The sequence below is a fragment of the Macrosteles quadrilineatus genome, unplaced genomic scaffold, assembly GCF_028750875.1.
Source record: "Macrosteles quadrilineatus isolate MER2022 unplaced genomic scaffold, UCM_ALF_1.0 Scaffold_3__2_contigs__length_128488019, whole genome shotgun sequence".
NCBI classification, from domain to species: Eukaryota; Metazoa; Arthropoda; class Insecta; order Hemiptera; family Cicadellidae; genus Macrosteles; species Macrosteles quadrilineatus.
In genome coordinates, this window is record NW_026542596.1 from 33585399 (window position 1) to 33657487 (window position 72089).

The 72089-nt window shown below is 32.5% G+C and overlaps 1 protein-coding gene across 1 annotated transcript; it reads left to right on the forward strand.

Moving 5' to 3' along the window:
- The first annotated feature begins 10082 nt into the window (after window positions 1-10082).
- On the forward strand, window positions 10083-36991 carry LOC128990166 (regucalcin-like). The gene is made up of 7 exons (XM_054412446.1): window positions 10083-10216; window positions 10992-11030; window positions 12113-12293; window positions 15008-15208; window positions 26756-26986; window positions 31068-31195; window positions 36644-36991. Exons 1-7 carry the CDS (start codon window positions 10187-10189, stop codon window positions 36923-36925), a joined length of 1092 nt encoding a protein of 363 aa, XP_054268421.1. The 5' UTR covers window positions 10083-10186; the 3' UTR covers window positions 36926-36991.
- Window positions 36992-72089: the final 35098 nt, after the last annotated feature.

The following is a 72089-nucleotide window of genomic DNA, read 5'->3' on the forward strand; positions in this document are numbered from 1 at the left end:
ACTTGAATGTGCTGCACCTCTAAATTTTCCTGTTAAATGACAGTGATCTCTTACCTTTCGTCTTGTATCATTATCAAAACCACTAGTTTCACAAATATGACAAACACTTGCTTTATGATATTCAATTTCTTCATTTTTAGTTAAACTCATAGGCTTTTTGTTTTTCGAATTATATTTTTTAGCTATATACTTTGAAATCTCATCTAAGTATTCAAATAATTTATTTGGTACATTTTTCATTTCTTCATCTGTTTTTGCTCTATAACAAATTGGTTTATATATTTTATTAGTCACTCTAGAAACTAAATAAATTGTGAATCCATAAGGTATATGTTTCTGAATTTTATTTGTATATGAGTTGTTTGGATTATTTTCACAAGTATTAATCTTTTTCAGAATGCTTTCAAAATCCATATAAATTACAAAAGGATGTTCAAGTTTTTTACAATAATTTTCAAATTTAACAGTTTCACCAGGAAATGGCAAAATTGGTCGACAAGGTTCAAGAGATTTACAAGTTATTAAATGTTCACTTAAATCTTTGTTTTTGTAAAAATGTGTTAAACATCTTCTACAAATGAATTTCTTATGTCTGTTACTTTTTGTTAATTGAGTAGAAACAAATTTACTTAAATCTGTTATCAAAACATAATGTGAATTATTATCATTTTTTATATACAATAGATCAATATCTAATCTCGCATTGTAATTTTCAGATATTTGTAATGGAACAATCTTTTTATCTTCATCAAATCTGTATACATTAATTGACATGGATGGATAATTATATTTAGAATCAAATGATCTTTTTTCAAATAATTTTATATCTTTTAAACTCATTGGATAATCAAATTCTTTAAAAATTTCATCATTCAAGTAATTTTTATATTGTTTTACTCTATGTGGATGATCAAACTTTTTATCTTCATATTTATCAATAGCACATCTAATTGCATAAATAAAACAATATTCATCTTTATTTTTGAAATTTATACAACACTTTTTATTTTTTATTTCAATTGGTAATTCAACATATGAACCACCATTTAATGAATTATGTTTACTTAGTTTTAAATTTAAATCTAAACATCTTTTTAATGACCAACCAGATCCTTTTGATGGTTGATTTAAATTTTCTCTTAATATTAATTTTTTAAATTGATCATCAATAAATTCATCAGTGTTTAATATATCTAAACTTCTTAAAGGATAATACATTTGGGTTTTTTGACTATCACCATTTACTAATTGTCTTTCATATTCACAAGATAATGATAACTGACCTCTTTTATTTTTAAATTCTTGTTTTTCAATCAATTTTTTAATTTCATTTCTTTGTGATTCTAAATATTCAGATATATCTAAATCATCATTTGAATTTGTTAAATAATACTCTTGAAAATAACCTTTTAATGATGACACTTCCTGAATATTTATTACATTTTCCTTTGGAATTGGTTTATTTTTTAAATGATCAGTTAATAATCCAATCAATTCTTTTCTAGTTTTATCTTTTATTTTAATACCATTTTTAATTGATAGATTTTGAATAAATTGTAATGATCTATATTTTAGATTATTAGGATTTTGTTTGATATTATTTAATCTTTTAATTAGTTCATCTCTATTTAAATTGTCAACATTTCTAACAGATAATTTGTTAGCAATTTCTTTTAATTTTTCACTGTTAAATAGTGAATAATTTGTTGGATCATATGACTTCTTTAATTCTTTTAATTGATCTAAATTTTCGTTTTGATAATCAACTATTTTATTTTGTTTACACCAAAGTTTTAAGTTATTAACTTCAGTTTCATATTTAGTTTTATTTTCAAAATGTTTCTTTGAATTATAATGTCTATTATAATTTTTAGATAATATATTCTTATTACAATAAGGGCATAATATATTTTTATTTGTACGCTCCATTTATTAGAAGAAAAATGTGCACGATTTATTAAGAATAATTTTATTTGAAAAAATTATTGTTGTAAAATATAAATATTAAGATAAATATTTATGTGTTAATTTAAAAATTATAAAGTATTTTAAATAAAACTTAAACTTTTTTAAAACCAGTAATTTTTTTAAATAATACTTTCAAAAATTAATATTATTTTTATGAATTTTCTAATTTATTTATGTTTTTATTATGAATTTTAGTTTGTAAATGTTTTTGAAGATAACTAAGCCATTTTAAATCTCTACCACATTCACAATGGGTTGTGACTCTCATCAATTTTCTAACACATTCAATACAAATTGCAAATTTTTTATCTTTACTATAATAATGTTTATGAAAATTTTCCATATCTTTTGTTTCCTTACAATTCAAACATACTTTTTCACTTTTTTCTTCTACTATAATATTATTATATAACTTTTTTCTATAAATTAAATCACATTCTTTACAATATGAAAGTAATCCATCTTTATATTTTTTATTTTTATAAAAATTATTAATATTTTTTAATTGTTTACACTTTGAACATTCCTTCTCCATTTATATAGTATAAAATTTTACAAATTAGTTTTCTTCAATTCGTAATCATAAAAACTACCAAGTATATCTTCATCATTCAAGTCTTTAATACTATATGTAACAGGATTTGTATTATTAATTCTGGAAACAACAAATATTTCTCTTGACCAATTGTTTTTATATTTATTTGAAAAAGTTGATTTTTTGTTTCCTATTCTAACTCTATCATTTATTTTAAATTTAGATTTTGTAATTATTTTTGGTGGGATATATTTAAAAACTGTATTTAATAAATCATTTTCATTTTCTTTATTTACCTCAATTGGTTTCATTTTAATTGTTGAATGATATGAATTATTATATTCTTTCACTATTTCTTTAAGAATATCAATCCATCTAAAATTTTTATTAATTTCAAATAAAACTTTCATTTTTTCATTTTGAGTCCTATTATATCTTTCAATAATACTTGATTTTTCTTCATTTTCTGTATGATACATTTTAATATTATATTTCTTTAAAATTCCATTAAATTCTTTATTTACAAATTCTAATCCTTTGTCTGTATGTAATAAGTTTGGTGGTTTATGGCCAATTTTTATTGAATCTTTAATTATTTGTTCAAATGCTATAGATACATGTTTTCCATCTTTTTTCTTCAATGGTTTTGACCAAACATATTTAGAAAATGTATCAATAACATTCAACATGTATTTATAACCATCATTTTCTTTTTCATAATTTTTCATAATGATTAAATCAGCTGCCCATAAATCATCAATACCTAATGTAACTATCTTTCTTTTTGGAAATTTTTTTCTTATTAGAGCATGAATTTCTTTAGCTTCAATTATTTGATCTTTTTTATTTAATTCCTTTTTTATTATTGGTTACTTTCCTTTTTAATTATTTTACTTTTATTTGTTTTACAAATTGAACATTTAGTAGCAATTCTAAACAAACCATTCTTCATTTCAACAATTTCTGGATTAATATTTTTAGTTTTCTTCTTACATTTATGACACTGAATAAGTTCTTCCATTTAGATATAAACATTTTATATATAAATGGATATATGTTATAAATGTCGTAATTTTAATAACTTTACAATTACTAAAAATTATATAGGATGTAATATATGTAAAAAAATTATTTTTGAAAAAAAGATTAATAAACGAAAAAATAAAAACAAACATCTTATAAATATTTTAAGGGAATTTAATCATTTTCAACCATATCGCACACAACAATTAATCAATGAAATCTATACGTTATGTATTTTAGACAATAGTTTTGAAATAACACCTAAAAATATAAAATTATTCTTAAAACAAAGAAATTATACAAACTGGATATTTTACTATCAATTCTTAAACAAAATATTCAATATTGATTTTGAATTAAATTTTGAAGATAAAAGAAATATTACAGTAATTTTTAATGCATATTTAAGTTTTACAAAAAGAAATATATCATTTAAAAAACTATTACCAATGATTTTTAAACTTTTAGAATTAAATTTTTATATAAAACCAGAATTTGATAATATTTTTTTTAAATTCTTAAAACATCTATCAACTTTAAATGATCCATGCATAATATATCAACATAATGGTTTTTCTGATAACATAAGTGATACATCAGATATTATTAAAAAAAATATAATTTTAAATATCACACAACAGTTCTAACAAACTGTTGTGTGATATTTAAAATTCTTTTCATATATTTCAATTATTAACTGTTTAAAATTTCTATAATTATTTTTTGTAATAAATGGATCTATTAGAAGAGATTAATAATATTGGAGAATGTAAATTCAAAGAATATAAACCAATAAAAAGTTTAGAATTGAATACAAAATATAAAATAGAAAAATTTGAAAAAGTTAAAGATAAATATGGACCAACAATTATTGTTGAATTAGAAAAATGTAAAGTTCATTTACCTCATAGATTTATTAATATATTTGATGAAAAAACAATTAAAGAATTAAATAAAAAAGATTTAAACTTAATTATTACTGAAATTAAAACATTCAAAGATAAAGAAACTGTTTTAGTTAAATTTGTATAAAAATTAAATTTTAAAATTTTACTTGTTTTTAAAAACATTTTGTTTTGTAGTCACTTTTATGGAAAATATAGACATATTCATGAAAATTTCATCAAAATTATATACTTTTTCTAGAAAAATATAAAAATGTTAGAAATTGACCTAAAAGGGTAAAAAATATAGCATATTGTATAAAAAAATAGGAAAATTCATTTAATTTTTGAGTGGCTCCTTTTTTGGCCCAGAAGTGACATGAATATATCTACTTATATATCTATATAAATAAAATTAGAGTTTTGTCTGTACATTGCTCAGAATCATACATTTTTAGGTTATTTTTACGTTTTATACATTAAAGAAGCCGAAACAAGTCTCATCTAAATTTCTGTCTGTCTGTCTGTCTGTCTGACACACTCAAGATGGCATTTTACGCAATCTTCTCCAGGAAGACGAGAGTACCTATCAAGACCCAAGTCATTTTAATGTATTCACTGGATTGGCGAGAGTGTCTTTGGCCATTAAAATATGGTCTCACTACTTTGTAATTAAAATTATGGCCGTTCAAAAATGCAGTTTTGTGCAATTTTTGTCAAGTTTTCTTCCAATTTGTATCACATAATCATCTATGAAACAATGAACAGCTGTTCGGATCAAGATTATTTTTTCTAGCTGTCACTGAAATGTTTACAAATATTGTTTACAAACACCACAACCATTTCCGATCACGTTTTGAAGGCAAATCCCATCCAAGTGAGATTAAAAACGTTTTTATTACATAAAGGATTTAATTAATCGCAAGTGGAATAATGTAGTGTAACCGTAAATTAAATAACTAGGCATCATCCAGGTCAGGAACCAGAAATATGTGTATAAAATTGTTTTGGAGTTTTGATAACCAGAAAGAAGACATTGAATCAAGATTGAATCAGTGTTGTATACGGCTGGGAAACTTAAATTTACTAATGACCGTCGCCAATAGCTTAGAAACAATGTTCCACTCATTGACGGCTCTTCAATGGTGGTTGTGTAAAGTGTAAAGCAAAAATTACAACTGCAGTGGGTGATTGTAACAGAGGTTTACGGATGATTCTGAACTCGATTTTCCAATGTGTCACTTTCTGTTCCTACCATTGACTATATAAAGTCAATAGTTCCTACTCACCGTGTGATGCAATCGCTGGACCATAGAGCCAATAGGCCCATAGCCCTTCTCTTGGGTACGTGTGGTACGTATGCTTACCCAATTAGTTATAACAACCCTTTCGACAACGATCCTTGATACCGGTACTTTTCCATAGAATACACGGCCTACCTAGGTACTTAAGAAATAAAATTATAAACGTCCAAAAACCCAACGTTGTGTGATTTTTGTCACATTTCCTTATAATGTTAATATATATACCAGCAACCATTGTTTATAGAATACGTAATCTATTAAATAACAGAAAGTTATGTTGTATAAGGTTTTTTTTTTCAAACTGACACCGATAAGTTTACATTAAGAGTTGTGTACAAATAAAGCAATTAATGGGAAATAACTTTGATTGCCGATAACTTTTAACGAGAAAATCCAAAACCAAGAGATCAATAACCTTGATTAACGCATATAATTGGTCGGCTGTACTACAGTTCTTAACTGTAAACGTTGGTTTTTGGTATGGCACTGGTTCTTTTCCTTTTAACCTTTAGTAGCAGCAAGAATCATTTTTACGTACCAACACATCACAGTAATTTACAAATTAGTTATCGTTGGTGTTTCACCTTATTTATTACAGGCTTAGGCCTATTCAATTTAATTGATGTCTTAACTGTATAATTTTTGCTTTTTCTGTCTGGATTCCAAAATGTTATGCTAAGAAAACTATAACGCATTTTAGTAAAACATTTATTCAGCAAACCATCATGAATTGTTCAAACACTTTGAACGTTGTTTATGTATCAATAGTTCGTGGCCTATTTTGGTAATTTTTATTACAAATTACCAATCTAAATCGTCTATAGTAAGCCTACTGTACTTCATTTCATATAGCAAACCGATTCAGATAGCATTTCAACAGAATTTCGAGTCATCTCCGGTCCAAGCAAATATAAATTCTTATGATCAAATTTTATGGCATTAACAAAGATTTCAAGTACTAATTTTATATGTACCTTTTTATGCTTAAAGCGTAGCAGATTCCCTAATTAAGTTCGGTATTTTTGTGTGTATGTATGATGGTAACGCATTAATGTCCTTGTTTCTCAATGTTTCACGGAAAGGACAAGAGCGCCTTGATAATGAAAATGTCAACCCGAATAAAGTCTTAAATTAAGAGGTTGAGGTAGTACCTTAAATACTTTTAACCATTATGTTATAGTCCTTTAAATTCTGAACAAAATAGTACAAATCCCATTTCCGTATATTTACTCTCACCGCTTACACATGATAAAGGTTGTTGACAAACTTATGGGAGAAAGTATGTGTCAGAATGCTGATACATAGTCATTGGATATAACATATGGACCAACAATATCCGGGTGACATTTAATTGCGAAGCATTAGTTTTGGCTTGAAACTGTCAGATACTGTATTTGCGAAGGAATAGTTTTGTCAGCATATCTGAAAGTATGCAAACCAACTGCTGTGCTTTATATAAGAAGGTTTTAACTGACTATGATAAGATCCCCGTGCGTAGAACGGGCACACAGCTAGTATATATATATATTTACAACGTCATCTATCTATAATATTAAAACGAAACAGTGTTTTTTTATTTCACGATTCTGAATCAACCACTCGACGGATAATTTTGAGAACTAGGGAATGTCGAAGCCATAATTTTAGTTTTGGGTCCCAGTTTTTTTGAAATTAAGTTTTAATTTTTAAAAAGTCTAGCAGCCGACGCTAAGATTCTAAACTAGCGTTTGGCATAAAATAATTTGCTTAACATAACAGCTGTAAACATTCAGCTTTTGTGTCACAAATTCAGCATTTGGATAAAAATGTAAAGACATACTTAGGGTTGACTTATTTATACTATGTGTAATGCTAATCATTGATACGTTCAATTCTTCTGTAAGAGGATGACAGATTAATTTAATATACATAGTAAAATACTAGGATGTTCAAATTATTTTTTAAAGCAATCTTTGTAATCTTCGATTTGTTTTAGAGCAATATAATTTGTTTTAACTAACAGCTGGTTAGTTATAAAAAAACCCTATAGAACTATGAGGTTATTTACTCTGATTTTGTCATTGATTATAGGAAATAGGCCTAAGTAAGATTAGTAGACCACCGAGATAAGTAACACCATCGATGTGTACAAGTCGAGGCTCTGTACACAAGTTAAATAAAAAAGATATGTAAATTATTTTACTGTTAAAATTTTTGGAAAGGGTAGGAAAATCACAATTTTTACATGTTTTAATTCATCTTGGCAGCTTTTTGTTTACAATCAATGTTTTTGAATGCTTGAACTTTGTTTGGATTAGGCCCGGAAATATTGATGTCATAAAGATGGAGATCAAGAATCCTCAGGATTAAATTACCACCACATCCTCAGACGGGTGTTATCCAAAGATATACAGATGAATGACATAGATTGAACACAACGTCATCATTGACCTAGGATACTGCAAAACCATCCTTTTATGAAATCTAAAAAAGTTGTTTGGCGTGTGTTTAGTTGTGGTTACGTTTGTAGGCGCTGAATATTTTATAGTTTAAATAAATGAATATGGGGAATTACGATGTACATTGATTCAATGAGGGTGGTTTAATTATCAAGGATGTTGGAACTGATAACGGAATGGATAATAAACATAGACAATTAATTACGTCACTAGCTTTACTAGCGTTTTTACTTTTTAAATTCCTTCAACATGTGACCAGTTCTTTTGTTCAAATGAATATTATTTTTGACTCAGCTGTTTACAAAACAAACTAATATGTTGTTGTGTTTACTTTTCTTTGTTTACACTTATTTATTTAGCAATTGATGCAGTGAAATTGACATAAAGGATGTGTGTGGACAATTCGTTTAATGATGTCAGGACACCAACGTTATAATTATGTGTACTGTGAATTTTATTGGATGTTTTCGTTTTATTTTAGTGAGTTACAATTCAGACCTACTGGAAATGGTGTATAGTATGAGTAATTGTATTGTGTGGTGATATTGATTATGGAAGAGGTAGGTATATGCTATGGAAGGTGATATCATTGACTAGGCCTATACACTTCTCAATTGATATTACTCTTTCTACTGTAGGCTGCAATAAAATTTGTCTTTATACATGTAAACTAGCTGTTCTGAATTATAGGCCTGACCGTTTTAACTGACTTCTCCCGTACGTAGGACGGGCTAACACCTCGTATATACAGGGTGATTGATATAAGTGTGCCAGCCGTTTTATTCGAAAACTATAATAGATATCAAAATAAGTTAAATGGTAAGTGCCTTGGATTTTTTATTTAAAAATTGTAGTCAAGTCAAAAAAATTATTTTAGCCGCCATTTTTCCAATATGGCCGCCAACTTTGATTTTTCTTACGGAACACCCTGTATTTTATGATGTATTCTGGTAGGAAATGTAATTTTAAGACGATTTTATTCTTGTGATTTTTTTCATAAACCTAACCGTTTCATAGATAATACTGGTTAAAGTTTTGAAATTTCTGCATGAGAAAGAATTTCGATAAAGGCCTAAGCAAGCATGCCAGCTGTTTTATTAGAAATCCATTGAAAATTTCACAACTTAAACCATTATTATCTTTGAAACGGTGAGGTTTATGAAAAAAATTACAAGAATAAAATCGTATTAAAATTACATTTCCTACCAGAACACATCATAAAATACAGGGTGTTCCGTAAGAAAAATCAAAGTTGGCGGCTATATTGGTAAAATGGCGGCTAAAATAATTTTTTTGGCTTTGACTACAATTTTTAAAATAAAAAATCCAAGGCACTTACCATTTAACTTTTTTTGATATCTCTTATGGTTTTCGAATAAAACGGCTGGCACACTTATATCAATCACCCTGTATATATTTACAATTAGATATATATATATATTCAAATAAAGGAAAAACAAATTAATATTTGATGAAATATGTTTTTTTAAATAAACGGTATCTAGCATACTGATACATTCTTCCTTTAGCTTATCAAACACCCTTATCGTGGGGTCAACGGTGGGAGTAACTACCTGTTATTTCATAGGTAAGTTATAATCCCAAAAATTAAAATAACCTTCAAACAGTAATGTTCACATCGTTGGTAATTGTTCTATGTTGTTGGATTAAAAATAACTATAACATACTAAATTTTAACCACAATTGGTTGAGCCACTTTCGTGAAAATCGGATTTTTAAAGGATACAATAAAGTAAATATAAAGCAGAAAAGATAATAAATAAAAAGAAACAAGAGTCCGAGGCAGAATAGATTATTCAATTCGTTGCTGAGCCTATATTTATTAAAATTACTGTACAGCTTAATTTACCGTAGAACCATTAAATTAGCAACACTTGTTTGTACAGCTTTACGTTTATGAACTTTACGTTAGCTACGTTAATGAGATTAACAGTGTGTGCAATTCACAAACTGAAACCTACCATTCGTCGTTGAACAAGCTTGTGAAGAAGTACATCGGAATTTTATTCAAGAATGGACATCTTATATGTATTGCTTGTAATTGTAAGTACTGTCCTCCCGAGTTTTAATATTTTGGTTAGTTTCTGATTATTTCGTGAGTTTAGCAATCTGCACTGTATTGGATTTTTACAGACTAAAGTTGGTCATCTACTTTAGGGAACGGAGGGGCGAGCGACTACTAATTTTAAACTTGGAAATGTTATTTATTCTTTTGTAGAAATCCATACTAACAAATGATTGTGCAAAATTAAAAATAAGCCAATAAATAACCCAGTTTGTTTAAATATTTATCTTATTACTTCTGGTTATTAAAAGCTTGATGACATGAGGTCAAACACAATGCGATGATTGCAATTGGATTAGAGATTCTGACGATGATTGGAGGACCAGATAAAAAATGCACATTAGAACTACTTAAACAAAATAATAACGTTGTTAGTGATCTTGAATTACTTTCTATAGGTTACATTAGGTAATATTACATAGTTATCGTCTGAATTTGAAGTCGCTATTCATTAGTAGGAATATAGTGGGCGAGAATTCTAGTAAACCACAGTTTTATCAGTCACACCGATCTTTATTGGTCTATACCAATTTAAACATATCCCATACGTATTTACTGATATTTAAACATTTACCATACGTCAACATTGCTATAAATACATATTACCAACCAAGAGGTCTTTTAAAAACGTTTACAGTCTATATTGATGGGATGAAACATTCTGAACCTATACGTTGCATCAGATATTTATGAGAACGTCACATAATTTGTTTTTAATTGTTGCATGTATATTAGTTTGTTTATTTATTACAGGTTATGGATGCTTATATTTTGCCTGCTGTAAAAGCTAGTGTGAGTAATATTTTAATACTAGTGAACCCGTAAGGCTTAAAACGCCGCAAGGTAACATATGAATTTAGAAAACAAAATCATCGTGTTATATATTGACTCTATGTCGAAAATAAAATAAAAGCCTTATAAGGAAAGCAGTCCAGCCATTGTCTAGCTGTATGTGTCTTATATTTAGTAAATTAATAAGTTTTTAAGTACGTTTTAGTATTTTTTTATACATTTTAAAAAGCATTTTAATAAAACATATACAACCGATGTGTAGCATATTTGAAGGAAATTAAAATGCTGCTTGAAGAAACCTCTTTAAAATGAACACTAAAACACAAATATTTTAATCACAAAATTACTGCCTTGAATAGGCCTATTAATTTTTTTGTCGTAAAGCCACCTTCCGGTAGACTACTATGGTTAGAAATGTATCCTTACTTATCCTTTCTTTATCCTTACTCGTATGATGACCACTGACTAGACTATGATGTTTCTATGAATGAATAAAGTGAACATTCCTCTCAGAAAAATATAAATGCATTTGATTAAACAATGTTCTACGACCGTTTGTTTGGTTGGCACACCTGATTGTTATCATAAATCAAATTTTTTAGTAGAAATTAAACAAATTATAGTTTGACTAGTGCCTTGTAGGGACATAAGTCCGCAAAAGCTCGATAGTAAAAAACAAATTATTTTAATATTCAAACAAACTCAGAAATATATTATCTGGGGCAGAATATAAATATCCCTATACACAAAATATTTTGTGTAAAAACAGTTTGTTGTTTGTCTTTGTTTGCTTTTGTTGATGTTATTTTCAATAAATAATTTAAATCACTCCGTAGATTTCAATCTGCTGAAGGCATCAAACATATAATTGTTTGTGAATAAATACAGGTATTTGAAAATTTTAAAAACTAACAAATGGATGATTAATTTTATAAAATATCTATATAATTTTACTGATTCAATATTATTCAATTACAAGTGTTTGGGTCCCTAAACAAGTAAATAATATTGAATCAACAAACACTTATTGATGTTTTGTATTAAAAAGAGTAAATTGTAATTCCACCTAAATATTGTTTCAGAATACAGACTATAAAATTAGTACCGTAAGCTCTAACGTTGTTGGTGGGTTTACCGGAGGACTCTACTGGGATGGTGAACATAATCGTCTATACTGGCTAGAAATTGGTCACGGTGATGATCCGACGTCTATCGTCTGCTACGATCCAAACACAGAGAAGACCTACAAGGCTACAATTATAGGTAGGGATCCAAAAACAAGTAAATATAGAAATAAATCTAAGTCGGTAATTAGATGTGTTTGAGATTCGTCCGACTTATATTAATTAAATACCAAGTCTTCGAGCCATTCCCAATGGTGTTTTTTAATGGTCAAAATAAAACTAAAAGACATGAAATTGACAACATTCTTATATTGCAATACAAATGTATTACTTATTGCATTAATAATACTACTGTAACGTAAACATATAGAATGGTGCAACAATATTAGAAATATTTTTTTTATTTCAATTCAAAGCACTCATACATTATCGTTTTTCAATATTATTTGCGAAACCATTGAGAAAAAAACATGCCAAGTAACATAACACAGCTAACTAAAAATAGAAAATAATGAAAATATATACACCTTTAATAATCAAAGAGGTTTGGTTTTCATCACATAAAACTTCCACCCTTCATATTACGATGGTATATTTCATAACTATTATTTTACTACCAATATTTATACTAAGATCACTAATTACAGAAACTCGTAACAAACTAAGAGTGTGCTGAAGATCCAAGAAATTAATAACTACCCCTGTAAACTAGCGGACTGAGCGAATTTGCATTTACCAGACTAGATTTTTGCTAAACATTCCCTTATGTTGTCACGTTTTGTCGAATTTGAATAAAATTTGTTTTAAAGAATTACTTGTTTTGCTGCAACATGGAAGTTAATAACGTTAATTTTTATTGAAACATTAACACACTTTATAATGCCCCATGAAGTGACACCTCTTTCAAAGGCATCAGTTGAAAAGAATCTCGGTAAAAACTAGAGGTCCCTATCTCAACCCAATACAAAATTATGTCAATTTTTAGTTTTTACCAACCTCAGCGACCCCACATAAAATACTCAAAAGAGGGCAGTTCAAAAATGTTAAATGTAATGCCTGAAAATTAAAAACTGCCACCATTTTGTATTGATTTGAGGTAGAGACCTCTGGTTTTCGCCGAGATTCTTTTCAACTGAAGACCTTCAAAATGATGTGTCACTTGATGGGGCCTTATATTTAAAAACTTTGAGCTGCCCCCAAAATACCTCATTTTGGGATCCGGACAAAACTGTCCTACTGTTTAAAAAGGTAGTTTCTACTTTATTGTTACAGTATTATTACTGTAATATATTACTGTAATGTGAGATTAGTTTCTCTGGTACAACATACAGGGTGATTGATATAAGTGTGCCAGCCGTTTTATTCGAAAACTATAAGAGATATCAAAAAAAGTTAAATGGTAAGTGCCTTGGATTTTTTATTTAAAAAATTATAGTCAAAAGTCAAAAAAATTATTTTAGCCGCCAATTTTCCAATATGGCCGCCAACTTTGATTTTTCTTATGGAACCCCTGTATTTTATGATGTATTCTGGTAGAAAAAGTAATTTTAAGACGATTTTATTCTTGTGATTTTTTTCATAAACCTAACCGTTTTAAAGATAATAATGGTTAAAGTTTTGAAATTTCTGCATGAGAAAGAGTTTCGATAAAGGCCTAAGCAAGCATGCCAGCTGTTTTGCTCGAAAACCATTCAAAATTTCACAACTTAAACCATTATTATCTTTGAAACAGTTAGGTTTATGAAAAAAATCACAAGAATAAAATTGTCTTAAAATTACTTTTTCTACCAGAATGCATCATAAAATACAGGGTGTTCCATAAGAAAAATCAAAGTTGGCAGCCATATTGGAAAAATGGTGGCTAAAATAATTTTTTTGACTTGACTATAATTTTTTTAATAAAAAATCCAAGGCACTTAACATTTAACTTTTTTTTATATCTCTTATAGTTTTCGAATAAAACGGCTGGCACACTTATATCAATCACCCTGTATAAAACGCTAATAGGGGATATAGGTGTATATTTTTACATGGGCTCTCTCATGCTGATGAAATACAATAGGTTGGGATAGAGACGTCTGTTTTTCGCCACATTCTTTCAAACTAATGGTCTTTAAATTGGTGTGTACTTGATAGGGGTTGCTATTTAAAAATTGTAAGTTACCCCCAGCTATTTGGAGTTGGGGGTGAATTTCAAAATAACCCTCAAAAGTACTTTATATTACCGTAGTAACGTTTATCGAAGCTCGTTTGAAAATATGCAGCCGTTCAAAAATTAACCAGGGGGACTATTATGGGATACCCGATGGGGAGAAATCATTGAGAGCGTCCGTATTTGAGTCGGGCCGAGCTCCGGCAGCACCCAGGGCAAAAAGGGGAACCTAATACACAAATATTAAAGATACACCAAATTAAACCAAGTCTACCGGATAACATTGCCGCTACCCGAGTTATTATCTTAAGTTTTCGGTTATTACGCGTAATGTAGGCCTATGCTTTTATCGACCAGGTTCACGTCATCAATCGTGACAAAACAAACGCAATAAAAGATGGGCTAGTCCGATAAAAATACTCAATATATGATTAGATCTGTAATAAACATTGTAATAGGTAGCTAACTTCTCAAGAATGACTCATGATTATCTTCTTCAAGTTTTTTGTATTCTTGCTGGTTAAAAACAAACTAGTCCATAAAATTTTTAATGGTTTTCGGCAAAATACGATGTTACCTAAGTCAGTGGATTTCACCAATAGATTTTTAGCCTCAAAAGTCCCTTATTCGGACCATTAAATATAGTTCCTTCACTGCATTTAAAGAATATTATGTTAAATAATAAACACAATAACAAACAGGAGATAAGCTGAGACCTTTGTCCATGGTAATTCGAGTGAAAGGGACGCAGGACACGTTCCTTATAGGAGTGGGAGGTGCTCTAGCTTTGATACGGTGGGATTGTACAAGTGATAGAGATATCAATCCTGTAGAGATATTCCGCTTGGAAGATATGCGATTTATTTATGGAAAAGCGGATGCTGAAGGAAGTCTTTGGGCTGGTAAGTTGGCAATTCATTAAACCAAATGCAAGGGTCATGCATGGGTAACAATGTGCGTGGATGGATGTGTTTTGTGTTGGGTAACATAATGCTGAGGGAAATGGTGGTATTTGTATTTCTCCTACCCTCCCTCTTTCTTTAATGCTGTCCTGTATCATAAACGGTAACTTTTTATATATGTGGAGGTAAAAGAGACCTATGTTAAAAAAGTTACCTTGTTCCAGTTCAAAATAGCAATACCTCCACTAAAACAAACCTGCTGACTAATCACATTTCAATTTTCCTAAGGTATTGCCTGTGTGCAATGTTTGGTTTTTAATATGCTTTTATAATGTTAGTCTTGGCTGTTGTATCAAAATAAGAATTTGATTCTAGACTCACAGTTGCAATTTCAACCTGTTTGTACCTTAATTGTATATTCTTTCAAGGTTTAAATGTATGCTATTAAGCAACCCAATAAATTACAGACGCTACTAGTTTCAGCTCATACATTGAGCCATCCTCAGGCGGTACTTGTTTTCTTTTCAGGTCGTTTGTTTGCTTTTCATTTGAAGATATTTCTGGTTGTTTCTGTTAAATCTGTCTGCAAGATCATGATGGAGGGTGACAAGCATTATATAGGATTTAGAGTCTAAATGACTGTTTAGACACACTGATTTTAGTAAGTAGTCTATAGACCCTAGGAAGTCCACACTACACGCTGGCCATCTGTGTGCACAAACATATTTTCACCACACTATGATGTTTTCACCACACTATCATGTTTTTGGCTGTATTACATACGTTAATTGGTGGCCGAAAGTTACGTTTTGCTGGCGATGCCAGCTGTCCATAATTTGGGGACCGAGCAGGTTTTTACAGGCCGGGGCCGCAAAATCAGCTGTCCGCTTACTTACTTAAAACATGAATAAAATTTAGAATGCATTTTAAATACATAATCAAAATCCATAGCATTTCAATAGAATTGTTTTATTGTCACCGTTGCCTAGCAACTATATATTTTTATTTTTGCTGATTCCTCAAATTATTTCTTCACATAACCTTAAAGTTTTAGTTGTGTTGACTATCAGTGTGCATTATTATTGTGGTGAATAGTGGTAATAGGGTATAGTGTGGTGAAAAATAGCGTTCGTACCACGGACCGAAATGGTTTTGCGGCTCTCGATCGATTTAAGTTCTCGACTTCGTCTCGAACTTAAAAACTATCTCGAGCCGGCAAAACCTCATTTTCGGCCCTAGGTACGAAATATACTATTTTGGCTGTATTACATACGCTAATTGGTGGCTGAAAGTTACGTTTTGCTGTCCATGCCAGCTGTCATCGTAATTTGGGGACCGAGCAGGTTTTTACAGGCCGGGGCCGCAAAATCAGCTGTCCGCTTACTTACTTAAAACATGAATGCATTTTAAATACACAATCAAAATCCATAGCATTGCAATAGAATTGTGTTATTGTCACCGTTGCCTAGCAACTATTCATTTTTATTTTTGCTGATTCCTCAAATTATTTTTTCACATAACCTAAAAGTTGTAGTTGTGTTGACTATCAGTGTGCATTATTATAGTGGTGAATAGTGGTAATAGGGTAGTGCGGTGAAAAATAGCGTTCGTACCACGGACCGAAATGGTTTTGCAGCTCTCGATCTTCATTTTTATTTTTGCTGATTCCTCAAATTATTTTTTCACATAACCTAAAAGTTGTAGTTGTGTTGACTATCAGTGTGCATTATTATAGTGGTGAATAGTGTTAATAGGGTAGTGTGGTGAAAAATAGCGTTCGTACCACGGACCGAAATGGTTTTGCAGCTCTCGATCGTTTTTAAGTTCGAGACCCTCATTTTCGGCCCTAGGTACGAAATATACTATTTCCTGCCACTGCCTCAAAATTATTGTTATTTGTGTTCACCTTTTTCAGTTCAAATTACCGTTAACAAGGCAGAGTATGGCTTTTTGATGAGCTAAACAAAAATACTTGTGTTTATAGTAGAATCCTACGAGATTTCTTTTCATAATTAATTTTAGATTATATTTTCCCTTACGACTTAAAATATTTGTACCGGTACCTATAATTTTGTCAAAAATTTTCCCACCTTGGCTAATTTTAATGGTTTTATTAGTACAGTAATTAGCTAATCCATTGTTAGGACTTACGAATTTTTAAAATATACAGTTTCAATATAGAGGTGCAGTTGAAAGCACAGTGTATTGAATGGTTTGTAGAGACGAAATCTGTGGTGTAATTTTTGTGTGTGTGGGTTTGTCAAAGATCAAGTGTATCACTCACCGATAATAAACATAGACGAACCTAAAACAAAGGTCAGAGAATCAGTTTGGAAAATATCTAATGACTTCTCTAATTGCATTACAATGTGTGATCAGAGCTGGAACACCAGCTCGACATTTTTCGAGCAAATAACCGAGAAGAGGTTAGGCGGTGAAACCATGGTAGGAAAAACCTATACTGAAGAGAAAAAATTGCATACAAAGTAAACTTTTTATCTTTGGTACTTTCATATTATACCGACCACACCTTAATTGAGTTAGGTTACCAAATTATTTTAGGTTAGGTTATTAGGTTAGTTTAGGTTAGGTTAGGATAGGTTAACATAACCGGAAGATAACATAACTTAACCTAAAGGGGCCCAATTTAGGAGTGGTTGGTTGGTATAGGATCAAAGTACCTTACCTATAATAATAAAGTTCTTTGGCCAGTTTACTTTTGATCGATTCTTTTTGGGACACCCGCTATAGGTAACAGTGTGATTCAAAAGTCCCAGAACGTAGTAATAAATTGTATACTATCATACATAAGGGAATGGCGGGCCCGATCCCTGGGTATCCTACTCACATTAACTAAATCTATTCTATATATATAATAAACTGAGTCAAATGTTGTGAACGGAACTACTCCCTCATTTTTAGACAGATTTTGGTGAAAAAATGATCCTGATCTATAGTTTTGCAAAGTGGTTTTCATTTTTTGAAACATTTATTAGTTTGCGCCGGATCTTCCAACAAAGTTGTATTTCCTCCCATAAGGTTAACATAGAGGAATCTATATTTTTGTATTGGAAAACTTTGTCTGCACTAATTTGAGATAACGACTAGGCTTAGAAGATTGGTAGAGGTGCCTAAAGAAAGGTCTTGGTCTGTAGATGAACCATCAAAATTATAGCCATATGGATAATTTTTCACTATTGGCCACTTTTGCCTATATTTTATCATATTATTCAAGACAGATCATAATAGGTTTACGAGATGATTATCATGCAGGTTTTCAATCATTGGAAAAATGTTAAACTGTGTAATACAATACAAAATAATACAAGTGCAGAAGGGCACGTTGCCCATATGAGCCGTGACAATATTTTGTTGAATTAATCGTGGCTCACCGCAACTGGATTAAGCTTTTAATAACTTTTATAGTTGCAATTCACTGCAGAGTTTACAGAGAGGTTACTTTGATGTATTCATTCAGCTTAGCGAAAACGTAGATACATAGCCTATACAGATATAAACTTGAACCTGTGAATGTTATTAGACTGGCGAAAAGAGCTGTGCATGTTTACTAGCTCTACTCAGCAACAAAACCCATTAAATTTATCCATAAAAAAGTTTACTGAGCAGCAGCCTAAAAAACACTATGTAACTTACCCATATAGTTAAAAAACATAAAAAATGCTCAAACTTGATACTACAAAAAAGTTCAGGCCAGAGCTATTTAAATGCACTTGAATTGTGACATCTATAATTTGGCATATATTTCTCTTAACTCTTTCAAGCACAGTGTTACATTTATGTAACGGACTTTTTGACTTCTTTGCTGCACGGTGTTACATCTTCGTAACGCGAGACATTTTATTTTTTGTAAACGAGACTACTAGCACTATGCATCTGAAAACTTTAAATGTTAGTACTATGGACCTTTGCTAGGTGGCAGCACCATCCATTTGTTTACATTCTGACAAATAACTCCTAGAAAACAGCTGTTCCTGGTGAAAGACTCGTGCCCAAGATCCCGTCTTTATTTTTATGCAAATGAAAGATATGTTGTTATTGCTTATATAATTCCTATGCTGTTTTGTAATGTACTGTTATAATAGCGTCCCTTATAATAGTTTAGAGTCATTAAATCAGTAAACTAGAATGTATTTTGAGTTTTCAAAGTGCGTTACTCAAATGTAACACCATGCAGCTCAGCGTTCCAAATATATCTATCCATAAATAATAAATTAACTATAAAATCTTACAGAAACTTAGTTTTAATTGCGTTTATGTATTTTTATAAATAATATGACATTATAAATAGGTTTTCTCATATTTTTGGCTCGATATTGGTAGTTTTTTCTTATGTAATTACAATTTAGGATAAAGTTTGGGCATATTGGAACATTTTTTTATTGAAACCCGCCTTTAAATTTATGTTTATATTACTTATAAATAAATTGGCCTTTATATTACTTTGTTTTGGCTAAGTAACTTTTACATTTTATAATTTTTTTACATTTATCGGTGTGTGAATTTTCTTTTACTACATTTATTCAGGTCTCTTTATATTGTATATGTGTAAAATATATACTTTCTTATATTGTAATTTGCATTTGTATTTATGATATCCCCAAAGAAACCCTCTAAATAGATTTTTAATATTTAGGGGATTCAATAAAATATGTTCCATTTGCTGCACGGTGTTACATATGTGTAAATCCCTTTTATCACTATCTGATAACAAAAAAAATATTAATGCATTTTTATATAGCCTTAAAAACTTAGTATGGTTCTAAACACAAATTATAAAGTATTTTTAAACATTTCAACAACAACAAAATTCCGTGCAGGTTGGGGTCACCTGACACCTGTATTTTCCGTGCTGGAAAGAGTTCCAACAGATTATTCATCTGCAGAAGAAGTTTGTTGTGCTCTTATTGTGTCTAATAACATCCAAACACAGAAACCTTAGCTAAAATAGTACCTATCTTGACGGATGATTTGCAGTGGAATATTACGGACCGTGGCCCACTTGGTTTTGAGATTTTTTAAACAACACTAGACATCGACTGTAAAAAATAGCACAAAGAGTAATTATGATTTAAATAGCTACTGCCATGACAGATAGGCCATATTCCTTGTAAAATATGTTCCATCATCCTTTATAAGATACGTCGATAAACAAAAATGCATGTAAACGTAATTAATTACGTCACAGTCAATTTACAGTATTTGCTTTTTGGAAATTAAACATTGGTTTGTCATTTATTTGTATTATTTTTGTTGCCAATAAAGCCTCACGAACATATGAACGAGGCCTCTAACAGTTCAAGTATAAAAGCCAGCTTCAGTACAAGTACATTCCACTTCACCTAACATTCCGAAGAGAGGTTATTGACAACTTTATGTAATTGATAAGGCTGAGACTTTTGACATCCGAATGTCATGGAATTCCAGCTTTAACAGTAACCCCATGACCAATTTCTCAAAACTATGCTAAAGGGTTATTATTGACACAGAAGTATGCTATGATGGCCGACGTGACGAAGGAAAAAATCAAACTTACAGAGCTTAAGGGTGGAGCTCCCAATGAAGTAAGAACGTGCTTTCTCGACAAACAAATATTTTTCTCAAATTAAAGCATTGATTTTATCTGCATTAAAATGATGAAATCGTGGAAGTGTTTACCACAAAAGATCCCCAATCAGATTTTAATAATAAGAGAGACCAACTAAAATAGTAATAATGACTCCGATGACTTACGGTATGGAATTTTATTTTATTCATTGAATGATAAACCATATTTTGTAACCAACACAATAGTCATTATTGTTTTTCATTTATTACTCATTAAACACTGCTAAATGCTAAAACAATTTAAAATGTCACTTTATTTATCGGAGTTAGATTAATTAGCGTAAGCCTTGAAAGTAACCATTGATTTCGACGGGTCTCACCTAGTTTTAAATAATTAATTAGGGGTAGAAGCGAGGTTGATACAGAAATATTTGTACAATCTTCCTTATTTCCTATCATCAATCATCAATGAACCATCAAAATATAAGAAACTAGATTGACGGTTGCTTTAAAGGCGTACGACAATTCTTCTAACTGTGACAAAAAGAGTGAAATAAAAAAATGTGAGCATTTAGCACTGTTTAATGAGTAATAAATCGGCATAGAAACAATAATAAGAAAGCAGTGCTGCATTTCCAAAAAGCAAATACTGTAAATTGTTACGTAAATAGTGACGTTTACAATGCATTGTTTTTCACCAACGTATCTTAGAAAGGATGAGGATATCTAGTTCAAAAGGAACACGACCTTTCTGTCATGACAGTAACTGCTTAAATGGTAATCATATCTATTTGTGAAATTTGTTTTACAGTCGAAGTGTAGTGTTATTTTCACAAATCTCACTTAAGGCCTACCAAGTGGGCCACGGTCTGTATAGGCCACTGCAAAACCTCTGTAAAGATATATGTACTATTTTAGGCAAGGTTTCTGTGTTTGGATGTTATTAGACACGATAAGAGCATAATGAACTTCAATAGCACAAAGAGTAAATACAGAGTGCGGCAAAAAACCGATCCATTTTCTGCAGCGCACTGTTCAGCGACAGGTCGTCTGAGGGTGGTGGGATTAGGCTCGTTGGAAAGCCTGCCTAACGATGCCATTTCTCCATCATAGAGCAGTGGTCGTATGAACTACGTGTGGTTGTTATTGAGTCGTTTAAAAAAAGTTATGATTTAGTCATTGCAACTTAGCGGCAGTTTCGTGCTTTTATTCAGTTAGGTGGACATAGAGAGGTCCCGTTGTGATTATCTGTATGGATGATTGCCAAATTATACAGACTATTATTCTAATCCATAGGGATGAAAATTAACCGCAAAATTCGTATAACTGAGCGGTCAGACATGTTCAAGGCAGCCGCTTGTTTTCGGGCTGGCCTACGAGGACTGTTTTCCACAGCAGCACGAACTCTATCGAATGTTTGTTGTCTGGCGTCCGATCTGACTTTGGAAGGCCTGTCAGCTTCCTTTTCAACGCAGAAGCCGTTGTTCTAATGTAAGTAACCCGCATTATTGTGCTACGGAACGGAACTTCTCCATGTCGCCTTAATTGAAAGAATGCATGCAACTGCCGCTGAGTAGTAAGAATGAATTCACTATTTTATAAAAACGATTCCATAACAACCGCACTAGCTCAGGCGATCACTGCTCTATGACTACAAAAAATGGCATTGTGTAGGCTTTCCAACGAGCCTACTCCCACCACTCTCGGACGACCTGTCTCTGAACAGTGCACTGCAGAAAATAGATCGGTTTTTTGCCACACCCTGTACTATTTAAGCAGCTACTGTCATGACAGAAAGGTCATATTCCTTTTAAACTAGATCACATAATCCTTTTTAAGATACGTTGATTAACAATGCATGTGAACGTCGATATTTACGTAACAGCCAATTTACAGTATTTTTCGCTCTTTGGAAATGTCACATTGCTATGTTATTTGCATTATTTGTTGCCAATGAAGCCGCACGATCATATAAACGAGGAGTCCCTAACAGTTTAAGAATAAAAGCCAACTTCACTTCAAGTATATTCCACTACACCTAACATTTCGTAGAAAGATTATATTGACAACTTTATGTAATTGAAAAGGCTGAGACAACTAACTGTTATCCCCCATGTAAAGGAATTCCAGCTTTAACAGTAACCCCACAACCAATTTCTCAAAACTATAATAGAGGGTTATTCATTGAACTGAAGTACTATAAGAACTGACGCGATGTGACGAAGGAAAAATCAAACTTACACTGAAACGGAAATAACTTCCTTTGAAGTTAGAAGGTGTCTCCTTAACAAACATATATTTTTTCTCATAGAGTAATCTGCATGACACTGATGAAATCGCAGAAGGGTTTAACTACAAAAGATCCACCAATACGATTTTAATACTATTTAAAGATTCTTCCAAAAGAAGAAATACCAGTTAACATACCCAATAGTTAATAACTCCAATGACGTAGGTATAGGAAATATTTTATTCATTGAATGATCAACCATATTTGGTAACTATATCAATTAATATCATTATTGTTTTTACACTTATTACTCTTTAAACAATGTTATTCACGCAATTTATCGCAGTTTGCATAAACCTTGGAAGTTCGACGGGTTTCACCTAGTTTGATTATATTATTCGATTCATACCGTTTCTGTTCTAATATCCGTGGAATAATGCTATCAGCTATTTCTTGATCTACTTCATGGAAAAGTCACCAGCTGATCTTATGCCTTTGTTTATGTGTCAAATACTGCTTCCATAAGCATTACATTGAATCTTTGAGGGCCCGTGGGGTGGATTCCTAAGAGATTGGTTTGACGCCATATGGATTTGATATAGATGCAAAATTTGAAAACGATTGCTTCAACCATCTAGGAGGAGTTTGCGTATTACGAAATGCATAAGAGTCGTCGTATAAGAGCTTCGCTCGCTCCGCTCGATTACAATTTAAATATTAAAAGCTGTTTCACTAAAAATTAGAAAAAAATTATCCATATGACGATAATGTAAACTAATCTGGGTAGGGAACTTTAAAGGCTTCTGAGGTAGAGCCCTTAGGGAATTTACTTAGTTTTTCTTTTGATGGCTCATCTACAGACTGAGACCTCTCTTTTGGCACCTCTACCATGTTTCTACGCCCAGCCGTTCTCTCAAATTAGTGAAGACAAAGTTTCCAATTAAATATTTAGATTCCCCCATGTTAATCTTATGGGAGAACCCCCAACTTTGATGGAAGATTCTGCCCAAACAAATAAAGATAAAAAAAAGAAAAACACTTTGCAAACTACAGATCAGGGTATTTTTTTTACACTTTAATCATCAAAATCGGTCCAAAAATGAGGGAGGAGTTCTGTTTACAAAAATTGGCTTAGCGTATTATATATATATAGATAGATAATAAACCTGTCACGTAGTCATACAGAATATTATATGTCTATTTAATTTTTAAACCAGCTGTGTGGAATCTATATCTATATACTTATTTAATACGCAAGCAGGATTTTTGTGACAATTACTCCTCCGAAACTAATGAACCGATTGACATGTTTTTGGTGTCAATGGAAAGAGCGTAACATGAAGTTGTGCAGGAAACTTTCTTTTTAGGTAAATAATTAGAGAGTGAGGCCCTGGGGCCCTTTAAAGTTTTGTATTTCTCCATAAGATTAACATGGGAAACAAACATTGTTTTGAAACTCCAGCTGTTGTTAGTAATTGAATATTAATAATTGGTCTCCATGGAAGCATTCACAATGTTTACATTTGCTTTGATATTCAAATGTAAACAACCAGAACTGTCAAATGCCTATTTCACAATTTCAGACAGCTGAAAAAAAACAACTATGTGGTAGGTTTATTCAATCCTAAACTTTATGATAGATTATTATTTATTATAAATCTATTTCAATGGTTATGACACAGATATTTCCCATTGCGAAGCAAAAATTAAAAGTGAGCAGAAGAACATATTTTAATTGTAAACAGTCAATGTGTAAATTATCCATGTTGTATTAAAAATGTGTATAGTTTTGGAAGTTGGTTTGCGTTTAATGGTATAAGTTATTAATTATTGAATGTTTATTTTAAGGATTCATGGCATATGAGTAGGCCTATGCCTATGATAAATAACACCATTTCAGAGTTCTGCCAGTTTTTGCCTAGCTCTGTTCTGTAGAGTTTAAAGCCTACACCTTATTGTCTACCAATTGGCTAAATAACTTAGGTACGGTATATTATAAAAACTGACAGCCTTTTTATGTTGACTTAAATTGTAAGCTTACCTTTTCCCGTCCATGTGCAGTTTGATAGTTAAAAATTAACCCCTTAAACTGGAATAGGACTGTTATGTAAATAGTGAGTATTTCCATTAGTTAATAATCTTTTAGTCGACTCTTTCAAAATCATCGGAAATTATGACTGTTATTAGTTTTTTAAACAAGTCATTTGTTAATAAATAACTCCTATACTTCTTAGCAATTGCTCGATTTCGAGCAACATGTACACTAGTTGTGAATTAATGTGCTTCGGCAGTTCTGCTTGCTTACATTTTGGTGGCATAGCAAATTGTAAACATTCTGAGTGTTCTCATGGCAGCCATGCAGACCAAACAATATTTACTTTTAAAATCCTCACCTCAGAACTTTTAAAGCCAAAGGGGCAAGCAAAGCCCACGGTCAATATCGAAGTGTGAATAGTCCTATTACCATCCTTGGTATAGTAGTGATTTTTTTAAATTTAAGCCCAGTCAGTTCAGTAGTTTTTACATAATTTAGTAACGTGTTTTATTACAGACAGTCACCATTAGATTGAATTGACACCATTACTTTCACAGTATAGATGTGAAAGTTTGTGTGTTTAAAGTTCAATCACGCATTAACTACTGGTCGGATTGGGCTGAAATTTGGCATGATCATAGCTTACATTCCTGATTAACATATAAGCTTATTCTTATCTCCAAAATCCTTTCGGGCTCCACCCCAGTGGCCCTGCGATCTCCCTTGTTAACCTTATGAGTATTCATATTTAAAAAGAAGAATCTTAACAGCTGTTTCAAATAATTATGTTGCTCCAATGATGTTCAATAGCATTTGACAAGTTACTAGGCTTACTAACAGGGTGCAGCACCATTATTTTGTTTGATTTGAATTTAAGTCAAGCGCTAATTTGAACTATAAGCAACAACAAAAAGCTTTAACGCACATTGAGTTATGTTTACGTTTTGCATTTCATAAATCAATTTCGTGTTTGGGCAAATAGGGTGTTTTTAATTTTTAAGTGCATTATTCATAAACTTAATGAATTTTTTATTTTCAAATGTTTATAAAATGCATTTTGTTTGTATGTTTGTTTTCACCCAAAATAATGTCTAAGAAACGGAGTAGCATGTTAATATTTGTAGTGCATTACTGTTCAAGTCAATGATTTTGATGGAAGACTAACATTGTATTAGTGGAAGTTTGGAGCAAGTCACATGGTCAATGTCAACCAAGTGTAAAATACTTTACAAATTGAGATATTCTTTCCCATGAATAGAGGCAATACAGCAGGTCTGCACGTGGTAATTGTTTATCTTAATACTCTCCTATGGTTCTGCCTTGACAGCTTCCAAAGGTGCTATGCTATTCCTATGAATACAGTTAATATTAGAATTGCCAAATTGATACAAATAAGATGCTTGAAAATGATTTTGTTAGTATTTTATAAAAACTGTGGGCATTATTCATTAGTTGTTAATTTATTATACAGTATATCTATAGATCATAATTATTCTCATAAGCGGTCTCTTCCCGTTGCAAAGCCCGGGTATGTTGCTTAGTATTTATATAAGTTTGATCAGTACTAATCGAAGCTGTAGGCTTCTGATGTTCACACACTCAATACATGCAAACAACCTAGAGCGCACCTATATAAAACTAGAAGGCAACTCTATACGTTTATTAAAAAGATTATAATTTGCATAATTTTTAATCTAAAGGTAAAGATTTCTATCAGGTACATTGAAATCAGGACCCAAACCAAGCTGGTACAACCCTAGAAGGTATAGCTATGCATCAATCTATAAAATTGACGAAGGGAAACAATCAAAACGAATTACTTCTGGAGAGGATATGATGGACGGCTTTGAGTGGAGTTTGAATAACAAAAAGTTCTATTTTATGGATTCTTGGAGTCGTAAGATGTATGCGTATCAGTACGATAGCGGAAGAAAAAAGCTAAGTTCCGGTATGTAAATCACTTACTTGTTACTTTTACATACTTGTACTTTTTACTTGGTGTGAAAAATATAGTTTCCATCATACTGTCCGGAAAGCAGACGTTTTTAGTTCTCTAAATCGTACGCAAAAATATCGTTTTTGGGTAGCATCAAAAGGTGAAAAAACATAATAATGTAAATTTTTAGTTTGTCAACCTCAAAATTTAATAGTGCATTATGAAAACACTGCTAAGTACACGATATTTAAAGCTATTTTTGTAAACATCAGAAATTTAAACATTGATGACGACTTTGTACTGTATAACCTCAAATAGCGTGGTCTAATTTTGTAACGGTTAGAAGGTTATTTCCACAGTATGATGAAAATAGTCGTTCATCACATGGAGCAAGAGTGTTTTTGTTTTTGTTTTTTACTCAATCGTATTTCCAAGCTCGGGACGATTGCGTACCTAAAGAGCCACTTTCGCTCCTAGCGATGTAAACTACTATTGTTAATTGCATATAGCTTACAATGTACTAAAACACAAATATTTTCTCACAGCTAAGATACATTATATTCGACCTATTTTAACTCAATTTTCAAAGAATAAAACAATTGATCTTCCCTCGAGGTCGCAGCCATCCGTCAGCCACCAGATCTGTAAAACTGCATTATATCTTATGGAGCCCTTCACGCTGAGGTCACAGCCATCCGTCAACCACCAGATCTGTAAAACTGCATTATGTCTTATGGAGCCCTTCACGCTGAGGTCACAGCCATCCGTCAACCACCAGATCTGTAAAACTGCATTGGGTCTTATGGAGCCCTTCACGCTGAGGTCACAGCCATCCGTCAACCACCAGATCTGTAAAACTGCATTGGGTCTTATGGAACCCTTCACGCTGAGGTCACAGCCACTGAGTGGCAGCAACGCTTGTCCTTTCACCCGAATATCTGTTAATCGCCACCACTGACAATCGCTACCAACTCAAATTTTGCGACAATCGCTACCAGTGGCCCTGAGTCACCACCCTCACCACTACGTGACGGCATACCTTAACATACTCCCCTCCCTTCACTAACCAAACCACCCTATTGGGAATGACCACTGAAGTAATACCTATAATTCATTCTGTGTAAACGGTTCATAAACGGTTCTGTGTTTACGGTACTATAGTTCATACTACTGTTGTTCGAAACAGAGGTCGACGCTGATTTTTTAATTACCTTTTTAGCTTATTTAGTTTGGTTGTAATGTAACTGAAATTGTACTGCCGCGCCGCACCATGCAGATTCTGCCTCCAATCTCACTTTTAATAAAGTTTAGATATTCAAGTCTGGAGTTGTACAGAAATGTTCCTAAACTACTTAGAAAAACACGGAGTACATTTAAATGTTCTTCGTTTTATTCTTTGTATTCATCTAAAAATTAATATTGTTAGCTCTTTTATAAAAATCAACATGACAGTCAGAATATAAAGGAACGTTGTTTTAAGAGTTTTAAAACGTACTTTTTTGACTTACTGTATATCTTTTTTTAATAACACACTAGTTATTATTAATGCAGAATATAATGCCACAAGACAATTTTAATGTTGACCAGTCCATTCCGTTGATGCATTGCAATGAGTTAATCACAAGCTTCTGATCTTTTTGATAGCATAGGCAGGCTAGTGTATAAGTTAAAAAAAAAACACGTATACTGACTAAAAACAAATAGGGTAAGAATCAATATCAAAAATACATCAATATACATTGTGACGTTAACATTTGAAATTGACTGTCCTTTGGACTTATCGCTAACTCTACTCTGGATCGGAACTAGCTAATTCTGGTACTATGAAGTAGCCGTGATCATGGTATGACACACCCTCCCCCCCTCATCACAACACCCACGAACCCTCTTTCCAAGAACGGGCCGGACTGGTAGCGATTGTCACTGGTAGCGAATGTCACTGGTGGCGATTTACAGGACACCCTTTCACCCACGGTGGCTGTCACCAAGTTGCTGAGACCTTCTCGCTAAAATGGTACTTTTTTTTCATGTCGTATAATTCATTCACCAAGGTGTAATCGAATGTTTTGCTTATTTCTTGTGAATTTTCCTTTCTTCTTCGGTTTACCAACAGATTCAGTAGGCCTACCTTCTAGGAAACGTACACTATTGTTTAAAAATGTATTGCCCTATCCATCCAAATCATCGTCAACAAACAACTCAATGTGAACATACAAAGCAATATAGATAACGTTATGGCTAAAAACAAACAACCGAGAGTCAGTGACACAAACAAAGTGAAACAACAAAAGTGGACATCAGGACAGACGGGTGTACAGGGAGCGCGCGTATCCCCGAGAGCTAGGTCGCAGCCACTCTAATGCAAGGATGGTCCCAGTGGTGGGGGGGGGGGGTCAGGGGGGTCGTGACCCCCCCCAAATATATTTTTTATAGATAAACTATTATACCAGGGGAACTTTAATAATGTTTACTGCAAATCGTTCTACCAAATTCATTGTAGTATTTACACTAGTGGTGAAGGAAAGGACTAATTATTACAAACTCTAACCTTAAACTCGGGATTGTTTGAGTCCGACTATTTTTTTACGATATGAAAAGAAGGGAAGATCGGCAGACGACGGACGCTTTCAGCCATATACGGCAACGGCAGTGTCCGATGCTGGCGTTCGACGTTCGGCCGCATTCTTCTTCTTATTGAATTTGTAGGCATTTGCTATCATTCATTTTAACCTGGATGACTGAAAACATGAATTGGGTATTGGATAATGAAAAGAAGTTGTATCAAAAGTCAAAGCTTTAAAGGCAGTTGAACATTAATTTGATCTGAGTTCAGTGTTAGGAATTTGCAATTACAGTAATGTAATTTAATGATTACCGTAGCAAATTTTAAAACTTTCAATACTAAATACTAATTTATATTTAAAGCACCTGATATCATATTTAAGAATACCACAACCCAGTTGGTATGTTGCCACGAAACAACAACAAAATGGTATGTCTCAGACTTAGATGCGGAAGGGACGGATAATTTCCATGCACAACTGCAAAAACGTTGCACAAAAACTTTATTCTCGCGTTGAGAACACTGAGAACCAATTCTTCAGGCGGTAGCAGTGACTAGCAGGATGGCAACGTTAGTTGGGTAGTGTACTTTGTGTAGGTTAACTGTTGCCATAGACTAGTATGTTTTATCTATGCTGTTGCTCACTGGGCAGGCATGATGCAGTAGCAGTCGTGTTGGGTGCAAGTTCCTAAACACTTCTTAATTAAAATAAGTTCTCTGGTTCAAAATCTTGGTCTGATTTTGGACATTTTCTGTTTAGCATGCACATCGGCACCAGTTGAAAGGGTATTTTCGTAAATCAATAATGATTGAATGTGTTTTAATGCTGCGGTATTCCTTCGTTATTAAAACCACAAGTCTCAACAATTCAAAAACAATACAAGTTAATTTTTAAAATTTCTTTGGCCTTTAAATAAACCGGGTAGCTTGAACACATTAAACTAGGTCCTCAAAATAGCTTAAAAACCACTCATTTTAGCACGGGGATATTCCATGCCCCCGGTGACCCCCCCAATTTGTGGATAGGACCGCTCTTGCCCTAATGTGAAGGGTATATCACAAGGCCCGGTAGGAATTGAGTCGATGAAAAATCACAGTGGCAGCCACTGACCAGCGACGCAGTTCTTCAGTGACCGGGTCGCTGCCACCCGATAGTGTGAAGGGCTCCATAAGACACATTGAAATTTTACAGATCTGGTGGCTGCGACCCAGATGGAAGGCAGCTTTTTTTTACTTTACTGACTTAGTATGCTATAGAGGATAAAGTATAAAATTGTACAATTTGTGCAATGTCCCACATCATAAACATGTGCAAATTTCACATTCAAACACTCGCTCTACATTACATTAGATTTATGTAACTATGAAGTACCTAATAGCCTAAATGAAACTATTGATTTTAAGATTTGTTGCCTATTTTTTTAATATCAAGGTTTTAAAACCACAAGAACCTAAAATTGATGTTTGTTGTACTAAACCATTGTTGTCATAGAATACAAAATTTATACTAAAATACTAAATGTGTCTTAGAAAATGTGATGGTTCGCACTTACACCGAAGACGGACCCTCACATAAAATATCTAAATACATTTCTGGTTATGGAATCACGATCGACAATAACGGACATTTGTGGATCCCTGGAAACGGCCTGGGAAAGGTAACTTATAAATATTTAACTACCTATTAACTTATGCTGTTATTATTAATTTTTTTTTATTAGTCTATATTAAATACAAATTAATACAAATTTATATGAACACAACTCTTGATACATGTTTATTTGATAATAATGAAAGGTAAACATTGAATTATTTACAATATGAAATTATTCCAGTCATATGATTAATATTAAAGTAAAAGATAGATTCTTGGAATATATAACAATTCCTCCCTACTTACTTAAAAGATCGTTCATTTATAAGTTCATCCTTTTAATCGGTTTTCTGATTCTCATTGAACGGCGAATGTTAGGGACATCTGGTTGTGAGGTTGCATTTGAACCTTCAGCGTCTTGTTGTATGATTGTACTCCTCTTCGGCATCTTGTTGGCTGCTTGTACGATTGCTTGTACTTGACGCTTCATTGTTAGTTATAGGGCTTTTTGTCTCACTATCAGGCATTGAGTTTGCTGTAGGACTCGATGTTTCAGTGTCCGTAGTTCCTTCCCAGCTTGGGGTGCTACTTGAGACATTTTCTGTATCATGTGACCTTTCTGAATTGCCTTTTGATTTTCTTAACATGCCGTACCTTGTATGTCCCACGAATGAAGGTTGTCTTGAACAATTTTGATTGGTATTTTGGAATATTAAAGTTCGATGAGTTTGCGTAGGTGGTACTTTGGCTATTTGGTCGCATCGGTTGTTTGAACTTTCTTGCCTTGTTTGCTTCAATGAGCTAGGTAGATGGCTTTTGTAATGAGTAGGATCTTTTGGCACTTGACAAGCTCGAAGCTGATTGAAGTGACGTTTTATCACATACCCATCATCAAGTTCCACGAGGTAGTGAAGTTGCCCCAGCCTTTCCACCACAGTTCCAAATTTCCACAGAATGGATCCTACGTAATTTCTTGATTGTACTCTCTCCCCAATATTGAAATGTTTGTTAAATATTGGTTGTTGGGCCTCATTTTTGTCATCTTCACCAGGCCTTAAGAGATCTAGCTTGGTTCTCAAGTTCCTGCCAAACATTAATTGTGCTGGGGATGCACCAGTACTCAGTGGTGTAGCTCGGTACCGAAATAATAGTGCACATAGTTTTTCATGTAAAGTGCCCTGTTCAAACTGCATGCACCTCAGTTTTGTCTTGAGTGTTTGGCAAAATCTTTCCGCCTGACCATTAGTAGAGGGGTTTCCTGGTGCAATGAATCGTTGTCTTATTCCTTGGCGTTTGCAGAATGCTTGAAACTCTGCTGATTTGAAAATTGTAGCATTGTCACTGACCAATATTTCTGGTAGGCCATGGTGACTGAATATTTCTCTCAGGTGATGAATAGTACTGGCAGTTGTTGGCGCACTTTTTATTGGATATATTTCTGGCCACTTTGATCTGGCATCTACAACAATCAAGAAGTTGTGATTTAGAAAAGGTCCTGCATAATCCATGTGGACTCGCTGCCAATTGCGTTTTGGTATTTCCCAAACATGGGTAGGGGCCTTCTCTGGGTTTTTCTTATTCTCACAACATGCCTTACAACTTGCCACCATACTCTCAATATCTGTATCAATGTTTTTCCAGTAACAGTAGTTTCTTGCCAGACTCTTCATCCGCACTATTCCTACGTGTGTTGAGTGTAATTCTTGAAGGATTTTAGGTTGTAGCTTTTTAGGAATGACAACACGATTTCCTCTAAAATTGATTCCGTCTTGCAGTGATATTTCTGGGTCAGCGACTTCTCCGTTTAGGAGCTTTTCCTTTAAACAAGAGAGTTCTTCATCAAGTGACGTTTCTTTTTCTATGTCTTTAGCCATGATAGTATCAGTTGTTATGCAGTGTATTGTTTCTCTTCGAACAGTGTAATCTTCGTCAACCACATTGATATTCTCTTCTTTTATTGGCAAAGGATGTCTTGAGAGGTAATCTGCATTACAGTGGTCGCTTGACTTTTTGTGTACAATCTCATAATCAAATCCTGAAAGAAAATGAGCGTATCTAAGCATCCTGGATGAAGTCAACAGTGGTAGTTTCTTGTCTGGATGAAATATGGTCATTAGTGGTTTGTTGTCAATGGCAAGAGTAAACTTCCTTCCGTATATATAATCAAACATTTTTTTACACCCCCAGTATACAGCAGTTGCTTCTCTGTCCAATTGGCTATAGTTGCGCTCTGCAGCAGTGAGGGATCTGCTGGCAAATACAATAGGCTTCTCTTCATTATTTGGCATTTTATGAGAGAGCACAGCTGATAAGCCAACAGGACTAGCATCTGTGGCAAGTATCACGGGTAAGTCTGGATTGTATGGAGTAAGAACTGTGTCACTTGCTATCTCTTCTTTAACACGAGTAAAAGCTTTTTCACATTCCTGGGACCAATGAAAACGTTTGTCTTTCCTTAGAAGCTGGTGTAAGGGGTTTAGCACTGTAGATGCATCTTTGATGAACTTTGAATAGTACTGTACTAGTCCAAGGAATTGACGCACTCCTGTGATATTTGATGGGCGGGGAGCATCCTGGATTGCCATCACCTTTTCTGGTGATTTCTGGATACCATCTTTGCTGATGATATGACCCAGATACTGCACCTTTCTCTCAAAAAACTTGCATTTTTCAACATTTACATGTAGATTGTGTTCTTCCAATTTTTCTAAGACCTTTATGAGCCTGGATTGGCACCTTGCAGCCTTGTACAACAATATCATCAAAATACGCCACTGTCCCTTCAAGATTTTGTACAACTTGGTCAATAAATTTATGAAATTCATTTGGAGCTGTCTTAATTCCGAAAAACAGTCTTTTGGCTATATATGTACCCTTATGTGTGGTAATTGTTTGGATTTTAGAACTTTCAGAGTCCACTGAAAGATGTAAATACGCCTTGTAAATGTCTAACGTGCAAAAATAGTTTCCATTCCTCATTTTGTTCAGGATGTCCTCTATTCTTGGTATTGGGTAACGACTGTCATGTAGTTGTTGGTTCACAGTTACCTTGTAATCCGCGCAAATACGGACGGATCCATTTGCTTTTGGAATCACAACAATTGGTGTTCCCCACTCAGATTGGTCCACTTTCTCTATTATGTCTTCCTTTTCGAGTTTTTCTAGTTCATTCTCAACAGCTTCTCGAAGGGCATGAGGTACTGGTCTGGGTTTTAAGTACACAGGTCTTGAATTATCTTTTAGTTTTAAAGAGCATGTAAAGGTAAAGTTGGGTGTTTTACCAATACATTGTTCAAAAACGCTTGCGAATCTTTGCTTGATGGATTTGACAACAGTGTTGGTATCAACCTCGGGTTTCTTCATACTAACAAGATTAATATTGTGTAAGTTAATTTTCAATTTTCGAATCCAATCCCTTCCAAGAATAGCGTTTTTAGGTAGATTTACAATGTATAGGTCTTCTCTGCAAGATCTCCCTTCGTAAGATATGCTTAGGGTACAGACCCCGATTGGTTTGAATATTTGTCCAGTATAAGATCGAAAAAGAGAACTTGTTTTGCAAACTGGAACATGTAAGTCTAGTTTCTTGAAGTCATCATTATTTATTATGCTAACGCGGCTTCCAGAATCACACTCAAAACGTTGCTGTTTACCGTTTAGAGATACGTTTATCATCATTCTGTCATCTCCTTCGTCATTCTTCAATACATTTATGATCCGTTGAACGTCGTATTCATATTCAGAATCAATTTCATCAATTCTTTTTACATTTTTCTTTGAATACTGTAATTCCTGTATTCGTTTCATGATACAAACCTTTTCTATGTGTCCATCTTTATGACAATACCTGCAATTTAGCTCATCTATCAATCGGCAATTTTGTGTTTCATGGTTATTCCTTCCACAGTGCAAACAGACATCTGAAAATCCCAGTCTTTGTAGCCTTTTGTTTTTGTTGTCTTTCTTTTTGCTTGAGTCATTATTGAAATAGTTTATGGTTGATAAATTTTTGTTTTTAGGTCCAATTTTGTTCTTTGTTGTTTTACTGATTTTGTGAATGTCATTTTGATTATTATTAGTATATAAAATCTGGTTGTCAAGTTTTGATGCCTCTATAGCCAAGGCGATTTCTAAGGCTTTTTCAAATGATATTTCACCTATTTGTAAGAGTTTTTCTCTTATGTCTGAGTCATATAAACCTCTGATGAATTGAGCCCTGAGCATAAGATTTATTACTGATTTTGTACATTTTCCTTCATTACACCCAGATTTGAAATCTGCTGAACAAGCCAGTTGTTTGAGGTCTGTAACATAATTTGTGATTGATTCATTTCGATCTTGTAAACGTGATAAGAATTTGTGCTGTTCTGTAAGTATGTTCTTCTTTGGGCTTAGGTGCTCATTTAGTAATATCAGTAACTCTTGATATGTTTTTGAGTCTGGTTTGTCTGGAGATGTTAGACTACAGATCAGATTGTAGTGCTTAGCACCTAAGCAATTGATTAAAAATAAACCTTTCAATTGTTCTGTCTCTGAATCATTGTCTGTCAATCCTTTTATTTAAAAAAATATTTCTAAACGCTGAGTGTAGCTTTCAAACGTTTCCTTACTTTCATCATAAGCATCAAACATCAAGGCATTGCTCTGTAGTAGTTCCTTGGTACTATGTTTTGATCTAGGCTGTTCTGTCTGTTGAATTGAATGTTGTGTCATTAATGTCATAAAATTGTTCAAAGTAGATATAAGGTCTTGTATTTCAGTCATTTTCTTCCTCGTCGCCAAATTATTAAATACAAATTAATACAAATTTATATGAACACAACTCTTGATACATGTTTATTTGATAATAATGAAAGGTAAACATTGAATTATTTACAATATGAAATTATTCCAGTCATATGATTAATATTAAAGTAAAAGATAGATTCTTGGAATATATAACAGTCTACATTCTGATTACTGTATTGACATTTTTCAATATGATATTTATCATGTTATGTCAATATAACCGAAGAAAAATGTTTAAAATGTATATTTCGCTATCTAAACCTTAAAATCAATAAATAACACACTCAAACTAATGTAGCTACTTTAGGCACATTATATACATATATATGTATATATATATATATATGTATATATATATATATATATGTATACATATATATGTGTGAGTATATATATATATATATATATATAAAGGCTATACTAGGTAATACAAATTATAGTGAATTGTAACAATAGGAAATTATTTGTTACGAGACCTTGATTTAAGTTATCTTATTTGCTTGCTTACTCACTATTATATAATAACAAATTCATGAACATAATATGGCAAAGTAAATTTAGCAACGTTTGTTATATGTTTGTGCATGGAAAAAGGTATTGTACGATTTTGAAAATTGTACAGGCTGTTAAATCGTAGCTTGTCTTTAAAAGATAATTGGATAACAACTCATTTACCAACATATCAACCTTGATTATTGGATTTAATACTAATTATTTGTTTCAGATTTTTCAAATCGATAGTAAGTTTCCAGGATCATGGAGTAGATTATTAACAATAAAGACAGAGATTGCATTAGCGGATATGTGGCCGACGTCTGTGTGTTTTGGTGGCAAAGACCTCGACATTCTTTTCGTAACAACCACTCATTTTGATTGGACAAAGGATCGCCAAGAGATGTACCCAAAATCTGGAAATACGTTTATGATTACTGGGCTCGGGGTGACAGGAGCGAGACCCAGCAGTCCCGTAAAAATATCAAATGATCTGCTAAAGAAATGCTGCTAGGAGGAAAGGAGTTTAATTGACCATTATATTCCAAAAACTGAATAAAAAAACATACGCAGACACTAATTTGTCAATGACATACCTAAAAATTAATCTGTTTTCTAAGAGTTTGGGTAACCATTATGTAATTATTCTTCAAATTAGCCTTCTTACAAATGTTTTACTCGTTAATCATTAAATCGGATTCCTAGTTTCTGGCATGTTAAACTATACAATTACACAGCTTTTAATTAGAAAAATGTAAGTTTATATGTCCATTGCTGGACGGGTGTAGGTACTTGACCGAGGCTGTAATCCTCTTCAGAATTCTCGATTCCCCACCCCTCCTCCGATGACCACCGAGGGATCAACCCAAACAAAGATCTGGTCCGTTGTCCGTCTCCCATTGCTGGACATTTCCGTCACGTTAATAAGTGATCTCAGTCCAACAAAGATAGAGTTAGATTGATGGCTAAGACGGGATTTTCGTACTCAAGTAAATCAAAAATGCTACAAAAATATAGCAATATGTATACAAATTACCTTTTTTAAAGCGTAATTTAAAAAGTGAGAAGCTCAGTGAACGAGGGGGTTTGAATCTGACCACTGTATTGTTAAAATAAACTTTATCAGCGATATAACCTGTTCGTTTCTCATGTAAAAACTGGTTCAGAGTATTTTACTAAAATGTTAATGTTAATGTATATGAAGAAGGAATTGTATAATATAGACTGAGTGTATAGGCATAGTAACATAAGTTCCTTTGTTAAGCTGTTAATAGGCTATGTATGAACACCAATGGCAGTCAACGCATTATAAATAAATTTCAATTTCAGTAATGCAGTAATCATAATTATACATTGAAAAAAAAAACTTTGATTGCATTCATATTTTTTACCTAATCGAAGGGGCAAATAAAAGTAAATGAATCACCAAGTTGCTGAATTTGTACTAAATTATGTTTAGAAGTAACGCGTTTTAAAAATATACACGTTTTAAGATAGGGTGAAAACACCTCTTCATACCTCAATAAGGGTGTTTCTAAATTCACATTATAAATACTTAGAAATAAGATTAGCTATTTAAGGTAAATAAATACCTAAATTTAGGGCTATATTTTTTGCGACTGTCATGGTTGAATATGATTTCTTCAACCAAGTTACATACTCAAACAAATTGGTATACTCAAACTTACACTTAAAAATTAATAAGTCAAAAATAATGTAAGCCTCGTATTGTTATACGCTAATTTCTTTTTAAAAAACTAAATCATTTACAGAAAAAATATCACAAAATAGTAGAATTTACTTTGTAAAAGTTATCAACATAGTAATGAAGTGAAGGTCAGTAGGTCCCTAATTTGGAGGTCTCGATGATTCTATTAAATCTCGGATCACGTTCACTAAACATTGTGAACCCTGTTTGGCCCAGCTAGCTAAATATTGGACACTTTAAAATGTTAGTTGCATTTTATGTGTCTTTAACGATATCTTGCCTTAAATGCGAGGCCTATTGAAATTCATGTTTTCCTAGATCGTTTTACTGAGTAGGCCGACGGTAAGTTATATTTATTAACTATACCAACTATTACATTTCTCCACTATTGTTATTTATTTGACAATTTATCAGTCTTGTACAACTCCTAGATAATTTATCCTTTACCTACTCTAATATGAGCAATGTTTGCTTGTATGTATGTATGTATGTATGTATGTATGTATGTATGTATGTATGTATGTATGTATGTATGCTTGCTTGCTTGAAAAGAGATCTCGAAAACGGCTCTGACGATTTTCTTCATATCTTGTAAATAGTTTATTTTTGGCCTTAAAACAAGTTTACTGCAGTCACTGCCCAAAAAATCTAATTATGTAGAGACATGAAACTGAAAGTCACATTTTTTCAACATTAGTCTTATGGGTTGCTAAGTAACCATGTTGATTGAATTAAATAAGAAGGAAAAAGTAAACAAAAGACTTGTAAGTTGTAACATGTAAAAAAAGGCATCCACCCACAGTATACTAGCAAATTACAAAATACAGTAGAAAAGGAAAAGCATCACTTGTTACTATTGAGCAAAGATTATACTGAAGCTTACTCGATACATTAATGATTGTAGTAAAGGCTGAATGGTAATGAACAGAAAAGTGCGGAGTGTGGGATCTGTCATGAAGATTAGATTAAGGTAGATTTCCCATCCTTATGGAACAGCTGAAGCCAATTTTATTGTTAGATCTGTCCGGTTTTCTGAAGATGTCGTGCTTTGTTTACAATTTGTTTCTTGTTATTTCAGTAATTTGAAACCTTGTTTAACCAAATAATTCTATCTAATCATAAACAATAACTCGTCCACTAGGTATATAACCAAACAGTGAGACACAAATAATGAGAAAGTAACCCTAAAATAATAGAAACCAATTGTAAACAAAACACGACATCTACAGAAAACCGGACAGAACTAACAACAAAAGTGGCTTCAGCTGTTCCACAAGGATGGGAAGGTATCTGCAATCCTAAAATGCTATGGGAAGGTAAGGAAACAGGTCCGCGACGTAGAAAGTGGTGAAAGAAGTAGTGAAGGCAAACAGTCAGGAGTGTGCGGTCTGTTTATGACCATTACATTAAGGTATTTTCGATCCTAAAATACTATGGGAAGGGAGGGAAACAGGTCCGTGAAGTAGGAAGTGGCGAAGGAAGTAGTAAAGGCGAACAGTCCGGAGCGTGGGAACTGTTTATGAGGATTAGAATAAGGCATCTTTAATCTTAAAATGCAATGGGAAGGGAGGGAAACAGGTCCGAGACGTAGTAAGTGGTGAATAAAGTAGTCAAGGCGAGCAGTCCGGAGTGTGGGAACTGTTTATGATGATTAGATTAAGGTAGTTGCAGTCTTAAAATGCAATGGGAAGGGAAGGAAAAAGGTCCACGATGTAGGAAGAGGTGAAGGAAGTAGTAAAGGTGAGCAATGTGGTGTGTAGGAACTGGAAACCGTTTGTAACAGTTAGATTTATGTATCTGAAATTGAAATATTGAAATGCTATGAGAAGGGACGGAAAAATGTCCATGACATAGGAAATGGTGAAAGAAGTAGTAAATGCTAGCAGTAAGGAGTGTGGGAAATGGTTTGGCAATTAGATTTATGTATTTAAAATACTAAAATGCTATGGAAAGAGATGAAAACAGGTCCACGTCGTAGGAAGTGGCATAGGAAGTAGTAAAGTTTAGCATCGCAAAGTGTGGGAACCGTTTGTGGCAGTTAGATTAATGTATCTGTAATACTTAGATGCTATGAGAAGGGAAGGAAACAGGTCTATGACGTAGGAAATGGTGAAGGAGGTAGTAAAGGCTGGCATCGCAGAGTGGGGGAATGAGTTTATCCGAGCAAAGCTCGGTCTCCAGGTACTAGAGGATAATACGGCAGCGGCCCAAGAATTTGAGGAGAAGGCTTATGAAAAGTAAAGGGAAATGAATATTGCGGTAAAACGGTTAAAGGTACTTTTTTGCAACTACCTGGTCAAACATAAGAACAAGATTATAAAATTATTATTGCCTAAGACATAAGAAAAGTAATATTTTAAAACTAATGTTAATGTTTATTGTTTAATGTGTTTTCAGTAAAATCTATTTTAATATTTTGACAGTTTAATCATGTAGTGCTTCAGAAGCTGGTCATGGCTGGGATAGAATACAAGACTTCTGTCCTATTTGTGGAGATCTGGGCTCAAATACAGCAAATGTAAATAAAATAAGATACCAAAATAGGAATACAAGCTCAAAGGTACTAGAGCTAAATGAAAAACACAAAAATATCGTGGGAACTATCAAACAAAGATTTTCATCCGAGTGTGGGGGAAACCTCTTTGTGGGGCACTACTTTTCAAGACAGAAAAGAAATAATTTGTTAAATGGTCAATTATAAACTATTGCCATGAACCATACTAGAATAAAAGGTACTTCAGTATTAAACGGAGGCCACATTTTGTCAGCGCGCTGTGGCGGTTATGTTAGGTTGGGTTATCATAATAGAAAGTATCGTTCGATTCATAACGAAGCGAGGAAAGTCCTACACACATAATATTTACGATAACCCAACCTAACATAACCGCCGCAGCGCGCTGACAAAATGTGGCCTCCGTTTAATACTGAAGTACCGAATAAAATTAACTTTAACGATAAATAAGTTGTAAATAAAATTTAAATAAGAACATTAGTCGTGAATTTAAATTCAGAAAGATCACAAATTAAGAAGAGAGGGAAATACATGTTCATACTGTACGACTTTTCATTTTGACTGTTCATACTGTAGATTCTATACTGGGGTCCAACGTCATTCTGCAACGTCATTACTCAAACTACGATCTAAATCATAAATGACAAGGTTGGTGATTAAATCTACCCCTGATTACAACCAATCTTCAGCTGTAGGTCTATATTTCTGCAAAAATTCTGCATATTCTTACATTAGAAGTAAGTTTCTGCTTTGAAAAACTCCTTTCATGATATGCTATACGATAGTTTAATTTAGTTTAAGCATATAAACGTCAAGTTGAAACTACTCGTAGCACAATATATGACAACTACTGTTATTAGTAGCATGTAAACTTCATAACACTGTATTGACCAGAGTCAACCCTCCGCTCACTAAGCTTGTTTACCTTTGCTAAATATTACGGGGTTATTTCCTTACTTTTTAGTTACTTTATTAGTTTCCTTGTAGTAGCAAACCTAGTTACTCGTTAAACCTAATGTTATTTAAATAGATTCACTTGACAATCAATTCAGATAAATAGAAATTCACTTAGTCGGCGGGGGTATTTTAGTGGTACTATAAAAAATCTCATAAATTTCTTATAGATATTACAACTAAAAAAACTAGGTAAACAATTTACAAAATGATAAGTTTAAACTATGCAAATACCCAGCTTACAAGTATGGTCCTACAGATGGAGTTATTCAACACTCAACAATCTTACTGAAAACCCACATCCGTTGACTTTGAGCCTCATGACGTCATCATCCGAGTGTCCTTGAGTCACATCGATCCTTTCAAGCTTTTAAGGTAATCCAAATATACTTTTGGTATCCTCCCACAAAAAACCAACTTCCTTACTTACAGTTTTGATTTCATGCAATGATTTCGTATTATATATGGATAGACAAGCATGATTTCCTATGTTTATGTTTTACTGATTGATTAAGTACTGTTTAATTTATTAAGGTTTAATTACTCAATGTTTTAATTGTATTTGGCAACATAAGTAATCTATAATAAAGAGCCATTTACTCCTAGATTGAAAGTGATTTTTAATTTTCTAATCTTTCTAAGACCCAATATCAAAAATTATTTTGGTAAAAAAATATTAAAAATTTCAAAACCTAAACAAAGAAGGATAAAAGAGTCGCCATTTGAAGGAATCTATATACCTAATGCAATACGGGATTTCATCGTCACATACTTTTCACTCGTCATGCATAATCTATGTTTTTGGTATTGACGTGTAATTTTATAGCTTACAATCTATTGCAGGGACGAATGGTATTAATAAAGGCATCATTTAGGACTTTGCCCACTAGATTTTAATTTTTAACTTTTTCTGGAAGGCTCTTTCAAGGGTTCCGGAGCTGCTGACCGATTTGCTTTCACAACCATTTCAAATGTGAAAATTTTAATTTTACCCCTGATCGCCCTAGCTAAATTTATGCATATTCAAATTTTAAACAAGATAATTTACAGTGTTATGTAAATGGATTTCAAATATGATACTTGAAGTTGTTTCAATTGATATTTTTATTCTGATTGAAGTAGGTAAATCACTTTGAATGTAGTCTATAGATATGCAATCGACATATTTTAAATTTGTGGTTGTATTAATAATGAGTGTTTAAAAAAAGCAAATATATTATTTGTGTTCAAATGTTTATTTATCAAAATTTTCAGCTACCATTTTGGAACGTGAGCTTAGACCTTTATTAAATGTGCGATTAGGGTATGGGCCTCATTGTAGTATTAAATACTATGCACGTGACATAATATACTCGTATTATTCGTCCAAATCAACACATAAAAAGGCTAAGGCTAAGTAGGTACTTAAGTAGGATACTATAAACAACGTGATTTTAACTGGTAATGTATGTGTTTTGCTAAAGTAATCGTCACGACCTACCTTTTAAACCTGAGTAGAAGCAATGACGACAGGGAACTCGATATATCGCATTTTTAAGATTGATCATCCTAACGTCACTACAAGATGCGTATCGATATTTTGCAAAAGATAACAACGTATAAGAAGACTTTAATATCTGAGGCCAAAGCTATGTTTATCTATTACTCGAAAAAGGTAAATACAGTATTATGATACATAATATGGTACATATATCTTTGATTAGTGCATATTTTGCTGTTCATAGCCCTTTCATAAATGAGAAACTAAATTAATCAAAGATATATTAGTTTACCAATGCTTACCTAATGATTATCAGCTTATACTGTACATAAAAACTAAATTAGCCTATAAATAAGTGTTAATTGTATATTTAACTATGAAGTTATAACACAGTGACTGTAATTTAACTATACTTTGGATCAAATCAAATTAAATATTCCTTTAAAGATACATTTAAGTATAAGAGTCAACCAGGTTACTTAAATTACGTTAAGTTCAAATGAATTGAATTATATAAACCTAAACCATTACTTTGCGAAGTAAAAACACCGAATGATCGATTGTAATGTTAACAAACTTGTATAGTGCTTGTATAGTTAATATACAACATATCGATGCAAATAATAGATTGATATTTTGTATTCCCAGACACAAACCATCAAAATACACGATCAAACACAGATCTAAAATAATTTAAGAAAATTTGCCTCCATTCAACAGAAGATTCGGTTTCTTAACTAGTAAATTTGAGTAACTTTTTCACCAATAAATCTCCTAATAAATAAAGGTGACTGAAAATAATAATACATAGTTAAACAATTTTTACAGTATGATATTATGTAAAATGTAATCAAAGGAAACAGATTAATAAGTTATGACTGTTATGGCTAATGCATTTTTGAAATCTGTTTTACAAATAAATCAAATTTTACAAAATTTCTTAAGAGAACAGACTACAATCTCTAAATAATTATAGACAGTAATACAAACTTATCATGGAATGGGGAGATGTATTTTTTAATTTATAATTAATTTCATAATCTGTATTTTATATTTTAATAATTGTAATCTTTGGCACTATTCAAATGCTGTATTATGTATACTTCTCAATGAATAAAGAAATCGAACATTGAGGTAAATTGAACTACTAAATCATTCCCTTGTTTCACCAACTACTTCATTACATATTATAAACCTTTAGATTGAAAGGAGATAGATATCGGATTTAAGTATTTTTTAATCCAACAAACTATCTTGTATATAGTTATAATCTTTATGGTAATTTTATAATATTCCCATAGTTATTGCATGCTATTGTTGATTATCGTAATTAAAAAGTGTATTTGAAACTAACACTTCAAAAGATTATTTTCAAATTAGTGTTGTTATAAAGTGAGAGGGTTTATCACACTCGATAAGTTTTGTTTAGTAATAATATTTTTGTTACTTTGGTTACAGATTTTCTTTATAGATCAGTGAAACTTAAAACCTGTCAAATACAGCGAGTAACTTTCTCTCTGCGTTTTCTAGACATGATTTCATTTTCATTTAAGCCGCACATCACGTAAAACAAACTCTATAAACTCTAATCCTGGTTTTGGCAAAGTAAATACAAATCTTCTGTACAACGTGTCATTTACCATAGTAATTTATACCAAATTTTCCTGATCATGCAATAAAAAATAGTGACAAATATAGACAACTAATTGATCTTACAAGGCATTGTCCATTTAGTTTTATTTAAAGGGAATATCTTAATATGATAGATAGATCTTTAGATACTTATAAAACTGTGTACTGTGAACTATTGATTTAATTCAAAGGGGAGTGTTATACCGCGGGAGTGGGACAGATTCTTATAAAACAAGTTATAAATTGATTCCCTTGTAAATCTCAAAATTGAACAACATTGTCCCTTTATTAATTCAACCGAATTTTAGGGTAAGCCCTTCAACAATGGAACCAATAAACAGCAATGCATAATTATAGATAAAACATGTTAGATATCCATGAACTTGATTATATTTAACTGGGGACAGTCTATTTGCAACAAAGAGCTGTATTTCGAAAATAAGATGGCGGTTCAAAGTGTATGAAGCTAACAACAATGAAAACCTGTCATGTACACTTGACCTTCTATTTTGGATGTCGTTGAAATGTGGGTTGAGTAGGTTGAGTATCCCTACAGTTTTAAGAGCTAAATATGGATAGTGGACTAACTGGAAAATATACCCAGTGTAACAGAAATATTTTAGGTAACACAAACTATTTTTGAGTAAGGGTATTATTTACTAGCCTAGGTGTTTAAAATTGCAAATTTTCATTACTACAGAAAACTGAGTACAGTGACTCTTTTCAAACCGATTTTTACGATTGAGGCGAAGCCGAGGTGTGTTATATTGCATGATTTGTAATTAATAAACTAAGTTAAAACTGCATTAGCGAAATTGAAAACAAGCTAAGCTTGAAGTTGTTTTGGGAGATTACCTTGGCTTCGCCTCGTTCGTAAAACTTGACCTCGGGTCAAAAAGAGTTACTTTAGGCCCTAGTACAATATACTATTTACTTCCTATTGACAAAAATATATATTTTAGACCCGCAACGCATATATAAAAGATGGCTGTTTTTGCTGCAGTGTGACGAAAAGGCTATTGCCATTTGGAACATTTAGGGCTTATATAGCAATATGTATACTTTGATATGAACAATATATGCTTTGTACAAATAATAAATTTATATACATATAAAAGGGTGTTTATATAGTATATTATTTGTCTCAATAATAAATTGAAATTGCATTGTGTTTAGTATTTTTCATGCAATCAACTTTATATTAGTGTACGATTATTGTGTATAGTAAATCATGCAATAAAGTAATAATTTAGCGAAAATGGAAAATTCATAGAATGATCAATTTATCTCTATCAAATCCAACAAGATGAAAGAAATACTATAAAGGTGTATAACAAATAAATAATGAATCCAGTACCAAAATTATAAATTATTCTCATTTGTTATTGAACTCTTATTGTTTTAACAAATCACCAGCATATTGGCTTGAATCCCCCCTAGTATCCGAAGCTGTTTCACTGGAGCTGTAGGTTGACGTTCGATGGCCCTTATCTCTGTCAATTCTGTCAACCCTTCAAACCCAACGCTGGAGCCTTTCATTAGATTTTGCACTATAAGTATCGTTACATATAATTTTTACAAATTGTTATAGAGATTCTTCATAGATAGTGAAATACTGTAATCCCTTTTGGAGTTGTTTATGTTATTACATCATAAAATTCCGTGTTTAATTGGTGAATTTAAAATATCTGTGTGTATTGTGATTTATTTAATACAAAGTCAAAAAAATAAGAAATTGTATTTGATCGAATTAATAAATAACGTATCTTCATGAGTTTTGAATGATTGAATAAATAAAAAAATATATTCACATAAAAAACAAACACTTTTTGAACATTTCAAGTACTACAGTAAACCACGAAATACATTATACATGGACTACACGACTCTTCAAAACGTACGTAACTTAGACAGTTACGGTGTAAACAGTTTGAGTATGGATAACCTATGTTGTATGTATGCATAAAGAACAGGAAAACATTTGCTTATAACGTTTATTTTTATTTTTGCAACTGTTGAAGATTGCCCCAGTTCAGAGAAGTGACAATGTATTGGCAACTCCCAAGAGACCGAGCTAGGTAACGCATTTATTGTAGCAATATGTGATCTGAAACATCAAAATATCCGCTGCGTTAAATATTTGAAGATATTTTTTCATAGGTTATTATTCTTGTTTTATCGTAAATTATCTTGGAAAATAAAATATTTTGTTATACAATATCAGTTTTCAAAATAAAGTTGTCAGAATAAAGTTGAGTCATAAAAAATATAATTTTTTCAACTTCCCCCCCCTTAATTAGGATACAATTTATTTCATTTGTTGAAAACGTAATATAAGTTCTGACTATGTTCATCGCATTATTATTTTTATTCCGTATATAATGTAATTCCGTATGTTAGGCAATGTATACAATCGCTGGAGATTGCATTGTGTCGCGGACAGTTCAATCACGGATACATCTCGGAATTGTTTCCAGTCTATGAAACGCTTTACAACCAGACTGGTGTAAAACATCCAGTTTCCGCAAACACATTGAACAATATTGTCTATTCAACAATTATGTGTACGATGTTGCTGTATCGGTACAATCAACGATATTACTAAAACGTAATTTTCAAAAATATTTTTCAAGTGTGTACACGTAGTCAACCTCGCCATTAAACTATTCCTTCTCTAGTAACTTCTTTTAAGTGTTGAAAGTTGATATTGAGCTATTGTGAAAAAATAACTTATTGCAACTACGGTAATATTTTACTAATGCTATATTTTGTAACGTACTACTAAATAGAATTTTTTCACTATTCAGTACTAAGTACTATTTTCAAGCGTTACTATTTTATCGTATAGATGATGTTTGTAACACATGATTTACTTGACGTAATTAAGACTAACAGTGGTGTGTGTTATTAATCTCAACTAACCAGTCATTGTTGATCTTTCATCACACACATGTTTAGGAAGAATATATGGTTTGGTTTCTCGAAACTACCATATCTATTGAGAAATAAGGGTTTTATACTGCGTAATCTACCAAAATATAATGAAAATATTTTATTACGTTAACTTCATTAGTTGAATGTTTGTAAACATAATAACACAATTGCCAATCATAAAATGTTGCATCATGATAAGCCTCAAATTGTGGTTTGATATTGGAATATATCTTACTACTAGCTGTAACCCGCGGGCTTTGCCCCGTTTAACTTCTTCATTTTCAAGATTATCTCGTTCGCATGGCTCATTCACGTCCTGGTTGAAGTTTGTTCGCTACGCTCACTTGCCTTCAGGTTAGCTCGTTCGCTACGCTAACTCGCCTCCAGGTTGAAGTTCGTTCGCTACGCTCACTCACCTTTTGGTTGCAAATTAGCTGTTGTCATAAATGTAAAAGAAATAATAGTGCTGCACCCTGTTGGTAATCCTTGTAACTTTAATGCTATTGAACATCACAGAACATAACCAACTTGTTTAATTGAAACAGCTGTTAAGATTCAATAATTCCATTTCTCATAAGGTTAACATGGGAAACTCCAGAGCCACTGGGGCGGAGCCCGAAAGGATTTTTGAAATAAAAATATGCCTATATGTTAATCGGGAATGTGAGCTATCATCATGCCAAATTTCAGCCCAATCCGACCAGTATTTTTCACGTTCACTTGTCACAAACATACATCCATACATCCATACATCCATACATCTAAACTTTCTCATTTATAATATTAGTAGGATATGTGACTTATTCATATTTCTCGCCACAACATGTATTAGAGATGACATAAATCAGATTATGTGGACTCCAGCAGCGTGTGAGATGAATGGACGTGTCTGATATATTCTACATGACACAACTGATCACCTGAATTTGTGGATATTATTAAAATTATATTCCTTTATATACCTTATTAAACTGCTTAATACCTTATTAAGTTATTAATATAGTATTAATAAGACAGACAGAGAGACACACCACCTTAATTTTATAATAGTATAGATATCGGGACTTATTTTTATTGAGGTTGTTTAGTAATTTGTTGTTTTTAATTTGACCCTTGATAAATTTTTTGACCGCAGCGTTGTTTTTCATCGCAGTGTGCTTAGTTCTTACCCACTGTTGAAAAAGCCTTGCTTAATAAGTGTTTCAGCACGCGTCCTAGAAGGGAAACGCTATAATAGGATATATAACACATTGAAAGTATAGAAAATATAGAACCTTTTTAAAAAGAAACTGAGCACCTTTTTACATGTTATTTATTAGCACAAACTACATCTTTATTTGTAACCCTCGCAGAAAATACTGTTAACATTATTTCAATTGAAATATTTAAATTGGTGTGATCATTAATTACCATTGGGATAATATGGATCATTCATCATTCGTTGCTTTTCATATATTTAATACGATGCACACTATTACGAAATTATTTTTATTCTTATTTAAATACTGTATTTAGTATTTTTAAATGCTGTACTTATGTATATTTGAGTATTTATAAAAGTATACATACCATTCCATGTTAAAAGTGTAGCCTAGTTCTGTTCCATAATGAAGAAAAAACTATTCCGATGCAGAATCGATTATTCAATTCGTTGCTAAACCTACATTTGTAAAAATAGAAAACTGTACACTTGAACCACCATTAAATTGGCAACATGTGTTTGTGTGGCTGTTGATTGACGTTTATGAGATCAACAGTGTGTGCAATTCACAAGCAAAAAACAATCATTCGAGGATGAACGAGGTTGTGAAGAAATACATCGGAATCTATATATTAATTTGAAACTGTTTTTCTTTGTCATAGCTATTTTGAGAGAACGGCTGGGCGTAGAAACTCGATAGGGGTGTCTAAAGAAAGGTCTTGGTCTGTAGATGAGCCATCAAAAGAGAAACGTGGTAAATTCCCTCGGGGCTCTGCCCCAGTGGCCTTTAAAGTCCCATCCCATGTTATTCTTATGGAGGAAAACGGAGTTTTTGTCACAGCTAATTTGAGAGAACGGCTGGGTGTAGAAACTTGGTAGGGGTGTCTAAAGAAAGGTATTGGTCTGTAGGTGAGCCCTCAAAAGAGAAACGAGGTAAATTTCCTTGGGGCTCTGCCCCAGAGGCCTTTAAAGTTCACTCAGCAATTTTGTTTACATTATGATCATATGGATAATTTTACACTACTTTTAATGAACCAGCTGTTAATATTGAAATTGTATTCAAAGGTCTACTGAAACTGTCAAAATTAAATGTTTACATTATTATTTATGATTTTAAATTGATTCTCCACTGCATGGTAAGTTTTTTATAGTTTCAACAAAATGATGAATTTATGATACGGTTTACATGTTTTGTTAAAAAATCTATGCTTTATTGCTTTTAGAAAATTTTAAATTATGAAATAAGTGTGACATATAATTTTCAAAGGATTATATAATTATTCCTTATCGGGTTAGCTTATATATTGTAAGGTTGGCACTTGCCTTTTTTCCTACTTTCAATCACCATTTATTTTTTAATTCAAGAGAGAACACCAGGAATTCATTTATTGGTATGAAAGTTTTCGATAATCGGGTGCAAAATTGTGTCATATATGAGTACCTTGCATTTTTGGAATAGAATAACTACGGAGTATGTTTCATCTATGGTTTTGGTGAAGTAGGTAAACTAATGTCAATTCAGGTATTTTAAAAAAAATGTGCAGGTCTACAGGGTTTTTTACTTTGATGTACACATGTAGCTAGGTCGAAAAACGCATCTAAACCTCACTACATACAACACATTCGTAAACACAACAGTGCCATCACATCTCATCGCATTTGCATAATTTGTTACCAAGGCTGGACTAGGTTATGGATTTGGTTCCGCAAATGTTCAAGATTTGTGATCAAATTTCCTACAATTATGGTTCATTCCATCCACGAAAAACATGCACAGCTTTATGTGGTCGATATGGCCAGGCAAAACTATCCCATAAGTTAATGAATTATCAAGTAAGAACAGGATGATTAAACACATGGGTTGATGTTGCAAGAGAAGGAATTAAAATTGCTTAGATTGAAGTAAGAATGTTACTGCTATCTGGAGAATCAGATATTTTTATCAAATACAAAAAAAACTTATTTAAATGCTGATAAAATTCTGTATTTTTATGACTAAAGATGAAGATTTACTTATAAATCTGGATACAATCTGAATGATTTTTCTAAAGCAGATAGAATTAGTTGTTAGTAATAAATATTGACTCTTTCCGTAACAAGATATACTAATTATATGAACTCATTCTCCCATATAGTGAAAGTGGCTTTGACATGAAACAAACTCATGAACAAACAATTATAAAGACTCCTAAAAAACCTTTTGGGCAACATAAAGCCGATAAAAAGGTAAGAAATATTGTGTTAAACGAATTCAACAATCACTTTTTTTAGGGAACACAATCGTCATACTTATTATTATGCTTATCCTCCCTTCATTTAACTAAGATTTTAATGACTTCAATATCTATCGCAGTTAGCTGAATTTACATAAAACCTCAAGATTAACCGTCGATTTCGACGGGGTTCCACTAGTTGGATTAAAGAATGGACATCTTACATGTATTGCTGATAACTGTAAGTAGGGACTATCATCCCAAGTTGTAATATTTTGGCTACCCTCTGAGTCATTCGGTTTTGGGCGTAGTAAGTTTGTTCATCTGCACGGAATAAAATTTTTACAGACTGTAGTTGGTCACTTATTTTGGGAAACGGAGAGGTGCCCATTAATTTTAAACTTGGAAATTTTATCATTCGTTTATGGAAGTCCATACTAACAAGTGAATGTGTAAAATTAAAAGTACGGCAATAAATAAACTAGTCTATATATATAAAATCCAATTTATGTTTGTCTGTTTGTCCTTTATGGACTCCGAAACCGCTCGACAGATTTTAATGAAACTTTCAGGCACTATTAAGCATTATTCAATGATGGTTTGTGTAAAGTTTGGTGCAGATCCGTCAAAAGGGCTCCACCCCAGTGGCTCTGGAGTTTCCCTCATCATGGATGTTAACCTCGTGAGTACTTATATTTAAATGGAATTGAAGAATTTTAACAGCTGGTTCAACTAAACAATTTGATTCTGTGATGTTCAATAGCATTAAAAAGTGAATAGGTTTACCAATAGGGTGCAGCATTATTTTTTTATTTATTTATGACAACAGCTAATCTGCAACCATAAGGTGAGTGAGCGTAGCGAACGAACTTCAACTGGAGGCGAGTTAGCGTAGCGAACGAGCTAAGGGCCGGCGCGCACTATCCCAAACCACGACCAAGACCACGACTACGACTGGTCGGATACGACCAGTTTTATAATAGGAATAAATGGAACAGCGCGCACTGGTCGACTGGTCGGACCCTGGTCGGGCCCTGGTCGCACGACCAAAATTTTCCAGTTTGGTCGGGCCCGACCCGCTGGTCGTTGCAGCCAAAAATAGCACACAATGTAATGGGACGACGCGCACTACCCCCGACTTGCCTCCGGCCCGACCAGTACACCACTCAACCCCCAGTATTCCTAGACTAATCAAACGGTGAGCACTAGTTTTTTTGCGCCAGTCTGTGAAGTGACTCATTTGGTAAAATGTCGCAGGATTTTGACACTTTAGAAACCTGTCTTCATATTGACGTAGCTCTTCATAAAATGTTGCAAAATGCCCTTTCAGACCTAACAGTTAACATTGGATATACCCAGTATAGTGTCTTCTTCCGCTTAACGTACTTACAATACAAATGCACCATAACAACTACTTCTTCAACAATCATCTTGACATTGAAGTTTGTAAAACATTGGTCGGGTCGTGCTCTGGTCGCATGGTGAATGACAACCACTGGTCGGGCGTTTGGTCGTGGCCGTGGTCGTGGTCGGGATAGTGCGCGCCCGGCCTAAGGGCCGGCGCGCACTATACCGACTACGACTCCGACTAGTCGGATACGACCAGTTTTATAATAGGATTAAATGGAACATCGCGCACTGGTCGAATGGTCGGATCCTGGTCGGACCCTGGTCGCACGACCAAAGTTTTCCAGGTTGGTCGGGCCCGACCCGCTGGTCGTTGGAGCCAAAAATAGCACACAATGTAATGGAACGACGCGCATTACCACAGACTTCCGACCCGGCCAGTACACCACTCAACCCCCAGTATTCCTAGATCAATCAAACGATGAGCCCTTGTTCTTGCGCCGGTCTGTGAAGTGACTTATTTGTACAGTATTGCCATTTTATAATGAAATATTGTTACAAATCTACTACAGATTTTAAAACAGAAAAATTAACCGCCTACAACTAAGTTATGACATTCTTTTAGTTTAATTTAAGCATAGGTGTAACAAAACACAATTACTAAATTAACATAAATGTAAAAAGTCAATGTAAGGTGCAAGTTATGTTACGTTAATTAAAATTTAGCATAGATTATTTCGCTGGCCCATATGTTAAGCAGTTGAATTTATAAAGAAATGCTCCAAATTCATACAAAACATCTAAATTGTAATTAATTTTCATAGTTTTTCTATGAAAATATATCAATCACATTATTTTCTTAACTTAATCACTTTTAAAATTCTAAAGCAGAGCCTGGGTTGATACAGCAACAGTTATAATCTTTTTTTATTTCTATAAACCATTGACATAAATTAGAAAAAATATTCTATAATGAGGTTTTATATTAAAATTAATAGTATTAAACCCTGTTGGTATACCTTATTACTTGTTAATCTATATATTTAATACACAGTTGTAACACTGTTTTCTCAGTTATTACTGGACCGATCTACAAGATGTATGTCTCAAATTAAAGGATGTAATGCGTAGATTTGCCGAACTTCCTTAGAATTAACATTTTTTTCTAAGGGCTAAGCACTATAGACCTTCAAAGGTCGAGTCAATACAATTCTTATTGAAGATTATAATTACTCAGTTTATAAATGATTTTTCAGCTGTTTAATGTTTGTCAGACATTTGTTATTATTTTTATAACCTCACTTTCGGTATGTAATTACGTATTAATCTAGAAGTTCCTGTTAAAAACAGACACGATTTCGATCAAGGAAAAGTGTATTTTTTGTTAACTTACCATACCAAAATGTGTTATTTAATAGTTATTTGTGTAACTAGTGGTGAAAGTGGCACTTTGCTGCACACGAGAGCAATGTTTACGCACGAGCCGCAGGCGAGTGTGGAATGATCTCGAGTGCAGCAAAGGCCTTTTTCACTCGTGTTACACATTATATTTTTCCTACAGTCACTATAAAGCATATAAATAATTAGTCTTTCAAACACTATGCAACACGTTTTTAGGTTCAGCTGGCAACACAAATGGTGCCCTAGAGAAAGTAGTACCCGCGGTCCATATCACTCCGCTATTTTTCCTCGGAAAGAAATGTGCTCCGCGTTTTGAGAATATAGTTCCGTATGTTTTTGTAATTTGAAGTGGTTTCCGTGCCTAAAAAAAAAATACTTAAAAGGTATTTTCTTGTTTATTGAGATCGTAGGAAGGTTTTAAAAACGTTTAAAAGAAAAGTCCAGAAAGTTCAGAAATACCGAAACTATAAACACGAAATGACAGGTTAAATCGTAGTTATAATAGTCAATCAGCTGCTCATAGTATAATTATCTTTAAGTGTTGCCAACCTATTTCCAAGCGTACACGGATTACGTGCATAATGGAACCACGCTGTTTTGTGTTGTTTCGTTGGAATCCTGATGTGCGGCAAAGTATAAACCGTACGGCAAAGTATAAACCGTACGGCAAAGTATAAATATGCAGCAATTAGCAGCTTTCTGTACTATAAACAGTACAAGGAAGCCAACTTTGTCGGGTGACTGTAGGAAAACAATATTTGTAGCCTATGTTGTGGTGTAAATTTTGTATTTTCGTATACTGTATTAGTTTTCCTGCGAACTGATTTGAAGGAAAGTGCTAATTGATTTTAGGTTTGAGTATGGAACATGAAATAATACCCAAAGTAGGGGACGAAAACTGTTTATTCTGATCAATATAATTTATTCCCTACGGCCACCAGAACAATCATAGTGAAATCCGCTTGCAGGTTGTGTAGAAAATTGCTAATGTGTGGGAAACATACAAACATTTTATCATAGGTGATCAATATTACTCAAGGTAAGTGTTTGGCGTTAAGCAGTACCAAACTTTACCTTCTGGAGATGGCGATTACGAATACGTGTAACTACAATATAAATTTGTATTTTCGAAATATGTGTTACTTTTCATGCAAAATGATCCAAAGGAAAGTGGTAATTGAGTTTGAGTTAGGGAATGGATGGAACGTGAAATAATACCGAAAGTAGGGGACGGAAACTGTTTGTTCCGATCAAAATCATTTATCCCACCAGAACAATCATGGGGAAATCCACTCGCAAGTTGTGCAGATAATTGCTAATGAGTGGGGAACATAAACATGTTATCGTAGTCGATGATGAATCTTACTTAAGATCAGTGTTTGACGTTCAGTAGTACCAATCTTTACCCTCTCGAGATGGCGAGTATTCTGGATATGTAGAACTACAATTTATCAGTGAACTATACCCCAACTATTTTTTCCAGTAGGCACACAGGGAAGTTGCTTGAGAAACTGTGACTTACGATTTCGGTTCTGGCGAAAAAAGTGTGTGATTTGATGTTTAAAGGCAAATTTGACTCGGGTAATTACAGTATTATACAACTTTATCATAATCCCCAGGGTGTGGAAAGTACAAAAAGAAAAAGAAAAGGTGGAAACTGTGCGTAAAGAGACAACCAGAACGAAAAATAACGTGGAGAACCATGGAACTAAAAAGTAAATAACAGTGATGGCGTTAAATGTGCTCTGGAATTTCCTTAAAAAAACACCAACTCTTTTGAATTGGGGTCGTTAGATTGGATTTGTTACTACTGCAAATCTATGAATTTAGAGTCAGAACAGACTAACAGGGACACGACACAAGTATTTTCTCCTTATGTTGTCACTAGGGGAAGGTAAAATTAGCTCCTTATCGACATTCTGAGTTCATAGAAAATCTTATCAACATGGGCTACATAGGCTATAAATAAAGTAAAAGAAACAAAATAAAAACTATTTGAATAAATATAAGATCTTACAACTCGGCATTTGCAATGGTGAGTTTATAAGTCTCACTTAGATGAATCATCATTCTGGTAGTCTATATAATTTTAAGATCCGGGGCTCCGTTTACCATCGGATTCGTTAATACCCTCTAACATTGAACCAAAGTATGCCCAACTTTATATTATAGCCTATACGACGTATACGCAGCTGTTACTCACAGAATGGGTCAAAGATCCGTGAAATGCGGCCAACTGCTGATGCGTGATTTAAATTACTATCTTTATTCCGCACAACGAATGTAATGAAGAAGAAAACAACAAATGTAGGAATATACATTAACAAATTATCTCCATAGCATAAGTAGTTTATTGGGTTGTCAGCATTGTGCAGTTCATACACCATTTATTTTTTAAATGTAACTTGAATTAATTAAAAACATTCATTTGGTTAAACTAATATATTGGTTTGATTAACATAAATAGTTAATACAGGCCCAACTATCCGTTCTACTTCATATAAAAAAAGCAGTCCCTAAATAAAATACAAAGATAAACAGTATTTGTTAATTATTATGTCTTTTATTTTATCTATTTTATTACAATTTCTAATATTATTATTTCCTGAAAGCGGAAATCTCTCACACACGGGTAGTAAGTAGCCTATGTGAGAGGCATTTCATATTTAATGACTATGTTAGTATATTATTTTATTTATTTATATCATTGCACAGCTATGAAATTTTTACTGGCAAAGCGTAACAATGTATTTACTTACTGAAATAAACATTATTTTGATTTGACTTTATTTGATTTGACAATATTCCCGTGGCGGAGCACGGGCGCCTAACTAGTGCTATTTAATATCATAGAACCAACTTGGGTATTTGAAACAACTGACGAAATTATTTTATTCCTTTTAAATAAAATGATTGCTCATAAGGTTAACATGGGAAACTCCAGAGCCACTATGGCGGAGCCCGAAAGGACTTTTGAGATAAGAATGCGTCTATATTTTAATCGGGAATGTGAGCTATCATCACACAAAATTTCAGCCCAATCTGACCAGTATTTTTCGCGTTTACTTGTCACAAACATCCATACATTCAAACTTTCTCATTTATAATATTAGTAGGTTGAGTTCTCTCTCCTCCACTGTGTCGAGGGAATGAATCAAATAAATGTAAATGTACATAACCCTACCAAATTCTGGTGATAATATAAAATGTAAAATACCTAAAACTAGTAAAATTGTATTTGTTAAAGGTAAGCAAGCTCAGTGAGCGAGAAGGTTTGAATCTGGCCACTGTATTGTTAAAATAAATTTCATCACAGAGATAACCTGTTTGTTCTTCATTTAAAAACTGGTTCAGAGTATTTGTCCCAAATTTTTTTTCAGATTTAAAAGCAAAGTAAGGGAAATGACCCCGTAGTATTTGGCAAAGGTAAACAAGCTTAGTGAGCGTAGAGGGTTGACTCTGGCCAATACAGTGTTATGAAGTTTACTTAACAAACATCCGAGACCCAGCTGCTACTAATAGGATATAATAACCTAAAAAAGTAAAGCTTGATGTTTATAAACTTAAACTAAATTAAACTATCGCAAAACATGTCATGACATTACATTTTTAAAGCAGGTACTTACTTCTACTGTAAGAATATGCAGAGTTTTGCAGAAATAGAGACATACAGCTCAAGATTGGTTGTAATCAGGGGTAGACTGATTTAATCAACAACCTTGTCATTTATGATTTAGATCTTAGTTTGAGTAATGACGTTGCAGAAGTCACTGTTGGACCCCAGTATAGAGTACAGTATGAACATGTATTTCCCTCTCTTCTTAATTTGCGATGTTTGTTAATTTATGCTCTCATTATAATTATATTTACAACTTATTCAGGTTAAATCAGTCTGAATTTTATATTGTTTGTATGAATTGTGCTTATAGTGTGGGTTTTATATTTCTAAAACACTTAATTTGTGCATATTTATAGTTATTTTTATTCTAGTATAGTTTAGTTCATGGTAATAGTTTATAATTTACCATTTAAAAAAATGATTTATTTTTTGTCTTTTAAAGTAGTGCCCGACAAAGAAGCTTCCCCCACTCTCAGATGAAAATCTTTGTTTGATAGTTCCCACGATATTCTTGTGTTTTCCATCTTGCTCTAGGACCTTTGAGCTTGTATTTCTAGTTTGGTATCTTATTTTATTTACATTTGCTTTATTTGAGCCCAGATCTCCACAGGTAGGACATAAGTCTTGTATTCTATCCCAGCTGTGACTAAAAAAATCATGATGGCTTCTGTAGCACTATATAATTATTAAACTGTCAAACTATTAAAATAGATTTTACTGCAAACACATTAAACAGTTAACATTAACTTATATAGTTTTAAAATAATACTTACGGGCTGGTGGCCCGTCCTACGTACGGGAATCGAGTTGTCAACTAAAACGGAATAATTCAGAACATCTAGTTTACAGGCATAGACGAAAATTCTGGCAGTTTTAATGGGGAAGATCACCTTATAAACAAATGTAACGTGACCACCTATTTATTCCATTCGAATATTGACCTAAAATATGGCGATATGTATTTTAAATCCGATAATTTTACCATTAAACAGCAGTTTGCGACCGATTCACACTGGTTTTGAGTAGAGTAGTTGCATGCCCCCTCCAATTGCATACTGTACTACTTATGTACTTAACGTACCTTATCGTACCTCCGTGAACACCGAAACTTTTATGAGGATTCTCTTCTATCACCTGTCTCTTCAAAATTTAGATCCCAGTCTGAGGATGCATTTCATAACTTGATATTCCTGTCTATCGTGTGGTACTCCTTGGAATATACTTTTTAAAAGTTTATGCACAGCCTGTCCATCCAAGCTTTACCTACTTCTGGAAAGCATCCCTATATTTGGGTGTTAACACATTTCTCTTAGCTCTCTGTTCTTTTTTATTTCGACCTCCGGGTCGTTATCTTGAACTGGTCTGTATATTTTCTCTGCACTTTATTATCTAACCCATCATTAAGGTTTTTCGGTTCTTTGGTCAGTGCCCAAGTTTCTGAATCATCAGTACTACGGGGATAGTTGGTATGGTATGAGTCGACTTTGGTTTCTTCTGCACTCTGCAGTTTATTTATCGGTAACAGTTTTATAGAGACCTACTACACCGATTGACGCTTTCATTACTAACAAAAATTGTACTGTGCCGACATACTCACATTCAAACATACAGAAAAAGAAGTATCAACATGTAAACCATTTATATCTTAAACAATTAAGTGATAAACTGCTGAAAAAATATTTCCCAAATATGAGTTGAAATTTGCAATGCACAAACTAAATACTTACACAGATTGCATTTACGACAAAACTTGATTAAACGTAAGTGTTTGAGATGTTTAGTTCAAAATAACACATTTCCTGATAACGCAGATCCTTCACGGTAAGGGAAAACTACCTACATTTTTAAGTGAAATAGTATCCAAGCAAACACCAACGAACAATATTTTTGTAAACAAACAACTCGTAACATAAACATTTCAATGACAGTTATAAACCAGCTGTTAGTTAAACCAGCATTGAAAATACTTTAAATTGCTAGCGTCGGCTGCTAGACTTTTTAAAAACTAAAACTTAATTTCTAAAAAACTGAAACCCTAAACTAAAATTATGGCTTCGACATTCCCTAGTTCTCAAAATTATCTTTCTTTCAACACAAAAATCATGAAAATCCGTCAAGTGGTTGATTCAGAATCGTGAAATAAAAAAACCCTGTTTCGTTTTAATATTATAGATCTTATGTCTTAGTGGAGGAGTAAACGACCAGAAACACATATATTTTAATAGGACTCGCATTTAAGGCGAGATATCGTTAAAGACATATAAAATCCAACTAACATTTTAAAGTGTCCAATATTTGGCTAGCTAAGCCAAAGAGGGTTCACAATGTTTAGTAAACGTGATCCGAGATTTAATAGAATTATCGAGACTACCAAAGTAGGGACCTTCACTTCATTACCATGTTAATGACTTTTACAAAGTAAATCATCTAACGTTTTGTAATATTTTTTCCATAAATGATTTAGTTTTAAGAAATAAATTAGCGTATTACAATACAAGGCTTAAGTAAAATTATGTTTGACTTATTAATTTTTAAGTATACTAAGAAATAGGAGTAGAAGCAGAAAGAAGAAGCATATTTTCAAGGAATGGAACAAGAAATAGAAGCATATTTTCATTGCTTTGAGTGTACAAATTTCTTGGAGTTACATACCTTGTTGAACAAATCATAATCAAAACATAACATAATAGTTTCAAACAAATATAGCCCTAAATTTTGGTATTTATTTCCCTTGAAAACAGCTAAGCTTTTTTATAATGTGAATATAGAAACACCCTTAATGAGGTATGAGGTAGAGGTGTTTTCACCCTATCTTAAAACGTGTATATTTTTAAATGCAATTCTTCTAAACATAATTTAGTACGAATTTAGAAACTTGTTGATTGGTTTACTTTTATGTTTTCCTATAAATAGGTAAAAAATATGAATGCGACAAAATTTTTTTCAATGTATAAGTATGATTACTGCATTACTGACATTGAAATTTATTTATAATGCGTTGACTGTCATTGGTGCTCATACATATCAACAGCTTAACAAATGAGCTTGTGTTACTATGTCTATACACTCAGTCTCTATCATACAAGTAATTCGTCATATCTAAGTTATTTATGCAAAATTTCTCATTTTTCCCCTACAGGGAAGTAACTATTAACGTAGGTGTCACGGTAAGACCTAGGTCCGGGATCGATTTACTTTTTAATTTTGATGTCCCCAGAGGCCAAAAACACCATTCGTTTTTATAAAAACGCCAAATTTATACATATATATATATATATACACATATATATATATATATATATGTCCGTGAACGCGATAACTTGAGTAATGTTTGTAAGGTGGGATAAACTTGAATGAGTTTTTAAACCAGCACGATCGGACCATGGAAACGGGATTTTTCGGGGGTTTTATGGGTAAAAAATTGGGGTTTCTCATTTTTGACACTCAAAACAAAATAATTTTCCAATTTCTCTCTAGACCTTTTTAAAGAACGCGAAAACAAATAATTTAGTATATCAAAATGTTTTGTACTGTACGTTTAACGGAAAAAAAAATTTAAAAAAATGTAATTTATAATTCCCATGTTATTTTTATAGAGAATTTTGTAAATTGTTATAGTTTGCTTGTTTATGGATATATTTTGATCAAACTTGGCAGATTTATTATTTTATACCAAGCTATCACTTTACTAAAAAACACACTTTATTAGTTTCCTTGTAGCAGCAAACCTAGGTACTTGTTAACCTAATGTTATTTAAATAGATTTAATTGAAAGTCAATTCAGATAAAAAGAAATTCGCTTAGTCGGGAGGATTGCTGTGGCGGGGGTATTTTAGTAGTAGCATAGTGAAAATATGTACATTCTACTATAAAAAAATCTCATAAATTTCTTAAAGATATTACAACTAAAAAAACTAAGTAAACCATTTACAAAATGATAAGTTTAAATTATGCAAATACCCAGCTTACAAGTATGGGTCTACAGATGGAATTATTTAACACTCAACAATCTTACTGAAAACCCACATCCGTTGACTTTGAGTCTCATGACGTCATCATCCGAGTGTCCTTGAGTCACATCGATCCTTTCAAGCTTTTAAGGAAATCCAAATATACTTTTGGTATTCTCTTACAAAAAAACAAACTTTCTTACTTAATTTTTTTTTCATGCAATGATTTTGTATCATATATGGATAAACAAGCACGATTTCCTATGTTTATGTTTTATGATTGATTAAGTACTGTTTAACTTATTCAGATTTAATTACTCACAGTTTTAATTGTATTTGGCAATATAATTAATCTATAATAAAGAGCCATTTACTCATAGATTGAAAGTAATTGTTAATTTTATAATCTTTCTAAGACTTTGACCCAATACAAAAATTTATTTTGGTAAAAAAATATTTACAATTTCAAAAACTAAACAAAGAAGGATAAAAAGTCGCCGTTTGAAGGAATCTATATACTTAATGCAATACGGGGTTTCATCGTCACATACTTTTCACTCGTCATGCATAATTTATGTTTGGTATTGAAGTGTCATTTTATAGCTTACAATCTATTGCAGGGACGAATGGTATTAATAAAGGCATCCTTTAGGACTTTGCCCACTAGACTTTAATTTTTAACTTTTTCTGGAAGGCTCTTTCAAGGGTTCCGGAGCTGCTGACCTATTTGCTTTCACAACCATTTTAAATGTGAAAATTGTAATTTTACTCCTGATTGTCCTAGCTAAATTGATGCATATTCAAAATTTAAACAAGATAATTAACAGTGTATATAAATTGATTTCAAATATGATACTTGAAGTAGTTTCAATTGATAGTTTTAGCCTGATTGAAATAGGTAAATCACTTTAAATGTAGGCTATAGATATGCGATCGACATATTTTAAATTAGTAGTTGTATTAATAATGACTGTCTTTAAAACGCAAACATATTATTTGTATTTAAATGTTTATTTATCAAAATTTTCAGCTACCGTTTTGGAACGTGAGCTTAGACCTTTATTAAATGTGCGATTAGGGTATGGGCCTCATTGTAGTATTAAATACTACTAGGTGAAACCCGTCGAAATCGACGGGGACTTTCAAGGCTTACGCTAATTAATCTAACTGCAATAAATTGAGTGAAATTATACATACTTTGAGTATTTAGCATTGTTTAAATAGTAATAAGTGTAAAAACTATAATGATATTAATTGTATTGTTCCTTTAAATAGTATTAAAATCGTTTTGGTGGATCTGTTGTAGTTAAAGACTTCCGCGATTTCATCAGTGATAAAGATAATTCAAGTCACAAAGATTAATCTATCATTTTATTTGAGAAAAAATATCTGTTTGTTGATAAGACACGTTCTAATTTCTAAGGGAGGTCCATCCGTTACTGTGTAAGTTTGGTTTTCCTTCGCCACGTCGCGTCAGTTCATATCGTAATTCTGTGCCAATGAATAACCCTCTAGCACAGTTTTGAGAAATTGGTTGTGGTGTTACTGTTAAAGCTAATAAGACACTTCCGTACTTGTATTATTTTGTATTGTATTACACAATTGGAGATTTTTCCAATGATTGAAAACATGTATGACAATAATCTCATGAGATGATCTGTGTAGAATAATATGATGAATATAGCCAAAAGTGGTGAAAAAGGCAGACACCAACCCGTACAATAGATATAAGATAGTTCAATAAGAAATAACTGTAAGAGTTACTGTGATAAAGGATTTTCCACTGATTTAGTAATGGAACGTTATATTGCAAGAACATGACATAATACAGAAGAAAATCAATTTTAAAATAAGAAAAAACATTGCAAATACTTCTTTTGGACAATTAAGAAACTCCAAATAAATGTGTGTTGTTCAAAATACAATTTTAAAATTAACAGCTGTTTATTAAAATTTATTATCCACATGACCAAAATGTAAACAAATCTGTGGAGGGATCTTTAAAGGCTTCTGGGGCAGAGCCCTAAGGGAATTTGCTTCGTTTTTCTTTTGATAACTCATCTACAGACCAAGACATTTCTTTGGACACCTCTACCAAGTTTCTACGCCCAGCCGTTCTCTCAAATTAGTGGATACAAAGTTTCTAATTAAATATTTAGATTCCCCCATGTTAATCTTATGGGAGAAAACCCAACTTTGATGGAAGATCCTATTTAAACTAATAAAGATTTCAAAAAATGAAAAACACTTTGCAAAACTACAGATTAGGGCAATTATTTTAACACTTTAATCATAAAAATCGGTCCAAAAATGAGGGAGGAGTTCTGTTCACAAAAATCGGCTTAGCGTATTATATATATAGAAGATAGATGTACGTGACATAATATACTCGTATTATTCGTCCAAATTAACACATAGGAAGGCTAAGGCTAAGTAGGTACTTAAGTAGAATACTATAAACAACGTGATTTTAACTGGTAATGTATGTGTTTTGCTAAAGTAATCGTCGTGACCTACGTTTAAACCTGAGTAGAAGCAATGACGACAGGGAACTCGATATATAGCATTTTTTAAGATTGATCATCCTAACGTCACTAAAAGATTCGTATCGATATCTTGCAAAAGATAACAACGTAGTAAGAAGACTTTAATAACTGAGGCCAAAGCTATGTTTATCTATTACTCGAAAAAAGTAAATACAGTATTATGATACATAATATGGTACATATATCTTTGATTAGTGCATATTTTGCTGTTCATAGCCCTTTCATAAATGAGAAACTGAATTAATCAAAGATATATTAGTTTACCAATGCTTACCTAATGTTTATCAGCTTATACTGTACATAAAAACTAAATTAGCCTATAAATAACTGTTAATTGTATATTTAACTATGAAGTTATAACACAGTAACTGTAATTTAACTATACTTTGGATCAAATCAAATTAAATATTCCTTTAAAGATACATTTAAGGATAAGAGTCAACCAGGTTATTTAAATTACGTTAAGTTAAAATTGAATTATATAAACCTAACCCATTACTTTGCGAAGTAAAAACACCGAATCATCGATTGTAATGTTTACTAGCAATAGTTAATATACAACGTATCGATGCAAATAAGAGATTAATATTTTGTATTCCCAGACACAAACCATCAAAATACACGATCAAACACGGATCTAAATTAATAAAAGAAAATTTGCCTCCATTCAACAGAAGATTCGGTTTCTAAACTAGTAAATTTGAGTAACTTTTTCACCAATAAATCTCCTAATAAATAAAGGTGACTGTGAAAATAATAATACATAGTTAAAAACAATATATACTGTATGATATTATGTAAAATGTAATCAAAGGAAACAGATTAATATGTTATGACTTTTATGGCTAATGCATTTTTGAAATCTCTTTAACAAATAAATCTAATTAAAAAAAATCTCTTAAGAGAACAGACTACGACCTCTAAATAATTATAGACAGTAATATAAACTTATCATGGAATGGGGAGATGTATTTTTAATTTATCATTCATTTTATAACCTGTATTTTATATTTTAATAATTGCAATCTTTGACACTATTCAAATGCTGTATTTTAATTAATTTATAATATTCCCATAGTTATTGCATGCTATTGTTGATTATCGTAATTTAAAAGTGTATTTAAAACTAACACTTCAAAAGATTTTTTTTTTTTCAAATTAGTGTTGTTATAAAGTGAGAGGGTTTATCACACTCGATAAGTTTTGTTTAGTAATAATATTTTTGTTACTTTGGTTACAGATTTTCTTTATAGATCAGTGAAACTTAAAACCTGTCAAATACAGCGAGTAACTTTCTCTCTGCGTTTTCTAGACATGATTTCATTTTCATTTAAGCCGCACATCACGTAAAACAAACTCTATAAACTCTAATCCTAGTTTTGGCAAAGTAAATACAAATCTTCTGTACAACGTGTCATTTACCATTGTAGTTCATACCAAATGTTCCTGATCATGCAATAAAAAATAGTTACAAATATAGACAACTAATTGATCTTACAAGGCATTGTCCATTTAGTTATATTTAAAGTGGATATCTTAATATGATAGATAGATCTTTAGACACTTCTAAAACTGTGTACTGTGAACTATTGATTTAATTCAAAGGGAGAGTGTTATACCGCGGGAGCGGGACAGATTCTTATAAAAAAGTTATCAATTAATTCCCTTGTAAATCTCAAAAGTGAACAACATTCTCCCTTTATTAATTCAACCGAATTTTAGGGTAAGCCCTTCAACAATGGAACTAATAAAAAGCAATGCAGAATTATATATAAAACATGTTAGATATCCATGAATTTGATTATATTCAACTGGGGACAGTCTATTTGCAACAAAGAGCTGTATTTAGAAAATAAGATGGCGGTTCAAAGTGTGCGAAGCTAACAACAATGAAAACCTGTCATGTACACTTGACCTTCTATTTTGGATGTCGTTGAAATGTGGGTTGAGTAGGTTGAGTATCCCTACAGTTTTGAGAGCTAAATATGGATAGTGGACTAACTGGAAAATATATACCCAGTGTAATAGAAATATTTTAGGTAACACAAGCTATTTTTGAGTAAGGGTATTATTTACTAGCCTAGGTGTTTAAAATTGCAAATTTTCATTACTACAGAAAACTGAGTACAGTGACTCTTTTCAAACCGATTTTTACGATTGAGGCGAAGCTGAGGTCGAAAAATGAACGACGGTTGAAATACACTTTTTGCCAGTGTGTTATATTGCATCATTTGTAATTAATAAACTAAGCTAAAACTGCAATAGCGGAATTGATTGCTAAGATTGAAGTTGTTTTTGGAGATTATGTTTACATAAGAATTATTTCATTTTCTAGCTTTTTTTGTTAATTAATGATACAATATGACAAAAAATATAGTTTACCACACGGGCAAAAAGTGACTTTTTAACCCTAGCTCGTTTTCTGACCTCTGCTTCGCCTCGTTCGTAAAACTTGACCTCAGGTCAATAAGAGTTTAGGTAACCTAGTGATGAAATATACTATTTACTTCCTATTGACTAAAAATGCTTTATATACTCTCAATGCAGTAAAAAATTGACTTTAGACCCGCAACGCATGTATAAAAGACGGCTGTTTTTGCTGCAGTGTGACGAAAAGGCTATTTCCGTTTGGAACATGTATACAGGGTGTTTTTTTTAAAAACTTGCATCTTTATTTATGTAAAAACCGCAATAGATAGAAATATGCAGTTTGCGGGAATCATCTATTGACGTAGGGGGACCAATTGTTTTGAATTCAACGTTACATTCACATTCCCCCCCTTTCCCCCCCTGCCCCCAACTTAATTTTTTTAAATAGCAAGGTACCCCTTGTGACATATCAAATAAAAGAGCATGAAAATAGAAAATTTATGATGAAAAAAAATTGAAAAATCGGTTCATAAATTTGTGAGATATTTCCCCCCTCACCCCCCGGAACTTAATTTTCTTTTAATAGCAAAGTACCCCTTGTGACATATCAAATGAAAGAGCATGAAAAAAGAAAAATTTTGGCAAAATTTATTTTTCATTTGATATGTCACAAGGGCGGGTACCTTGCTATTAAAAAACAAGTTATGGGTAGGGGAAAAGGGGGGTGATTATCTCACAAATTCATGAGCCGATTTTAAATTTTTTTTCACCAAAAATTTTCTTTTTTCATGCTCTTTCATTTGATATGTCACAAGGGGTACTTTAAAATTAAAAAAAAAATTAAGTTCCGGGGGGGTGAGGGGGGAATATCTCACAAATTTATGAACCGATTTTCAATTTTTTTCATCAAACATTTTCTTTTTTTATGCTCTTTTATTTGATATGTCACAAGGGGTACCTTGCTATTAAAAAAAATAAGTTGGTGGCAGGGGGGGAAAGGGGGGGAATGTGAATGTAACGTTGAATTCAAAACAATTGGTCCCCCTACGTCAATAGATGATTCCCGCAAACTGCATATTTCTATCTATTGCGGTTTTTACATAAATAAAGATGCAAGTTTTTAAAAAAACACCCTGTATATCAATATGTATACTTTGATATGAACAATATATACTTTGTACAAATAATAAATATACTATATTATATATATAGATATTATTTGTCTCAATGATAAATTGAAATTGCATTGTGTTTAGTATTTTTCATACAAATCCAACTTTATATTAGTGTACGATTATTGTGTATAGTAAATCATGCAATAAAGTAATAATTTAGCAAAAAGTGAAAATTCATAGAATAAACAATTTATCTCTATAAATTCCAACAAGATGAAAGAAAAACTATAAAGGTGTATAACAAATAAACAATGAATCCAGTACCAAAATTATAAATTATTCTCATTTGTTATTGAACTCTTATTGTTTTAAAAAATCACCAGCATATTGGCTTGAATCCCCCATAGTATCCGAAGCTGTTTCACTGGAGCTGTAGGTTGACGTTCGATGGCCCTTATCTATGTCAATTCTGTCAACCCTTCAAATCCAACGCCGGAGCCTTTCATTAGATTTTGCACCATAAGTATCGTTACATATAATTTTTACAAATTGTTATAGAGATTCTTCATAGATGGTGAAATACTGTAATTCCTTTTGGAGTTATTGATGTTATTACATCATAAAATTCCGTGTTTAATTGGTGAATTTAAAATATCTGTGTGTATTGTGATTTATTAAATACAAAGTAAAAAAAATTTAAATTGTATTTTATCGAATTAATAAATAACGTATTTTCATGAGTTTTGAATTATTGAATAAATAAAAAAATATATTCACATAAAAAACAAACACTTTTTGAACATTTCAAATACTACAGTAAACCACGAAATACATTATACACAGACTACACGACTCTTCAAAACGTACGTAACTTAGACAGTTACTGTGTAAACAGCTTGAGTATGGATAACCTATGTTGTATGTATGCATAAAGAACAGGAAAAAGTTTGCTTATTACGTTTATTTTTATTTTTGCAACTGTTGAAGATTGTCCCAGTTCAGAGAAGTGACAATGTATTGGCAAGTCCCAAGAGACCGAGCTAGGTAACACATTTATTGTAGCAATATGTGAACTGAAACATCAAAATATCCGTTGCGTTAAATATTTGAAGATATTTTTTCATAGGTTATTATCCTTATTTTATCATAAATTATCTTAAAAAATAAAATATTTTTTTAACAATATCAGTTTTAAAAATAAAGTTGTCAGAATAAAGTTGAGCCATAAAAAATTTAGATTTTTCAACTCCCCCCCCCCTCTATTAGGATACAATTTATTTCATTTGTTGAAAACGTAGTATAAGTTCTGATCATTACTATATTCATCGCATTCTTATTTGTATTCTGTATGTAATGTAATTCCGTATATGTTTAGGCACTGTATACAATCGCTGGACAGTATATTGCATATTGTGTCGTGGACAGTTCAATCACGGATACATCTCGGAATTTTTTCCAATCTATGAAACGCTTTACAATCAGTCTGTTGTAAAACACCCAGTTTCCGCAAACACATTGTACAATCACTGTCTATTCAACAATTATGTGTACGATGTTGTTGTATCGATACAATCAATGGTATTACTAAAACGTTATTTTCAAAATATTTTTCAAATGTGTACCCGTAGTCAACCTCGCCATTAAACTATTCCTTCTCTAGTAACTTGTTTCAAGTGTCAACTATTGTGTTTCAACTATTTCTACTACTATTTTACTAACGCTATATTTTGTAACGTACTACTAAATAGAATTTTTTCACTATTCAGTACTAAGTACTATTTTCAAGCGTAACTATTATATCGTATAGATGATGTTTGTAACACATGATTTACTAAATGACGTAATTAAGACTAACAGTGGTGTGTGTTATTAATCTCAACTAACCAGTCATTGTTGATCTTCAATCATAAACATGTTTAGGAAGAATATATGGGTTGGTTTCTCGAAATAACCATATCTATTGAGTAATAAGGGTTTTATACTACGTAACCTACCAAAATATAATGAACATATTTTATTACGTTAACTTCATTAGTTAAATATTTGTAATCATAATAACACAATTGTCAATCTTAAAATGTTGCATCATGATAAGCCCGAAATTGTGGTTTGATATTGGAATATATCTTACTATATGTGATTTATTCCTATTTCTCGCCACAACATGTATTAGAGATGACATAAATCAGATTTTGTGGACTCCAGCAGCGTGTGAGATGAATGGACATGTCTGATATATTCTACATGACACAACTGATCACCTGAATTTGTGGATATTATTAAAATTATATTCCTTTATATACCTTATTAAACTGCTTAATACCTTATCAAATGATTTTACCTACGACCGTTTTTTTAAAGTAGCCATTTCAGTTCAGTTCTTAGAATTGAAAAGTTTCACTTAACAGCTGTTTACTTTCATAACAGCATAGTTTCATTTCATAATAGCATAGTTTTTCTCATAACAACACGAGTAACGGACCAATGAGGTTCAAGGATTGAGAGAAAAGAAGTAAATTGTAATGCTTCGAACGTCAACTAATCAGCGGATCAGTTGACAATTTTAATTGTTGATCCGACTTGTTCCTGCTGATACTCGCGTATTCTTAACCTAAGTTGGTGGAAGTTAACTGTTTCACTATATTATTCAGTTGTCCAAAAAATGCAATATTTCCCTAATTGGACCTGATACAGTATTTATGGTAAGAATATTGCTAGCAGAACCTATTCCCTGAAAAAATGACGTATTGTTTTACAAACACGTAATTACATGAAACCAGCTGATTATACAATAAGTCGTTGCATCACTTTCAGTGGCAATGACAATAAACGAAAACATACCTCTCTAAGAAGTTATGAGTAGTGATTGTTAGTAATTAAAAACCAGATTTTTAGTAATTAAAAACCAGATTTTTAGTAATTAAAAAACTGTCGTAGGTAAAGTACACAACTCTCGTTAATAGTCTTTACGACACTCTTAGCAGTTTTTAAGGCACTCGCCAAGTCGAAGTAATTATCAAATAGAAGTACAAATTTTACAGTTTTTCTTACATTTTGAAATCCACACTAAATACGATTCGGATCAATTCCCTCTATTAAAAACCCTAAAACCCGTTTTCAATAGCTTAGTTTCGTATATCGTATAACAATATAAATATTTTTTCCTACAGTTACCTAACAATGTACATGTTCTCTCACTGATTTGAGAAAGCAAAGTGGCCAATTCGCTCATCAGTGAGACAATGTTAACATTGTCTCACTCTAATTACTTTGTCTCACTCCAGATTTTCAACGTGAAGGCACGAAATAGTGAGCGCGTAACATGCAGGCAACGCCGTATGCGCGCGAAATACGTTGGCAGCACTGGCTGTAAATCAGCTGGTCAGCTGTTGTACTGTTGTATTTGTCACTTCACATTAAATGTTATATTAAAAATTCACTTCTGTGTAAAAATAGGTTATGTTTCTTCACCAATTTATTTGTTTTATGGTAACTGTAGGAAAAGTATAATGTGCAACTCGAGTTCAAAGTACAATTGCCTCACTCGAGAAACCATTCCTCACTCGCCTACGGCTAGTGAGTAAGGATTTCTCTCGAGTGAGTCAATTGCTCACTTTTCTCACTAGTTGCACAAATAACTATTGACGTCTATAAAATAGGTTATTTAAAGTAAATAACAGCCAAACCGGCCATTCTCTTTTAGCGAATTTCCCTATAGGGAAGTAGCTATTACCGTAGAACGGTAAGACTTAGACCCGTGGGGACCGATATTATTTTTAAATTTGATGTCCCTAGAGTCCAAATCACTATGCGTTAAAATTTGTATGTATGTTGATATATATAATATATTATATGTGTGGGTGTGTCCGTGAACACGAGAACTCGACTAATTTTGGTCCGATTTTTATGACATTTGGCTTGGAGGTGCAGGGTGTGATAAACTTAAATGAGTTTATGAATCAGCATGATTGGATTATGGAAAAGGGATTTATGGGGTAAAGATTGGTTTTCCCAGTTTTAATCCTCAAAATATAAAATGCAATTTATTGCCAAACTATGTTGTAGATATTAAAAAACTAATAATTTAGTGAATTATGAAATGTTTTCATGCGCTTAATAGTTACGGAATAGTGACAAAAAACTGTAAATTTAAAATTCTAATGTAATACTTATGGAGAATAAGTAAACCTCTTTAGTTTGCTTGTTTATGGATATATTTTGATAAAACTTGGCAAATTCATTTATTTTATACTTAGCTATGAATATAAAAAAAAACACTTTCTAACCCTTCCTGTAGCAGCAAACCTAGGTACACGTTAAACCTAATGTCACTTAAATAGATTTAAGCGAATCTAATTTAAATATATTAAAAAACACAAATCAGACAAATGGAAATTCGCTTAGTCTGCAGGCTTGCTGCAGTGGGGGTATTTTAATAATGATTTCTACTGTAATACAAACTTTCACTTTTCTAATCGACTTACATCTTTCAATACCTTCTTTATCGAAGTATAAAGCTTATGTTGAACCATTAATTCTACATCGACCACATAGAGGCAGAAACTGACTTAGGCAGACATTTACAGTTGATTTACTGGTACCACTGTTTCCGGGACACCAACTTCCTTGTAGTAAGTTAAATTTAAGATGAGTACAATATAAATACATGGATACAAATTCAACAATAAGAATGTGG

Coding starts and splice junctions, on each gene's coding strand:
- LOC128990166 (XM_054412446.1), top strand. CDS start 10,187: ATGGACATCTTATATGTATTGCTTGTAATT. Junction 11,031..12,112: donor TGCCTGCTGTAAAAGCTAGT/GTGAGTAATATT, acceptor ATATTGTTTCAG/AATACAGACTATAAAATTAG. Junction 15,209..26,755: donor TGAAGGAAGTCTTTGGGCTG/GTAAGTTGGCAA, acceptor GATTTCTATCAG/GTACATTGAAATCAGGACCC.